At 36.6% G+C, this 72,089-nt stretch overlaps 1 protein-coding gene across 11 annotated transcripts; it reads left to right on the top strand.

Moving 5' to 3' along the window:
- Positions 1-14,879: 14,879 nt before the first annotated feature.
- Positions 14,880-62,994, top strand: PPM1A (protein phosphatase, Mg2+/Mn2+ dependent 1A). 11 transcript variants are annotated; one of them, XM_032135082.2, is made up of 8 exons: positions 18,601-18,684; positions 44,767-44,853; positions 45,075-45,127; positions 50,425-51,278; positions 53,028-53,145; positions 57,208-57,316; positions 58,799-58,856; positions 59,861-62,994. In XM_032135082.2, exons 4-8 carry the CDS (start codon positions 50,445-50,447, stop codon positions 59,888-59,890), a joined length of 1,149 nt encoding a protein of 382 aa, XP_031990973.1. In that variant the 5' UTR covers positions 18,601-18,684; positions 44,767-44,853; positions 45,075-45,127; positions 50,425-50,444; the 3' UTR covers positions 59,891-62,994. The 11 variants fall into 11 exon arrangements, with proteins under 11 accessions (XP_058285342.1, XP_058285340.1, XP_058285341.1 ...); XM_032135081.2 differs by lacking the exons at positions 44,767-44,853; positions 45,075-45,127 and adding an exon at positions 17,739-17,880 and having other exon boundaries at positions 18,583-18,684; XM_058429362.1 differs by lacking the exons at positions 44,767-44,853; positions 45,075-45,127 and adding an exon at positions 18,388-18,487 and having other exon boundaries at positions 18,583-18,684.
- Positions 62,995-72,089: the final 9,095 nt, after the last annotated feature.

Raw genomic sequence — 72,089 nt, 5'->3', positions numbered from 1 at the left:
CTTGTTCAAGTCTTCTAGGTTTAATTTATAGTGTTATTTATGTTTATTTGAATGATCTTCTGTCTAGTTGTTTTATGCATTACTGGAAGTGGAGTATTGAAGTCCCCAAATATTACTATTGAACTGTTCATTTTTCTCTTACATTCTGTCTGTTTTTCCTTCATATATTTTAGGGATTTGTTGTTAAGTGCAAATATGTTTATAACTGTTATATCCTATTGATGAATTGACTCTTTTATCATTATAAAATGTTCCTCTTTGTCTCTAGTAATAATCTTTGTCCTAAAGTCTATTTTCTCTGATATTAATATACTCTCCCCAAGTCTGATTTCCTTACTGATTGAACAGTATACCTTTTTCCATCTATTTACCTTCAACATTCTTTGTGTCTTTGAATCTTAGGTGTCTCTCTTGTTAACAGAATACAATCTAATTCTGTTGGTTTTTTACTCATGCTACTAATCTCTGTCTTATTTAATGTAATTACTGAAAAGATAGGATTTATGCCAACCATTTGTCTATTTGCTTCCTGCATGTCTTATGTCTCTTTTATTTCTCTATTCCTTCATCATTGCCTTCTTTAATATTAAAGAGATACTTTCTAGTATACTATTTTAATTCCTTTGTCATATCCTTTACTACATATGTTATTTGATTTATTTTCTTAGTGATTGTCTCAGAAGTTACAATTAACATCTTAATTATAACATCTAATTCAGATTAATAGCGTCTCACTTTTAATTGTATAGAAAAACTTTGTTTCATTGCAACAAAAGCCAAAATCAACAAATGGGATCTAATTAAACTGAAGAGCTTCTGCACAACAGAAGAAACTATCATCAGAGTGAACAGACAACCTACAGAATGGGAAAAAAATTTTGCAATCTACCCATCTAGCAAAGGTCTAATATCCAGAATCTACAAGCAATGTAAACAAATTTACAAGAAAAAGAACAAACAACCCCATCAAAAAGTGGGCAAAGGATATGAACAGACACTTCCCAAAAGAAGACATTTATGTGGCCAACAAACATGTGAAAAAAAAGCTCAGCATCACTGATCATTAGAGAAATGCAAATCAAAATCACAATGAGATACCATCTCACACCAGTCAAAATGGTGATTATTAAAAAGCCAAGAAACAATAGATGCCGGTGAGGCTGTGGAGGAATAGGGATGCTTTTACACTGTGGAAGACAGTGATTTATCCTTTCTCCTTTGCACTGTTATTATTATACAAATTAAATCCTTATACATTGTATTCTGATCAGCACTGGTTCATAATCATTGCATTATGCAATTGTTATTTAAATCAGATAGGATAAAAAGCATTATATGCAAAAAATACATTTATACTGTCTTTTATATTTACTTATGCAGTTACCTTTACAGGTGCTTATGGCTCTTTATTCCTTCACATGGACTCAAGTTACTTTCTAGTGTCCTTTTGTTTCAGTCTGAAGAATTCCCTTTAGTATTTCTTGTAAAGATAGTTTTCTAGCAACAAATTCTCTCAAGTTTTGTTTCTTTTTATCTGAGAAAGCCTTCATTTTTCCTTTATTTTTGAAGTACAGTTTTGCTGGATATAGAACTCTTGGTTAACAGTCTTTTTCTTCCAGCACTTTGAATATGCCATCCCACTGCCTTCTGGCTTGTATATTTTTAGAAAAGAAATCAGTAGTAAATCTTATTGAGCATTGCTGTATGTGGTAAGTCATTTCTCTCTTGCTGCTTTCAATATTCCCTCTTTGCTTTTGGTTTTTGGCAGTTTCATTATGTTGTGTCTATCTTTGAGTTTTTTCTACTTGGAGTTCATTGATCTTATTAATTGTAAACATTAAAGTTTTTCATCAAATTTTGGAGGTTTTATGCGTTTTTTCAAGTGTTCTTTCACCCTTTTCTCTCATTTTTTAATGGGACTTTTATTAAGAATATACTGGTCCACTTGATGGTGTCCTATATAGATCTCTGAGGCTCTATTCATTTATCTTCACTCTTTTTTCTTTCTGTTCCTTAGACTGGGTGATATCAATTGATCTATCTTCAAATTCACTGATTCTCAAATATGCTACTGGAGCCCTCCAGTCAATTTTTAATTTCAGCTACTATACTTTCAACTTCAGGATTTCAATTTGTTTCTTTTTTTATAATCACTAACTCCATTAATATTCTTTTTTTGGTGAATCATTGTTCTCATGCTTTCTTTCAGTTCTTTAGACATGAGTTTCCTTAATTCTTTGAACATATTTTAAATAGCTGATTTAAAGCCTTTGTCTAGTAAGCGCAGTATCTGATCTTCCCTCAGGATGGTTTCTATCTGCTGTTTTTTTTTTTTTTCGTCTGATGTATGAGTTATACCTTCTGGTCTTATTTCATAGGTGATGGTTAATTTTATGCATCAACTTGACTGGATCATGAGATGCTCAGGTATTTAGTAAACATTATTTCTGGGTGTGTCTGTGAGGGTATTTCTGCATAAGGTTAGCATTTGAATCAGTAGACTGAGTAAAGCAGATTGCCTTCTTGATAAGGGTGGGCATCCTCCAATCTGTCAAGGCCCTGAATAGAACAAAAAGACAGATGAAGAGAACGTTTTCTCTCTGATTGACTGCTTGAGCTAGAACATTGGTCTTCTGCTGTTTTCAGATTGGGACTTACACCATCAGCACTACTAGGCCTTCGGACTCAGTCTGGAGCTACAGCATCAGCTTTCCTGTAGATGGCAGAAATCATGGGATTTCTCAGCCTGCATCATAGCGTGAGCCATTTTCTTAGGCTAAACACGCACACACACACACACACACGCACACACACGCACACACACGTCCTATTGGTTGTTTCTCTGGAAAACCCGAATACACCATGTCTTATAACTTTTTGTTGAAAATAAACATTTAAAATAATATAACATGGCAACTTTAGGAATCAGATTCTCCTCTCTTCCCAGGGGGTTGCTGCTGTTTGTTGTTGTTGTTGTTTGTTTAGCAACTTCTCTGAACAAATTCTATAAAGTCTGCATTCTTTGTCATGTGTGACCACTGAAGTCTCTGCTTAGTTAGCTTAGTAGTGCTAATCTGGGACAGAAACTTCCTTGAATGCCCAGAAACAGTACATCTCCTGGTGTTTGTAAAGGGGCTCTGTGTGCATATTGGGACACACTCAGCCAGGCAGTATACAACTCTGCCTTAGGTTTTATTGCCTGCTTGTGTAGACCCTTTTAAAGTTAGCCAGAGGTGACAGCTTAGGGCTTTCTCAGGTCTTTCACAACCATGTACACATCCCTGGGCATACACACAGCTTTAAACATGCACATAGCCTTCTAGATTCTCAGCAATGTGCCTGGCACTTTTCAAAGCCTCTATGGACACATCATTCCCCAACTTTTATTTTTAAGCTTTTTGGTTAGCCTATTGTTTGCCTCAGCTGTTATCTATTGCTTCAGGTTTCCATGACATTAAACAATCATTGATCATTTTTGATAAATATTCCCCGGTAAAGGCTGTTTGTGCTGAGCAAGCTCTGAGTCATGTCAATAAAGGCAGCCTTGAGAATGGGGTCTTCTAGGGAACTACCAGGCAGGTCAAACAATGACAGTTCTCTGGAGATGGGGCTTTGAAGGAGCCCCAGTCCTGTTCTGCACCTTCCAGTGGTTGTCAGGCTGCTAATTTTTGCTGTAATTGCAGGCTGTTCATTTTCAAGCATACCATGGAACTGGGAGAGGGCATGTGTGGAGTATGGAAATAAGACAAGTTAAAACACAACAAAGCTCACTGTTCTTACCGTTATTCAACGCTTTTTCTTGAATAAATGTTTCTGATATTGCCACAAGCCTATAGCTAATTTTCAGAGTTATGAAAAAAAAAAACTGGTTGTGACCATTTTGCCAGTGTTCTAATTGCTTTTATGAAGAACAAGATTTTCTCAGGTCCTTAGTCTGCAATTTTCTGTCTTCTGTTAGTTAGCACCTTCTAATACCTAACCTCAGTTGTCCCCTAGTGCCACTTCTGCCTTATTCTATTATTAAGGCAGTTACAAATGCATACCTAACTTCGAGGAAAATGGGCATCTATTCCAACTCATCATGGGGAAACGGAATTGCTCTTCTAGAACACACGTGTTCTAGAAGAGCATACGAGACTAGAAATATTGCTGTGGCCATTTTGGGAAAATAAGTTTGTCACAGTCTTCCCTCTGGCCATAATAATTTACAACTCTCCCATAGGCAAAATTCCCAACTCTAAAGAACCTCTGAAATCTCATCTGTTTTATATATTTATTAAAAAACAGAAAAAATTGGAATCAGACAGAGTTCAAATTCTATCTACTCATTTTCTCTACAAATTTGGACACGTGGCTTAACCTCTGTGAGCTTTTGTTTCTCATCTGTAAAATATAGGTAATAACACCTACCTTAAAGGGATATTGTCAGGACTGATAAAGATTCTAGCAAATGGCAATTGGTCAATAAATTGTAGCTATTATTTACATTTCTTGCCATGTTTAAAGGGTTTGACACACTATGTTTTCTTTGTATATGTGGTGTTTGATTAACTTGGTTTTCAGATGTTGTGGGTTATGTTTACATCATCTAGAGAATTTTATTGAGAAGTCAGTGAAAATCCTTGATCTTAGAGGCTTCCAACTAACATTAAATAACTAAGAAAGATATATACAAATGAGATAGAACTACAAGGAGTACTTCATGGGCTTTTAAACACCGTCTTGTAACACTGCCTTTGGGAATTTAAGTGTAGGACAGCAGAAATTTTATATGTTGTCAATTCAATGTGTTACTGTATTTCAGTTTTTGCTTTTAAATTTTAGGCAGAACTGACATGTGATGATGATTTTAGTGATGACAGTCTAAATAGTCTGACTGCCTTTAAGCCAATATTTATGGCTACATAACCCAGATATGATACACATGACTCACCAGGCCATATAAGTCACTGGTATTTTATATCAAGCCAAGATTTTTCTTTTGGCATCGCATGTTTCAAGTACTCACATTGTTCCCTTTAACCTTTCCATGCTTTTATTGTGATTGACAACACAAAAGAGTTTTGTGTATCTTGCCTACTTGGACAAAGGTCAGTACTTTTATGTCCCCCAAGAAACATACATACAGTTCTTTAAAAGTTCAGATGCATATATTTTATTATTTCTTTTAAGAACCTAGAATTGTCATAAGTATCATTTGAACAACAAATTATTTCCAACAGATATTTATAAAAGCATTTATATGATATATATAAGAGCCTGGTAAATAGTTTGCAATATAGTAGTCCCCCCTTTGGAGTTTCATTTTCCACAGTTTCTGTTACTTATGGTCAACTGTGGTACAAAAATATTAAATAGAAAGTTCCAGATATCATTGGCTCCTGATATTCAACCATTGACATTGTCATAGCTTGATGATCTAGAATCACCCAAAGCAGATGATGCTCCTTCTAATGTATCATGAGAAGGTCAATAGTAGCCTAATGTTGTGTTATTCACCTCACTTCATCTTCTCATGTAGGCATTTTATCATCTCACATCATCACAAGAGAAGGGTGAGTACAGTACAATATGATGTTTTGAGAGACAGGGAGAGAGAGAGACCAAATTCATGTAACTTTTATTACAGGATGTTGTTATAAATGTTTGACTTTATTATGTTATTGTTGTTAATCTCTTACTATGCCTAATTTGTAAATTAAACTTTGTCATAGGTATGTATATATAGGTAAAAACATAGTTCATATATGGTTCAGTACTATCTACAGTTTCAAACATCCACTGAGGGTCTTGGAACAGATCCCTGCAGACAAAAGGGGGACTACTGTCTATTTTTTACATTCCCATCTACGTTTGATGATGTTTGACACATAGTAGATTCTTTTTTATTTTTCTTTTGAGATGGAGTCTTGCTCTGTGGCCCAGGCTGGAGTGCACTGGCATGAACTCAGCTCACTGCAACCTCCACCTCCTGGATTCAAGAGATTCTCCTGCTTCAGCCTCCCAGGTATTTGGGATTACAGGTGCCCATCACCATATCCGACTGATTTTTTTTTTTTTTTTTTTCCAGTAGAGATGGGGTTTTACCATGTTGGCCAGGCTGGTCTCGAACTCCTTACTTCAAGTGATCTGCCTGCCTCAGCCTCCCAAAGTGCTGGGATTACAAGCATGAGCCACCACGCCCGCTGACACATAGTAGATTCTTAACCAATACTTGGTTTGATGGATTATTCTTTCTGGTGGCTTATGATTTACACCATCTAATGCATAGGCTGAATTTGACAGTGTCATGAAAGTTGCTGTTTTGGTTCATTCATATAGAGTCTACAGATTCTGCAGCTGTAATAGCCATAATAATTTTTATTATGAAATATTTATTGGGTGGCTAAAATGTACTAGTTATAAAATTAAAAATAAAATTAGTTATTGTTCTTTTCCAAAGGGCTATTCTGGGTTTACCCTGAAGATGACCAATATAAACTGTGATGGTTAATACTGTCAACTTGATTGGATTGAAGGATACAAAGTATTGATCCTGGGTGTGTCTGTGAGGGTGTTGCCAAAGGAGATTAACATTTGAGTCAGTGGGCTGTGAAAGGCAGACCCACCCTTAATCTGGGTGGGCACAATCTAATCAGCTGCCAACACAGCTAGAAAAATGTGAAAAAAGAGACTGACCTAGCTTCCCAGCCTACATCTTTCTCCCATGCTGGATGCTTTCTGCCCTCAAACATCGGACTCCAAGTTCTTCAGTTTTGAAACTCATACTGGCTCTCCTTGCTCCTCAGCCTGCAGATGGCCTATTGTGAGACCTTGTGATCATGTGAGTTAATACTTAATAAACTCCCCTTTATGTGTATATCTATTCCATTAGTTCTTTCCCTCTAGAGAACCCTGACTAAGACCATTAAATGAAATAAAGAAAATCTAGGCTGGGAGCAGTGGCTCATGCCTGTAATCCCACTACTTTAGGAGACAAAGGCGGGTGGATCACCTGAGGTCAGGAGTTCGAGACCAGCATAGCCTACATGGTGAAACCCCGTCTCTATTACAAATACAAAAAAATTAGCAGGGCGTGGTGGTGGGCCCTATAATCTCAGCTACTCGGCAGGCTGAGGCAGGAGAATTGCTGGAACCCGGGAGGCAGAGGTTGCAGTAAGCCAAGATCATGCCGTTGCACTCCAGCCCAGGCTGACAACAGCAAGATTCCATCTCAAAAAAAAAAAAAAGATCTAATAGCAACAAAGACTCAAGATATGAAGTGTATGTATTTGTTTCATAGGTCCATCAGCAAGAACAAATCTGAATACAGTATGTAAGAAGTTGAATTCATCTTTGGCATTATTAAGGTCTTCACTAAATCCTTTCTTAATTTATTTTACCCCATCTCATCAATACATGTCAAGGCAGCTTGCTTCCCAAGTATTAAAACTTGTCTCTGCAAAGGATCTCAAGACTTTCATATCAAGATGAAAATATCTGCCTTAGGTAAAGGCACCTTAACTATCATCCTCATTGGATAGCACAAGGCATAAATTAATTTATAGAATATTAGTCTTCAGACTTCAGATGTGTTTGGGAGAATACTGAGAGGTTGGAGAATATTTTGGGGGGTAACAACTATTGACCTGAAATTGAACCACTTAAGTGAGCTTCTATTTTACCTATACTTAACCTGGCCTTCCCACAAGATACTTCTTGCAACATTTTATGAAATTTACCAAGCAAGGTTACTTGAGTTACTGGCAAAAATATCCATATATATTAATAGTTCCCAGAAAATGGAAACATGAACCCCAGTAACAAAACCTCTGTAAAAGACCGCATTCCTACCACCAAAATGTAATCTCTCTATGTCATTTAAAGCTAAAAGCAAATTTCACCTTCTCTTTAAGGATATATTAAACTGACATGAAAGGATTTTTCTGCCTCCACTTTTGCTTTCCTAAAATCTCTTCTCTAAAGTGCAGCAAGAGCAATACATAGATCGGATCATGTCATTACTCTGCATAAAAGCCTCCAGTGGTTTTCCATCACACTTGAATAAAATTTTTAAAAATCCTTACTGTGGCCTATAGGCACCCTGCCTATATCATACTTTCCTTCCCTCAGCATGCCAAGACATCTCAGAACTGTCTTTCATGGACATGCCAAGCTCGCCTCCACCCCAGGGCCTCTGCCCGTTCCTGGGACATTCTTCCCCCAGATCTTCTAAGGTGGCATCTTCTTGTCAGTCAGGTCTGCCCAGCTGCCACCTCCTCTCATAGGTTTTCCCTGAGCATCTAAAGTAACCTCTCCTTCAGCCCCTCTCTCACCCTGCCTGCCCATGTCATACTCTGCTCTGCTTTCTTTACAGTACTTATCCCTCTCTGCATTGACCTTGTTTGTTTTCTGTTGACCTCAGGTAAACACCACGAAAGCCTCCTCTCTTCACCACAGTATCTCCCGCATCTACAGCTGTGCCTGGCATATTCCGGAGGCTCAACATCTACTGAATGAATAAAATACATGGTGACTCAAGTTCTGTAACATAAAATGCCTCTATTATAAATACTATATAAAATATAGAAATAGGGCTTGCAGTCTTTCTTTTGAAGCACTTTAAGAAGAACAATCTAGAGTTTGGATTCAGAACCAAATGGTCACCTTTGGTACAGATGGCATGAAGGAGAAAACTCACACAAAAGGGGTCCAGCAATGGTAAGGGAGGCAGATCTTTCCAGCAGAGGATCCTTGTCTTCCCTTTATCCCTCGTAGATCATATGTACATGTTCCATTCACAAAGCTGAAGGACTAGAAGTTAAAACAAGTCTTGAAAAGAATGATTTTTGCTCTATAACCAGCAATTCTAGAGTGAATCTATAACTAAGCCCGTATAAAACATGGGATGGATAATGTCAAATCATTTACAATGTATTATTAAAAATACATGGGCCAGGTGCAGTGGCTCACATCTGTAATCCCAGCATTTTGGGAGGCCGAGGTGGGCGGATTATGAGGTCAGGAGATTGAGACCATTCTGGCCAACATAGTGAAACCCCATCTCTACTAAAAAAATACAAAAAGTAGCCGGGGCGTGGTGGTGGGCACCTGTAATCCCAGCTACTGGGGAGGCTGAGGCAGGAGAATTGCTTGAACCCAAGAGGTGGAGGTTGCAGTGAGCCGGGATTGCGCCACTGCACTCCAGCCTGGTGACAGATGGAGACTCTGTCTAAAAAAATATAGATATACACTATGTGCTTAAAAGTAAGTTATGTTTTCTTTTCGTCAACTTTTATTTTTAAGTTCCGGGGTACACGTGCAGGACGTCCAGGTTTGTTACATAGGTAAATGTGTGCCATGGTGGTTTGCCGCACAGATCAACCCATCACCCAGGTATTAAGCCCAGCACCCATTAGCTGTTCTTCTTGATGCGCTCCCCGCACCTCACAGGTGAGTGTTGTTCCCCTTCTTATGTCCATGTGTTCTCATCGTTCAGCTCTCACTTATAAGTGGGAACATGCAGTGTTTGGTTTTCTGTTCCTGCGTTAGTGTGCTGAGGATGATAGCTTCCAGCTCCATTCCAGAGTCTACAAAGAACTTAAACACATATACAAGAAAAAAAATTTTTAAGTGGGCAAAGGGCATGAACATTTTCTTATGTATGTACACATTATTGGGTCAGGCAATGTGGTAGGTGCATTGTGTACAGGATCGCATTTATTTCTGCAAGGTAGTTGATATTCCCTGTTTCAGAAGAGGAAAACAAGTCTGAGAGAGGTTAAATAACTAACCCACAGCCTAGGCAAAAGAGAGGATCTTTGAACTCCAATTCATGCAGTGGTCAAGGGGTATCCTCTTTGACTCCAACATGTTTAGAATGTTTTAAGGTTATTATTTTTCTGAATGCCTTCAAATATGACAAGTATGCTCTACCAATCCCTATTGTGTCAGACCCAGCCTGATCTAACATTTATATTACCAGCCTGGCTCCAACCAAAGGAGCTGGAGTTTTCAGATTCTGGTGCTAACCTGAATTCTACCTGCCACTTCTCTACAGAGGCCTCTGCCATGTTTGTACCAGTGGCAGGATGACTTGAAGCTCTCCATGGACATGCGGTGGGGGTGGAGGTGTTGATGGATATTGTCTTAGCTTTTGCCTTATGTGAGATTTTTAAGAAACATGCAGGAAAAAAAAAACCAGGAAAGAGTATTAGGAGAAGGCAGGATAGAAATTTTCCTTACGTGGAGAGAGCAGGAGAATGGAGGAAGTGACTGCTGGAAGCAAAATTCTAAGAAAAAAACAATTTTACATGGAGCTTAAGAAAGATTTTGCTGTGTAATGTGCATTATATCTCTTCTCCCATCTCCCCAAGGCATCTTTGGTAAAGATGTCATTGTTGGGCTTTTTGTTTTCCAGGGGGCAATGCATTGAAAGGTCCTCAAGGGGAAAGCAAGTCATCTCTGGAAAGCTTAGCCAGAATTTGCAACAGAAAGAGTGGGAATTTTGGAATCAGATGGTCCTAGGCTTGCAGAAGAGCTCTTTTTCACAGCCTTAGCTTCCTCCTTTGTAAAATGGAAAAAAAAAAAGTTGTTTTTTTTTTGCAAAGTTGTTGTGAGAATTAAATAACACTCATGAGGGGTATTGTATGGAGCTTGGCACATTCTAGGCCCTCTTTTTATATTGAACTAATATGATCTTCTCTGTAATTCCCATGAATTAATTCCAGTTCTATTCTGCAAAACATTGATTCTTTAACCTTTTTCATGTAATGGTGCTCCAGTTTGTCTAGATCCTTAGAGAAGTGAAAATGCATATCAACATCTTTGTATCTAGTTGCTCTCAAGCTTAAAATGATGTCATTTTTCAATTATTGCTTTTATTATACAGTAAAAACATATTTAGAAGAGACTCAAGATAAATATTAAAAGTTAAGCTAGTTACTGAGCAAATTTCTTAAATATTTATGAAAAATAAGATCAACACACATTTGACCATGGCAGCTTTTCTAAAGGCAAAGGATCTAATTTGGTGATTAACTAACCATACTGAGCACTCATTAGGTGTCAAGGATGTACCAGTTCTTCTACTATATTTGGGTGTTTTTAATTATGAATAACCAAATACAAAAATCAAAGTAGTTTATACAATGAGGAGCATTTATTATCACTCTTAAAAATAAATTCCCAAGGTGGGCAATTGCACGGATGGCTCAATGGCTTTACAATGTGAAAGATCCAGCCACTTGCTATCAATTCTTTTCTCTACATTACATTGGTTCTTTGCAAGATAACCTTGAAATTCCAGGCTCACTTATAGAAATAATAACACATGGCTGAGGAAGGCATTTTCTCTCCTGTGATTCTTCTTATCAGGGAAGAAAACCTCTCTATCCCCCTCAAGACTTCTCAATTTCCTTTATCCAGAATTGGGCTACCTCTCTATGTCCCCAGGCAGTGCTTCTCAATTTTTTCACACCATGACACAAATACAAAGATAAAGTTTTTGTGACACAGAGGGGTACCTGGGTAATGTTGCTTGTAGCCAGTCATACCATCCCAGGGCTTCAGCAGCTCAGCCTCACTTGAATGTCCCAAGGGCTTAAGGGATCAATACCTTATCACATCTATGACCCATCTGAGACATACCAGGGTATGCTGGCACATAGATTGGTATGCTTTGCTCTAAGCTACAAGGGAGGGTGAGAGAGCATGCATCCATATACAGGCTTTGGTGAGAGAAGGATCTGCCAACGAGGAGGCTCTGCCAAGTAGTAGGAAGTGGTGGGGCAACCAACCGCATCAGTCATCTTTTCAAGGGTGCCTCATCTATTCTAATTTTCACAACACATTTTAGGAGGAATTATTTTGTGGAGGATAAAACCAAGGCTAATAATTTAAATGACTTGCCTGAGGTCACAGAACCAGTGAGTGGTTCAATTGACACAGCAGATGCAGATCCAGGTGTGTGCTGGGAAATGTTTAACAACCACCTTTCCAAATGTAGTTCCAACATGGCTATTGGTTAATATTTTCATTTAAGATAAAAATAAAACAACAAAAATGTATGTTAGAGCTTATTAGTCAATGATGTGACTTCATTGCTAAATTGAATGTTTTTATGCTATTTACCATGTAACAGTTATAGACACAACATGTCTTTTACATTCTGCATAAAACATTTTCTCTGTCACTTAAGCCTAGACCAAGCTTGTCCAACCCTGGGCCTGTGGGCTGCATACAGCCCAGGATGGCTTTGAATGCTGCCCAACACAAATTCGTAAACTTTCTTAAAATATGAGATTTTGTGTGTGTGTGTGATTTTGTTTCGTTTTGTTTTGTATTAGCTCATCAGTTATCGTTAGTGTTAATGTATTTTATGTGTGGCCCAAGACAATTTTTCTTCTGCTAATGTGGCCGAGGGAAGCAAAAGATTGGACACCCCTGGTCTAGCCCACAACCAACAAAGCAATAAGTGAAGCCCTCATCTGTGGTGTCTGCTGATCAAGCTACCAAAGAAAACTCACTAAATGTGGTATTGGGAAGAGATGTACAATTACATATTACAGGGAATTTCCACCATGCAGACACAATGCATGTAAATTGCCTAAAAACAGAGACAATATTAAAATGTATTAACATAATTTGGAAGTGATGTTTTTATCACATACATACTACCTTTGTTTAAAATTTATTTCATTGGAAGTTTATACAACTTAATTTTTATTTCTACTTTGATTTTTATTTATTTATTTTTGAGATGGAGTCTCACTTTGTCACCCAGGCTGGAGTGCAATGGCGCAATCTCAGCTCACTGCAACCTCTGCCTCCTGGGTTCAAGCAATTCTCCTGCCTCAGCCTCCCAAGTAGCTAGGATTACAGGCTCCTGCCACCACACCTGGCTAATTTTTGTATTTTTAGTAGAGATGGGGTTTCACCATGTTGGCCAGGCTGATCTCAAACTCCTGACCTCAGGTGATCCGCCCACCTCAGCCTCCCCAAAGTGCTGGGATTATAGGCATGAGCCACTGCACCTGGCCTATATCATTTAATTTTTAATAATGAGTATTTAACGAACAGCAGACAAAATTTCTGAAAATTTAATAATCTGCTGTCATGAGCCAGTACAGGCCAGCTCTCCACACCACTGACTAGAACTAAGTTCAGCACTCTTTCCACTCCTGCTGTCTTTACTACCAGCATGTAAAAGCGATGATGCCCAGTATCGTACAGGGGACAAACCCGGGTACCTGTCATTAATTTCTGTGACCCTGGGTAGTTACTACCAGATGCTTAGTTTTCTCTTCTGTAAAGGAGGAGATTAAGAGTCCTTGCCCAGTCTACCTGCAAGGGTTTTTGAAAGGATTAAACTGGTTTGTCTGTATGATAGTGCTTTGTAAACTGCAGAGTCAGGTACAGATAAAAGGCTTTATTATGATGACCATTTCATCACTGTTTTCAACCAGGCCACCATTGTTAAGGATGCAGTGTGTCGCTGCTTTCAAAAGTATGGTTTAGTTTGAGATCTTCTGTAATGCCCAGAATAGACAGTAAACACCCAGAAGAATTGTCTTGAAGAAGCCCACTCAAATTTGTGCTAGTCTTTACTTAATACAAATAGGTACCCATATTGGGAGGAAAACTATTTATTTGAAGCTGATAATTCACTCTTTTCTAGCTGCTGCTGGATTGTCTGACGGGTCTTTCCTGGGGTTATGGAACACTTCTCAATTTCAAGAGTTGAATAAAGGTGCTTTTTTTTCTGTCATGCAGGCTAGGGTTCAGGGGCGTGATCTCGGCCCACTGCAACCTCCACCTCCTGAGTTCCAGCGATTCTCCTGCCTGTGATTCTCCTGCCTCAGCTTCCCAAGTAGCTGGGATTACAGGTGTGCGCCACCAGGCCTGGCTAATTTTGTATTTTCGGTAGAGATGGGGTTTCCCCATGTTGGCTAGGCTGGTCTTGAACTCCTGGCCTCAGTGATCCACTCGCTTTGGCCTCCCAAAGTGCTGGGATTACAGGTGTGAGACACTGCATCCAGACTATTTTTAATTTTGATTTTTTAAAAAGTTGCTTTGCTTTTTGCACCAGATCAACTCACCAAATTATTTTCTATGGATTATACCCCTCCACACAATGTGGTTTCCTGCTTATAAATTAAATATCCCTAATGTCCACGTTGAAACACTCTCGAAGCTTAAATGACTATAAACTATTTGCCTTGAGTTTGCTGAACTTGTCTTTGGGCTGTAGAAAACTCTTTTCTGCCAAGCTCTTTTCCACATCAGGCCCTTTGTCCATGCTGATCCCTCTACCTGGAAAGTTCTCCCCTGATTATGAAGCTGACTCCTTCTCATCCTTTAGATCAAATGCTGCCTTCTTAGAGAGGTCTGCACCGAACACCTATTTCAAGTCATCTCCCCCATCTGTTTCCTTATTTATTTTCCTCACAGCATGGATCACAGTATGCAATTTCCTTTCTATCTGCTGACTTATTTGTCTGTGCCTCTTATTATTATGTCGGCTCTTTGTGGGCAGGGCGTGCCCATTGATGTCATTATCTACCTCCAGTGTCCCACACAGTGCTTGGTGCACAATAGCTATCTGATGAACAGATGAACTTATCTGACAAGATCCACGCTAGTATTGTAAGGCTGTGGCCATATATGGCTATCTTGAGGTGAAAGCCTAACCCTAAAGACTGTCCAGGACTTGGCCTCTGGTGCTCACAGTTGCCCAGGTTTCTCTCAGGCCCTGGGATGAGCCACAGTGGTAGCATAAGACTGCTGGCTGCTCCCCTCTGCCCCTCCCCAACGGGCTGCCCCAGTGATGTCACACAGGACAGGATTCTCTAATCCTTTTCATTCTGTAACAGTCCTCTACACAGCTAAGTTTCTCATTACATATTATGATGTAGGGGAGGGAGGAAGGAGGGCCATGGTAGGGGGCACACCCTCTCCCTGAATGAAATTCATTTAGGGGCACTGTCTGCTCGCATGTTCTGTTCTGGGAGAAAATGGGTAGCAGAAGCTACAATTTGTACTAAGCTAATGAAAAGAGAGAAGAGAAGAATGGGGCAGAGAAGGGCAACTAAGGCAAAAAGAGAAGAGAAGAAAAAGAGAAGAAAGAGAAGGAGAAATGAGAAAAGAGGAAACCAAGTGAAGAGGATATGTAAGAGAAAAAAATATGAAACAGGTAGTGAAGGAGGAAGGAATTGTTGAACCTATGTTCTGGTTGGCTTTCTAACTCTTGAGTAGTGACTGGCTTCAGTGTAAAAGGATGGTGAGGGGTATTCTCAAATACTAGCGTCCTGAGGGGGTCACTCACATTACTGCATATATTTTAAGAGGGGGCTTGGGGGAGGTATGTGGAGAATTAGGAAATGTATCCTCAGATGATACTGAGACCAAATGCATAGTGAATTTTATTTTTATTTTGTATATCTGGAAATGATCCATGTTCATCTTCTAAGAAATTCTGGCCGGGCACAGTGGCTCACGCCTGTAATCCCAGCACTTTGGGAGGCCGAGGCGGGTGGATCACGAGGTCAGGAAATCGAGACCATCCTGGCCAACACGGTGAAACCCTGTCTCTACTAAAAATACAAAAAAATTAGCCAGGCGTGGTGTAGGGCGCCTGTAGTCCCAGCTACTCGGGAGGCTTAGGCAGAAGAATGGCCTGAACTCGGGAGGCGGAGCTTGCAGTGAGCCGAGATCGCGCCACTGCACTCCAGCCTGGACGAAAGAGCGAGACTCTGTCTCAAAACAAACAAACAAACAAACAAACAAAAAAATTCTAACCGCAAAGATATTGAGTAATTTTTGGATTCCTTGAAGATTTGGTTTGCCAGTGACTGGCGATTATATATTTGATCCTGTTGTTAGGTTCTAGGTCTAAAAGTGAAGGAAACAGAACCTTCCCCAAAGTCATGTTGAGAAAATCGGAGATGGCTTTTTACAACTTTAAAACCAGCAGCTAAATGTTTGCTGAATGCCAGAAAGAATAAAGAGGTTGCTTTTGATCTAAGAGTTGGGGCAACAAAATGGTTTAGGAGATAGAAAGTAGTAGGGTGCAAATTGCTATAGTAAGCTCCTCAAGTAAAATAGAGAGGCCTTCAACATAAATTTACCTTTTTTACTAGCCAGAACTCAATTTGGCCAGTAAAAGAACCTGCCTTCTACAATGAAGTCTTTGTTTTGTGTGTGCATCAGAACATCTTTTAAAAATACGGGCTTTTCTTCTAACTTCTTTTCCTGTGAATGTGGTGTAGGTCAAATTCGTGAACTGGTTAAGACGCTGACAAGAGAGGGAAGGCCATCCCAGCCAATGGGAACCCGTGCTGGTGATGTACTGCTCCTAGGCTGCGATTCATTGGCTGCCTAGGGTTTGTCATTCTATCCCCGGCGTCTGCAAGCAGCGTGGATCGGGTTTTCTAGCTAGCTAAACTGGATTTTAGCCGCCGGCACGTGCAGTTTCTATTAACTTTAGCTCATCTCTACCTCTTAATAGAAGCAGCTGTTATGTTTCTGATTATTCTCCTGATTTTTGAAAAAATCCTGTTCCCTTAACCTACCTCATTGGAGGTCGTTGGAGGTCCCCTGGGACAGAATCACGTGATTATCTAACATGTGCAAATAAATACAATGTGGAATCCCCTGAACTACAGAGGGAAAACCTGCCAGAAACTCAGAGCATGTGCCCCGTGCGTGAATCAGTTGCACTCGCACGTGGGTGGGCGGTGGTAGCGTGCGTGTGTCTCTGCCCTTTGGGAAGCGAGGTGTGTGGCCGTGGCACCTGCTTGGGCTTCCTGGGGTCACTGGGAGAGGAAGGCTCTGGAGGCGTGGGACTCCGGGGTAGGGGGGTCTGGCAGCTGCCTGGGACCCACCATGGGTTTGAAGGGCAGACGGCGCCCAAGAAGGGTGGACAGCTCCGGGTCTGTACTCGGGGCTGCGTGTACACCATCTTCGCAGGGAGTGGGGTTTGTATCTGCAGGCAGGTAGAAGAGCCAGGGATTGGGGCACGGACGCTGTAGGGGTAGCTTCCGAGACCCTACTTGGCCAAGGGCCGGGCACGGAGGGGCTGTCGATCTACTGGGCACCTAATAGCTGCACATTCTGTCCAGTCCCTGGCGCCAGAATGGGAAGACCTGGGTCCTGGCTGCTATCCGGGATCTGGACGCTCCCTTCGGCTTCGGCCTGGTGCTCCAAGCCGTAAGGCAACGGCGGCGGCAACGGCAGAGAAAGAAGCTGGGTAGGGCAGTGACGTCATCTGTGGCGGCCCCTCCCCCGCCCACTAGCCCTCGCCGCAGTTCCTGCCCAACGACATCCGGGTCTCTGTGGCTGCGCGCCGCGCCGCAGCTGTAGCGGCGGCGGAGCCAGTGGGGCGGGGCGAGCAGAGGGGTGGGGGAGGGGCGACGCGGTCGTGAGCGCGCCTGCGCGGGGCCGCGCTAGAGGCGGCGGCGGCGGCGGCGGCGCTAGGGACGGGAGCGCGCGCGGGAGCTAGAGAGCAGTGGTCTCGGCGCCGGTCCGGCCCGCAGCTTCGGGTCCTCAGGCGGCTGTTGCTCCGGAACGGGTGGTTGGGGAGGGGGGGGGTGGGGGGACGCTAGACAGGTGAGGCGCGAAAGCGATGAGTCCTCGGCTCTTCCTCCTCCTTCTCCGGGACCCGCTCTCTGCCTCCGTCTCCAACGCCCGGATGATCTGAGCCGCGAGGGCGCCGAGAGCCGGGGGCCAGGACGCAGCCCGGCTCCTCCCCTCCTCCGCCCCTTCCCCGGCCTGACCTGGCCCGCCGCTGCCGCGGTGACCCCTTCCCCGGCTGCCACTGTCGCCGCCGCGGTGACCCCCTCCCCGGCTGCCGCCGCTGCCGCCTCGGCCGACCAGGGACCTGCCCGCCTGCGGCTGCTCCGGGTAAGTGCGGCGCTCGGGCCGACGGCGGGCTGGCGGGCGGTGCGGGCCTGCGCGGCGGCGGCGGCGGGCAGGCCTGGGGCCTGTAAACAAGCCGGGCGTCTGCCCGGGCGCTCCCGGGAGGAGACGCGACAACTCCACCCCCTGGCCGGCCTCCTCCCCCGAGCCGGGCGGCGGGCGGCGAGGGGTTAACGCTCGGCGAGGGCGGTGGCGGGGAGGCGGGGGCGGGGTGTTAGTGGCGGTGGCGCGGGGAGGGGGCGCGACCCTCTGGCTGTCCGCGGCCAGGAGGGGTGTTTGCGGCGGCGACGCAGACGACGGCCGCGGGCCGGCCTGGCCGGAGAGCGGTCTGCGGAACTTTTCCCGAGCGGGGAGGGGGCGTCCCCGCGCCCCCACCCGCCCGGGCGCGCCGCCCCGGCTGTCCTGGGCTTCGGCCCCTGGGAGGGAGGCGGGGAGACTTCCTTTGAACCGGGCTTAGCCTCGAAAAACCTAATTCTGTAAAAATTGCTTAAGGTTTTACAGGGGGCAGGGCTGAGAGGCTCCTTCAGAACTCAAGTCAGTGAGTGATGCGTCCAGTTCATTCATTATTAAGGCATCGAACAAATCCATTGAAGTAAATTCCGATTTCTCATCCTTTTAACTACGTAAATCGGGTAAAACTTCTTGATGTTAGAGCTTGGTTGAGGTATGGTTCTGTTCTGCTTGTAGATTTTAAATAAACTTGGAGCCTTTTCTTGAAAGACAGCTGGCTGTGGAGAGCCTTCTACCAACTGCAGTTTTAGATACGTTTTGAAAATTTCATCACCTGAGGTATTTTTCTTCTCTCTTCTCAAACACTACATGGTACAAATCCACAAAAGTCGTGCTTCAGTTGTCCAAGCCATGGGATCTGTGTGCTACCCCACCTCACCGCAAGTTTCCTGCTAATTGGAATAATGAGCTGAATGTGTTTTAAGAAGTGGTTGGAAGAGTATGAGAGATACGTATCATTTTCTCAAAGGAAATGATTTTGACATTATTGAGAGAAATTAGACATTTTAACAATTGTTTTGTAAAACAGTCTTTTCAAACTTGCACGTTGGGGTTTTAAACACAACCACTTTACATGTGTTGCGCTCCGAAAAGTGGAGGGATTTGCTGAAATACTACTCTGCTGAGACATGGGGTTCCAGAGCACTCGGGAATTTGTCATAGCTTGGTCCCCAACTCTCTTTGAAACACTTCACTTTTATACTTTTATCTTGCTATATATTGGGCCTTTTCCAAAGATTGTATTTCTGTAACTCCTTATTTTACAAATGAGAAAATTGAAAATAAGGAGATTTTCTGTTCTTAGATGCTGCTTTTATTGACTTAATGCTTTCTTTACCAATAAATAATTTGAAGCACAAAGTAACATTTCCTAGTGTTATAGTTTTGTTTTTGTTATGTGTAACTTATATGTATCTGATTAAACTTTCCATCATGTAAGGATGATTACTTTTAACCTGGAAGTTTACAGCAGTACCACATTATTGAAACTATAATGAACTTCCTGCACATGGCAGTTGCCTAAGACATTTTAATTTGATATCATAAAACATTTTTAGATCAGTGAAGTAATTACATTATGGGAAAGGTGTATTAAGACTGATAATGTTTGAAGTTAACTACCTCAATTATATTTGAGAAATAATAGTCATCAAATTGCTTTTTATTTGGCTTTTATCTTTTTATGTATTTTGTGTACATATTGTATCTTTTTACGTGAAGGGCTGAGGTATATGACCTGTTAAGGGAACAGTGCAGTAGGAGACAAGGATTGTTTAGTCATGGCTGTGCTCCAAAATACCTGTGTCCATGGACAAGTCCTTTAACCTTTTGAGTTCAGCTTCCAGATCAGTAAAGCCAGTTGGGCAGATTAGATTATCACATGTACTGTCCAGTTATTACATTTTTAAATTTTTTTTGTCAATATTGTGTGTCTAGTCAACGTACCTTTGCCAAATAAATGCCTGTTATGTGTCAGGCACTTAGATGTTTCAGTGTTCTAAGGCTGGATTTCTTTCTCGGTTCGGTTTTATTTAACAAATTCTAAGTTGGTGATGGTTCTTTAGAAAAGCTATTCCTGTATTCTTGTAAGCTATTGATTTTTCTTTTGGGATTGAGATGTGTAGAGAAACTCTTGAGACGAAGGAGGATGGAGATTTCATGGGAGACAAAGGGTGGTTGAGACTACAGGTTTGAACAAGCACAGGACCCTTGGTAGTCTGATGTGAAGGACATTATAAAAACACATTATGAAGGTTTTTTCTGTCACTTCAAGCTGGGTCTTGTTAAACCTTTGAAAATTCTGTAATACCTGATTTGTTTTTGAAAGAAATCTATAGCAACATCATTTTGTCACGTGGTAAATATTGCTGAGCAGTTTCTAAATACCTATAGTCTTTGAGTTTGTTCAGATTACATCTAGGCCATTTGTTTACTCTAATAGCTAATAGAATGTACAGCTGATTTTGGTTTAACTGTGCGTGTTTATTTGTAATTTTTAACCAAAGAGTGGCATATATCCACAAAGAACTTGTTATCTCTGAAATACTCACCCATGAGAGCCGGATTAATTTTTTAAGATGTAAATCTATGCTCATGTAGAAATAATATAACAAGGTGATATTTTGATGATCCTCTCAAACGATTATCTAACTCTTGCCTGGGCACCTGACTCTGAGTCAGTATACTCTTGAATACTTTCCATCCTTAATCAAATCAGGAGAAAGGGACGGCCATATAAGAAAATTGGCCATGGCAGGGTTTTGTAAGAGTTAAGCAAGAAGATAAAACAAGGCATGGCCCTGTTAAATATATAAACCTTGGAGAAGGGGAGAAGGTATAGTGAGGCAACTGGATAAAAGTTGTGTCTTCCTCTAAGTAATTTTATGTCACAATATGTCCTGTCTTCCATCTCAAATAACAAATTTTAAAATTAAGTTGTGTTTGTTATTTTGCTATTAGCCAAGATATATACATTAACTGACCTGGGATTATTAGCCATTCATATATGAAATAAACTTGGGTTAACCTATATCAAAATCAAAAGATTGATTATATTCTTTACCCTTCACTCTAATGTCTTATGTTCTCCATATTACGTAACAATTTTATACTTCATTCTGAGTCTCCAGAATATATTCTTTGATGATTTTGACCTTTGAATGTCCTAGCTATCCATGTACTACCTAGATAATCTCGTTACCAGGCTTTTCTTTTGCTGAGGCAGGTCAGAGCTAGAGAAAATAAGCAATTGAGAGAGGCAAGTTTCTGTATACCTTTATCTAAAATGTAATAGACTTTACAATTTTTGTAAGGAACTGAGGAAAGGTACAGGCTTTTAATGTGTATCAATAAACTAGACTCTTAAACTGTTTTTATGATGTTTTAAGCTTCCTTGAGTAAATATGTGATAAAGGAGGGATCTTGAGTTTTTATAATTCTTAATATTTTTATTTGGAATCCATTGACCAAGTGTATGTAGTATCCATATTTAAGATCTGGATTAAAAGCAATTAGTTTTTGTGGCTGATACGATTTAGAATTAAAATCTTTTGAGTCTAAACTACTTCTAGATACAGAAGAAAGTAATGGAAGCCGTACTTTCTTGGCCATTTATTTGTGTTAGGCTTTAATTTTTTGCCGTAACCTTCTAAAATATATGATGTTATCTTCATTTTGTAAATAAGGAAATACAGGGTCAGGGAACCTAAATAACAGGCCAGGATCAGATCTGGGTAGATATAAAATTATTTTTCAAGATATTACTGAGTGGATTTTTCCCAATTAGATGAACCTCCTTATTACCAGGAACTAAAATTTCAAAAGCTAAACATTAACACTTACGATTCATAGATTCCTAGAGTTAAGCAAGTCCATGTAAGTTTATGTAAAGTCTTCCAATGCAAGACTAATGTTTTCTTCTAAAACATTCAGAAAAGATTTAAGAAATTAAGTTCATTTTCTCATTCCCAAAGTTTCAGAAGTTAACAAAGCTAAACATTTTATGGCTTCAAGTACCATTGTTTAGATAAAGGAATGGAATCCATGTTAATTCTCAAGTGGTTGATATCCTTAGTGAAGGATCTGGGGAAATGTTTCTGAACAGATGTAATCAGTAGAGCCACATTGAAGGGCCCCATGGTGGACATGGTGATAAAACTAACCTTTGAAAGAAAGGACAGAGTTTGAATCCCTGTTCTCCTACTTCCTAGCCAGGTGTTCCTGGGTAAGCTACTTGATTTCTTAAACCTGTTTTTTTTTTTATGTCAAGTGGAAATACTTTTGTCGTAAGGTTTATCTTGAAGATTTAATAAAATAATTATATAAAGCATTTGAGATCTTTTCTACCATGAAGAAAGTGCCAAATAAATGGTAGCTGTTATTATTGAGTATATGAAATCTTGAGATACTTAGGGGTATAGAGACTTGCTTAGTATGAGAGGGTTGTCTTTCAGTATAGCTTTTGCAGTGAGCCTGGAAGCCAAACTAGAGATTGAGTAGAGAATTTAGAAGACATTGTAAACTCTGTGAGTTTAGAGAGCTTGCATTTGAATAGACTAAAAGTTAAGAGGTAATAGAAGAAAGAGAAAGTTGAGTATGAGTAGCTTTATTTGGCTCTGCAAAGCTGGCAAGATGTCAAGGGTTTGGAGTTAATGATTAGGTGGGAGTAGATGGTTAAATTGCGGATAAAGAGTAACAGTAATAAAGCAAAGGTGAATGTTCAGGCTAGAATGATCAGTCAGTAAGGAAGAACAAGGGTTGGTATTTTGAAGAGTTACAGTTTATGGTTAGAAATGAGCAGGAAGATATCATTGCTACAGGAAAGGATGCAAAAGAGTAAGGAAACTAAATCATTCTGATTAACTCACTTATTACCATTTTTAAAAAATGGAGTCTTTATAAAAGGCATTAAGGCTTTATATGTGAGTTCTAGGTTAAGTTTGAAAAATTGTCTTGGAATAGTGCGGGTCTTACTACTGCAGACCCAAACCAAGATATTAGCATTCCAATTGGTGTCTTTCCTGCTAGCATCTTGTACTGCATCTCCTCCCTGATTCTATAAACCATCAAAATTATTTCTAAACTATGGTTTTTCATTATATCGTTTCTCTCAGTATACTTCAGTGACTCCCTTTTACCTCTGGAATAGAGTTCAGAATTCTTGGTTTGGCTTTTGGCACTTTCCATGATTGGACCTCAAGACATTAGTCTGTTTTAACCAAACTGGTACACTTGCTATCTCTGGAACACACTCTTTTCTCTCCATGGATCTTTGCTCATGCTAATGGGCAGTCTGGAATTCATTTCTTTCCTTCTCCAGCTTTGGTTTTCTCTTTTAGCAAAGCTTATTTCTAATATTTCTTCTTCCACAAAGTCATCTCTGACCCCCAGAGTGTTTAATCTCTCCTTTCTCTGTACTTAAAGCGATGTCTGTGTATTATTTCTATCATATGTTTTACCTTTAGGTATTTGTGTCTAAATTATAATTGCATTCAGTTAATTCTAAAGGGAAAAATAAATTTTTACTTTACCCAAAGGCTAGCGGCTAGCACAGTGCTTTATGGATAGTAGACATTCAGATATTTGCTAAGTATTAAGCAAAATCTACCTGGAGTGAAAGTGATTGTTGTAGGAGGAGGTAGTAGAAGTAGTTACAAGCTTTGTCGTAGCAGACGTTTCTGACTCTCTCCTGTATGCTATTTTTTCTGAACCTGGATATTTAAGTGTGAAGATTATACAAATCTGAAGTGTGGCAGTGTTCTTATATTGATGTAGAAGACTAGGTTGACTGATTCTGGACCTACAGGCTTCATTTTAACTTCCTACATTTTGGCTTTGAGGGTTAACAGGACATTTATAATCACATATCTCTTTTCAGAGTATTTTACATTTGCAAATATTATCATGAACTTTGTGTCCTTTTAACCAGAGTGGAATTGTGGAATCATAGGAATTAGATGATGTGTTAAAGAAGAGAGATTACTATCAGCTGATTTAATTTGAACCCAACAAGTATCTAATAATATGCATACTCTGTGTTCAGATAAACCTCTAAGCTAGACTTTCAAGCTTTTCAAAATGCTAGACTATTTTCAGTGTTTAGAAAATACAAGCCGGGTGTGGTGGCTTACGCCTGTAATCCCAGCACTTTGGGAGGCTGAGGCAGGCGAATCACGAGGTCAGGAGATCGAGACCATCCTGGCCAACATGGTGAAACTTTGTCTCTACTAAAATACAAAAAATTAGCCGGGTGTGGTGGCGTGGGCATGGTGGCCACGCGCCTATAGTCTCAGCTACCCAGGATACCCAGGAGGCTGAGCAGGGGAATTGCTTGAACCTGGGAGACACAGGTTGCAGTGAGCCGAGATCGCATCACTGCATTCTAGCCTGGCAACAGAGCAAGACACCGTCTAAAAAAAAAAGAAGAAGAAGAAAAAAAAAGAAAATACATAGTAAAATTTATTGGCTTTTTAAATGGGTAATTTCATATAGTCAGTCAGTGCCAGCTTAGATCCATTTGCTGGAGAACAGTGCTAATGAGACCTCTTGATTCTTTGTGTGCCTCTTATGTTTTCCTAGCCTTGACATTAGCAACTAACAATGATAACTAACATTATTGAGCTCTTATGTGCCAGGGACTATTATAATAGATTTTCAGTTATTATCTCATTAAATCTTCACCGCAGCCCTATGAGCTAGATGCTGTTACTACCTATATCTTAACAGATGAGGAAATTGAAACAGAGCAGTTATTTGCCAAGAGTTTCAGAGCTATTAACAGAAGCCTAATACATGTCCTTGGACTTTTCAGAAATAATTTGTTGATCCATGCAGTTTCATTGCTACTGTGGAAAGTAAGTCTCTTGGCCATTGTGATGGGTCAGAAAATCTTTGTACATGAAGGATATGACTATTGTTCCATTGTACCCAGAGAGTGAATCTTGTGATTGAGTTGGGATTTGACGTGGCAGTGTACACTAAGTTTGAAAAGTATATTATCATATGTTAGCTCCCTTTAGAAATTTTCCCCAAGAGCTATTATGTTTTTTAATATTAAAAAAGCATATGATATGGCCATAATACCATTAGTTCCACAAGCCATACACACTTTTTTCTTATGGCTTAAAATTTTATTCATGTTTACTACTTTGCAACCCACTGATATAAATTATTTCACTGATCCTTTATTCAAATGAAATTCTCAGTGAGTCTAAGAAGATAGGCTTAAACACAAGCTAGCTGAGTTTACAATAGAGATTATACTATAAATGGTAACTTCAATGTTTATTGAAAATAAATTCCTTAAAAACAGGTCTTGTTTCATTCATTTTAAAGAAATTATCAATATATGACTGTTAAATTTTTGTAGTCTCCCTGTTCATTTTCTGATGAACACATGACAGAAAATTGAATGTGAGCTGGAAATATAGCAGACTATGAGAAAGCATGGGTCATGTATAATGACTTTAAATTTAGGCTGGTGTTTTGTATTCATCTATGATATGACCACCTCAGGCAAGGATGTAAGTAAACATTCTTTTTTTAGTTATACTTTAGGTGGCTTAATTATTTTAAAGAATATGTTATTCAAGAATTGTCTATTGTACTGTTTCAAAGAATAAGAATATAATTCATTACCAACTTTGAATGTCTTGGATTCTTAGTACTACCTTTTTCTTTAGCATAACTAGTAGGATCACATCATAATTTGGTACTGTGTATATAAAGATGAAGTGTGCTTACCTTTATTACCAAAATTCAGAAATGAAAATGTGAATGATAAAAGATAAGGGATGGCTATATATTTTTTTGTTTTTGTTTTTCCAAACAGAATCTGATAACTTACCAGGCTTTAGAAAAACATCTTTGCAGTATGCCATCATACCTCAGAATGTTAAGTAGATAGTAAATAAAATTTTCACTTTTTGTAAAGCAGTAGGGTATTATCCTTTCTGAGAGCCTGTAAGGCTGTTTTGGTTGCCAAGGGGCCAATCTTAGAAGTGGCAGTTTTTGCTTTGTGACCAACCCACAGCTTACCCTTTTTAGTCCATATCTGTCATCTTCATTTTCTCTTTCTGCATAAATGCTTCTTGATACAGTAAGCAGGTGTTTCAACTAGTTAGCCATCTAGTGTGATCTTTTCTGGTTTGCTACAGTCAGTAAAATAAGTAGCTCTATAAGGGTAAATAGTATTACTTGTTTTATGTAGTAAAACTCCAAGATGAAGTTAGAGATATTTTTGGCTAGAATACATTGACAATGGATTTCCCAGCTCCCAGAAATTCGTTTGTGTCTGAATTACTTTATACTTGGCTTCTTGTGTAGAGAAAACTTTAGAAAAAATTCATCCATCCATGAATGTTGAATGAATGAGCAGATTAATAAATAAATAGCTCAGGGAAAGAAAATGTGTGGGCTCTTAATCATAACTATGTTTTTTCTCTTTTGTTCCCTTCCTTATGTGGCATTTTTCAATAATGGGAGTGTGTATCTATGATGTTGATAAACTTTTTAAAGTCATTGATGAACAGTAATCTGAAAATCAAGTTTTGATTAAGCCATAGATTTCTTTTAGGGTCAAATATTTCCTTTTTAGAAATCCATTATGATATTTTTGTAGGGATAAGAGACAACCATGTATTCTATAGATGGAAAATGGTAGAATACAGTTTGTTGGCCGGCCAACTTCTCTGAAAATACCTTTTCCTGCATAGAAGATAATCAGTGTTGACAAGGGAGAAGCCAAGGTATAATAGCTGTTATTCATTTGTCTCATGTATTCGTCAAGTGTCATGTGCTAAATATGAACAAAAAAGACATGATCTCTTTCCTCCTGGATCTTAAAATCTAAAGTGAGAGATAATTTACCAGGTAAGTGCTGCAATAAGGGAAATAGAGGATTCTATGAGCTTATGACTAAGGATAGATCTGTTTCCTCAGACGTGGAACTAAGAAGTGGCAGGAGTTGAGAAGTTCATTTTGGGCCATGCGATTTGAGGTGTGGCTATTCAAGTATAGGAGGTAGGTGGTCACACATTTTTTAAGCTATTAAATATAAATTTCACTTGAAAAGGTTTTTTTCTCTCTTACTTTCCTCAGCATCTGTCTCCCTACACACACAAAAAAATTTCATGTCACAATTCATGAACTCAGTGAGTGACTCTATTTTGAAAAATGTTAGATTATATCAACAGAAGTCTGTTAGAGGCGAATGCTTTTCGTCATTTTTTTCAGCAGGGACATTTCATATGTGTAAAATATTTAGAATCCCCATGTATTTGTATATAAATGAACCTTTTACCATCTTAAATGTTTAATAAGTTCTATTTTTCCTTTCTTTCAACTTAAGTATACAAGGTTATCAGCAAACATTTGTAAATGCTCTATGTGAGGGGTTTTGTTTATTAGTTTTAAGCAAGCGAAAAAAGGATAGATTGGATCAGGAAGTCAGTTATTGTTTTCTGGGTTAGTCTGAGTCCAAATCCTCAAATATGCAGCAATTTATAAGTAGCAAACTAGGAATTGAATCCACTTCAGTTTTGGATAACTTGGATAAGACATTTTCTGTCTATAGATCTGTCTATAGATAACTTGGATAAGACAAGTTATCCAAAACTGATAAATCTGAATTAGTTAATAGATGAGACAAATTGAGATTGTAAATGCTAAAACATTATTAGAAAACTTTATAAACTAAATAGTTCTATGCCATGTCTTTTTAGTATTTTGCTTGTACTATAATTGTGAAAATAGGTCAGTATCTAATTTTTATAGTCACTAGAGTCCTCCAACTAAATTTAGCTTAGATGTTTTTCTAGCAATTATATACTTACAAAGTTTACTTTTCAAAATTGTATAATACATGCCTTTATAGAAATTTAAGAAAACTACTTATGGATTATGTACTTCAGATCACAGCACAAGTAGAAGATGTTGATACATTAAATAAAAAATCAGGAAACCTATGAAGAACATCAAAAGTGGCAAGGTGTGTTCACTTGCACTTTGTGAGACTGAAACTGCTGCCAGTATCTGTGCAAACTATGGTTTGAGTACTTTTAAATTTTAACTAATTTAGCAAAGACTAATTATTTTTTAAATAATTTTGGGGTAAAAAAATGGTCTTTAGCATAGAAGAGCTTTACCTGACTTACTTTAGTTGGTTCAATTGGTTGATTTTGGTTTGCTTTTTGAAATTTTGTATTGTCTTAATTTGGGGCACATTGAACTCAATAACAGTTCAGTTGCATTAGAATTCATTTGGGTGAAGTTTATTGTTGGAGGAGGGTAAGTAAATATTTAACTGAAAAAGTGAAGTAAATATTTATTTAAGGCTATAAGGTGAAATATTTGTCAGCTGAGAAATTTTCAGGTAACTTTTTTAACCTTTGAAAAAAATTTTAGCGTGAGTATTTTTTAGACTGCTATGTATAATCCATAGTCATGTTTTTTAACCTTTTTATATAAAATACTGATACAGAAAACCATACAATCAATCTTTTAAAATTGCTTTATAATTCACATAGCATAACATTCACCCATTTAAAGTTTACAGTTCAGTAGTCTTTAGTATATTCAGACTTATGCAACCATTAACACAATTTAATTTTAGAACATTTTCATCACCTCCAAAAGATACCCTGTACTCATTAGCAGTCACTCCCCATTGACCAGTCTCCCAGCCTTTATCAACCATTAATCTATTTTCTGTCTATAGATTTGTCTAGTTTAGATATTTTATATAAATGGAATACAGGTAACTTTTTATTAGTGATTTTTCACTTATATGTGTCTTGCATGTCTCATGAGATAGCTATGAATAAGTTAGCCTTCTCTTACAACTTAAATAACAATTCTTGTCTGACCGGGAAAAAGTATTAAGTAATTGAGAGACTGCATCCCAATTTAAACCAAGAACCAGACTCCTTATTAGTATTATAACTCAAAAGAATGTGTACCATTAGCCCTTACCTCTGGTGGTGCTTTTCACTGTGAATTGTTCAGCAGCCTCTCGGCTTCCCATAAATACCACTTAAGTCTTAAACTCAGACTTGTATGAGTTTACTGAGATATGTTTACCTTTGCAGCTGGCTTGCCTAGAGTCTACCTTCTTACTCCCCTACTAAGTCCAGAATGAGGAAGAATTAAAAGCAAGAAAGGAGATACAGAAGAAGAGATTGCTCAGGCGGAGGAGAGGCAAAGTGATAAGAGCAGGATTAGAAAGAGACATTAAAAATTCAAGGATACTGAGTTTATGGGCATCAGAATAAATCTTGGAGGCTGTTTTAAGAGAGAATAAAACCTAGAGGGAAGGAATAAAATACAAAGATGTTATAAAACATAGGTAAAATATTTAAAATATTTTGTACTGAATTTTGAATTTTAGCCATATGTCAGTGAAGCACAAAGGATAGCCCCCTTTTCTGATGAGCTTTAGTATCCTTAAGATATTTTCTCTCTAGAACCTTGTGTAGGAGTTTTAAAGCTGAACCATAATCATGTGTTCTCTTTGGTTTGTTCCAACATCTTTGGATTGGAACCAGTACAGAGTAGGAAACCCATGTCACCTTGGAATTATTTTTCAGATAAATCTTCCAGAGGATTAAATGGCACCATCCCCATCAGGTCCAAGTAGGAGGGGAAGAATCCTATTTTGGGTGCTGTCAGATTCAGTGGGCTGTTTAGTTCACTTTTTAGCCAGAAAATGGAGCTAAATGAGAAATTGCAGCTTCCAAAGAAAATCATACCTTGATTTTATAGATCAAAGGCTTTCTGATTAGATCAGAATTGTTACTGAGATTTTAGGGCCATTCAGTTAAAGTGCCCCAAGAAGAGTAATAAATCACATATAGGTGTAAAGTCAATAAAGTCCTATAGTAAGCAGACTGGAAATTTAGGGGGAGGGGAATACACACCGTTAGACTGTTGGTACCTATATTTGACTACTAGGACGATTATATATTTTAAATTCTGTATTCAGTTTCTTATCAGAAATACTGCCTAAAATATCTTATACTTAATTTTGTAAGGAACAGGTGATAAAGATAGGTTATATTTTCTTCAGAGTAATTGATATTCATTATTTAATAGATAAAATGTGTTATCTGAATGTTTATAGTAGTAGAAACCAAGTTTACAAAATGTGTATATATAATGTTTTTAATAACAAGGATTCTTTCTTTACAAAAGATTTCCTCTATATAAATCTTCCTGTTTTATAGATGATCTGTATTATAGGAGATACAAGAGTATTTATTGATTTAACTGGCTAATCTACAGGACTGAGCATTGTTAGAGGAGTATTTAAACATAGAAGTCTGTGAAAATATTTTTAGTGCTGAGGGAAATTGGAGGGACTTTCTAGAACCGCAAACTAATAGAAAACTTTTGGCCAGGCATGGTTGCTCAAGCCTGTAATCCCAGCATTTTGGGAAGCCGAGGCAGGAGGATTGCTCAAGCCCAGGAGTTTGAGACCAGCCAGAGCAACATAGTGATACCTTGTCTCTACAAAAAAATATTTTAAAATTATCTGGACGTGGTGGCACACCCATACTCCCAGCTACTTGGGAGGCTGAGACGAGAGGATCACCTGAGCCCAGGAGCTCCAGGCTATAGTTTGAGTTGTGATCGTGCCACTGCACTATAGCCTGGGTGACAGAGCAACACCCTACCTCAAACAAACAAACAAACAAAACAAAAACCCTTCTACCTCTGAAGATGTGGGGATTTAAAGATTGCTATGATTTAAATATGTCATACATATATAAAATATGAGATAACAGAAGAGTATTTGTTAAACAAGACTAAGCTCTGCTACATAAAGTAAGGCACTATCATTGTGCTGGTATTTTCTGATTCTCTTAGTGCAATAAATGTTAAACTTTATTACTACCTTAGGCATGTTGCAGGGAATTGACATGACTAGTTCCTGGGTTTTGGCCGGGTGCGGTGGCTCACGCCTGTAATCTCAGCACTTTGGGAGGCTTAGTTGGGCAGATCAGGAGTTCAAGACCAGCCTGGCCAACATGGCGAAACCTGATCTGTAATAAAAAACTTAAAAATTAGCCGAACGTGGTGGTGCATGCCTATAGTCCCAGCTACTCAGGAGGCCGAGGCAGGAGAATTGCTTGAACCTGGGAGGTAGAGGTTGCAGTAAGCCAAGATGGCACCACTGCTCTTAGCCTGGGTGACAGAGGGAGACTCTGTCTCAAAAAAAAAGTTCCCTGGGCTTCAAGGGCACTCTAATGTGCAGGTCTTAAATTCTTAGAGCCTACTTCTGTGGACCATTTATGTTACTGTTGTTGGAGAATTTGATTTTCTTTTTTATCTTCCCCTTTCTCTTGGCCTTTGTAGGTTTTTTGAAGTGAACATACTTTGATATATTTACTTATTTGTTGAGCAGTTCCCAAATGGCAACTTTATTATTTTATTTCTTCAACTCAGTTGTCTAGTTTACTTCATTTGTGTCTAATCTATTTAACTCATCCTTTGAGTTTTTAATATCAACATTTTACAATTTATTTTTTTAGATTCAGAGGTGTGCATATGCTTGTTACATGGATATAGCATCTATAATGGTGGAGGTTGGGTTTCTAGTGTACCCATCACCCAAATACTGAAGGTTGGACCCAATAGGTAGTTTTTCAACCCTCACCCTCTCCCACCCAATTGTTTTTATTTCTGAAAGTAATATTTCTTTCTTGGTCTGCCTGATAATTTTTTTATAGTTTCTTATTTTTCGTTAATTTTCAAAAAATACCTTGTTGGGTGTTTTGTCCATAGATATAATATCTTATATTTGCTAATTCCAGTATCGGAAGTCCTTAGGAAGTTGTACTTAAGGTAGTTTGTTTCTTTCTGTATTTGGTGATTCTTTTTATGAGATAATATTTGATTAAACTGAACATTTCTCCATCCTCTGTATAGTTGCCTACAATGTAATTTCTACTTTTTTTAGCATAAGTTTCATTTTCCTTTTTATACTCAATAACTTGTTTAATTAGCCAGTATTTTTACCAGTTTCTGTACTTATTGTTCCTTGCATCTTCTCTGAGTCCACTTTTCTTCTTGCTGAAGTACATCCTTTAGTAATCCTTTTAGTAAGAGGCTGGCTTGTAAATGTCCTTAGTTTTTGTGTGAAAGTATATTTTATGCATTACTTTGTTTTTCAGCTACATGGAAAATTCTTGGTTGATAGGTTTCCTCCCATGAGCACCCTCAGTATATTATTTCATTGTCTTGTGAAACTTGGCAAACTTGGATCTCTGAGAAGTCTGGTCTCTGCCTAATTGTTAGGCTTCTGTATGTAATTTTTTTTTTCTGATAGTTTTTTAAAAGATTGCTTTTCTTTATTCTGTCACTGCTACTTACTGTGTGACCTTGGGCAAGTTCAAAATGGAGATAGAATTGTATCTGTGTCATAGGGTTGTAATGAGGATTAAGTTTTAAAGCCCTTAGAACACAGCCTTGCATATTGTAAGTGTGACATGTTAATATTTGTTTTATTTTGCCGTACTTGATATTCTAAACAGATTTCTATGATATGCTTAAGTATGTTGTTTTATCCATAGCTCCTCTTTGAAATACATTGTCGATGGGAAGATTCATATCTTTTTTTGTTTCTAGAAAATTCCTTAGCGTTCATATCTTTGAATATTCATTTTCCAATATTCCTTCTTAGTCTCTGTATTATGTTCTAGGTGGTTCCTCAGTATCATTTTCTAATTTACTAATTCACACTTTGACTTTGTCCAGCTAGAGTTTATGTGGCCTCAGTTCCAGTGAATTTTTAAAAAATATTCAGGCTGTCTAATAGCCACCTATTCTGGTTTGATTTCTGCCTATTTTTAATTTTTCTCCCCTTAGTGGCTATTGTGGCTTCCTTTTAACATTTGAAATTATTTTCAGATTGTCATTTTTTCTTCTAGAATGAATTACAGTTGTTGATTTTATTGGCTGTCCATCTTTGTTTTCTTCGTGTGTTTTGAGTTTGCTTTTGCAGTCTCCTATTGACTGGAAGTTTTTGTTTTATTTTCTTTTTCACTCTTCTTATCCAGTGTTTTTACATGCACCTACATCTCTGTCTAAAACCACATCTTTATATTGGACGCTTGATTCCCTTGATTCTTGATAACATCAGGATCAGGCTTCTCTTTCCAAGAATAAGACACAAACTAAGATCTATATTTCTTCTCACTGGACACATAATTTCATCTAAACCATAGCCCCATGCAATGGTTAGTAGTAGCTTTTTCTGGCTCCTTTCATAGGTTGGAATAGCCTCTCCACCCTGGGTATTGGTTTCAAGCAATGAGCCTGAGTTCTATCCCAGCCGTGCATGGGTACCTTTTTAGTCCCTGTTAGTCCCCTACAGGATGTGGACTTTTGGCCATCTCTGTTACTTGAGCCCAGAAGGCTCACAGTTTCAGCTTCAAAAACTGCTTTGCATTTAAAGAGTTCAGTGGCTTGGTCTTTTTTAATATTTTGTTTGTATAGTTAATATATATTTAACATACATTAAAATGTTTGGAACAGAGATACATTTCAAAAGTGAATATACAAATCCATTTGGTTGGAAGTTAGTCCATTTTGTGTTGCTATCACAGAATATCACAGACTGGGTAATTTATTAATAATAGAAGTTTATACAGCTCTCGGTTCTGAGGCTGGTAAGTCTAAGATTGAGGGGCTGCATCTGGTGAGGGCCTTCTTGCTCTGTCATCCTGTGGTGGAAGGCAGGAATGCAAGAGAGCACAAGCACAAACAAGGGCAAGACGGGGGCCAGACTTGATTTTACCAGGAACTCACTTCTAAGATAAGGGCATTACTCAGTTCATGAGGGCAGAGCCTTCATCACCCAATTACTTTTTATGGACTCACTGGTTATTACTGTCACAATGACAGTTCAATTTCAACATGAGTTTTGGAGGTGACATTCAAATCATAGCAGAAGTCAATGTTTAAAATTAATGTATATCCTACATACCCTTCAGAAAGATACTAGTTTACTCTCCTACTTCTGAGAGGTATTTTTTTTATTCCTTTGCCAATATTGGGTGTTATAATTTTTTAATCTTTGAGAAGGTAATGTATAAAAAACAAATTTGTGTTTAATAGCTAGCAGGATTGGTCATTGCTCCATATATTTATTAGCCATTTATATTCTTTTATTTATTTAATTGCCTGTTCACATTCATTGCCTATTTCTTTTCCTTTAAAGTGTTCATTTTTATTGTCCTTTAAAATAGCTGTTTGTATATTGTGGTAATGTTAACTTTTGTGTATATATTGCAGATGCTTAAAAGACGTTTGCTTTTTCAGGTTAATGAGCTTTATTTTATAGTGTAGAAGTTTCTTTTTCTCTGGAGTCACTTTTTCTTATTCCTTTGGAGTCAGTCTTTTCTTGTTATCCTTAGAAAGTCCTTTCCTACCATAAGATTACAGAAATATTTGCCTACATCTACTGATATCGTTTTATTATTAATACTTCAGACTTCAATCTTTAATCTCTTGGTATTTATTTTAAGGTGTGATGTTGTAGGGATTCAACTACCCACCACTGGAGGGCAGGAGTGGAAAAGATCAGCTTTCAGACACCCATTATTGAATCTCTGTTCCCAGAGAGCTCTTTCTGGATTCTCAGTTCTATTCCACTGATAAATTTATTCCTGCATTAGTATTGCCTCTTAAATACTATAATTTGAAATCAAGTTTAAATATCAGGTATTGCAGATTCTCATGATTTTAAGAATGTTTTGGCTATTCACATTTATTCATTTCATTTCTGAAATGAGTATTTTGGAATTGATTTTGAAATGATTTAATCAAGGTCTGGGAACAAAAAGGTCCAGTTGTGATTATATTGAATTTATAGATTAATAAAGGGAGGATAACCATCTTCACAATTTTGAATCTTCCTATCCAAGAAAAAGAAGTGTGTTTTATTCTGAAGCCCTCTTCTTAAAAACGTTCTATTTCTTATTTATTTAGATATACTTCTATTTCTGTTTTAACTTTCTAAGTGATTACTATTCATCATTTTCATATGTGATTTTCTATAGTCAAATAATCTTAATGAGTATTTTTTCCCTATCATTTCAGGTTTTGAGTTTGCCATCATGTAGTCATTAACTGCAAATAATAATTTGATCTCCTTATAATTTTATGCCTCTTTTTGTTAGCCTTGGCTTATCTCAATAACCATTATTTCTAGACATTGCTGAATTACAGGGATAAGAGTTGGTGTCCTTGTTCTTTTTTCTTTCCTGAGAATTGTTCTAGTACTGAGATTTCCTCTTTGGCTTGAAGTAAGTATTATATTAAGGAATACATTTTATCAAGTCCCTTTTAGAATATGATGAGATGATCATATGGATTGTTTTTAACTTTTAAAAAGATGACTTATATTAGTCAGCTGCCTAATGTTGGCTGTTACGTTCCTAAAATGAACCCTATTTGGTGATTTGTAATATATATTTTACTGATTTTTTTGCATCTGTATTAATAAGTAGGTTTGGACTATAGTTTTATTTTTTTAGTGCTGTCTTTGTCAAATTTCATAGAAGGATTATGATAGGTTTGTAAAAAGAATTGGAACTTTTTTCCCTGTAATCTCTAGATAATTTAGGTAATTTGAGAGTTACATGTTTCCTTAGGGCTTGAAAGATCTTGTTTTGAAATAGTCTTGCCTGATGCACTTTTATTTTTAATAGCTTATTTTGAGAACAATCCAAATTTAAAATTTGCAAAAATAATACAGTGAACTTCCATATTTATTTAAATGGCCAATTATTAACATTTTTCCACATTAGTTTTACAAACTTTTTTCCTTGTGTATGTGCATATATGTATTCATATTCTCTTGGCATGCACACACACATTTTGTTATTTTTTAGTTTTGCTGAACCATTTAAGACTCAGTACAGACATCATGAACCTTTACTCTTAAATATTTAAATATGTGTCCCCTAAGAACAAGGACTATCACTTTCTCTTACAAACATAGTTCAATTATCAAATTTAGGAAATTTAACATTCATACAATACTATTATCTAATATACAACCCATAGTCAGATTTTATCAGTTGTCCCAGTAATGTCCTTTATAACAATCTTCCCCTCCCCATTCCTTCACCCTTGCCTTCATCCAAGCCAGTCCATAATCACATATTACAGTTTGTTGTGATCTCCTTGGTCTCCTTTAACCTGGAGTGGTTCTTGAGTCTTTTGCATTTTGTTTTTCATGAGCTCTGGAGTTTTTTGAGGGATAGTTCTTTAATAACTTTCTCATATTGTTCCAGGTTTCTGGTCTTCACTCTAGCACTAATTGAAAAAAAAATAATTTGTTTTCCAAGAACTGTTACTTTCCTCCATATTTTCAAATTTATTAACAGAGAATTGTACAGAGTGATTTATTTTACAACAATAAAATTCTATTTGTGAGGTGAGTATAGCCTGTTTGGCTTCTAATTTTAAATAATTTTTTTAGTTAGACTATTTAATGGCTTAGCTATTTTATGTTTTTCACATATAACATGTGCTGTAATTTTACATAATATATTCCTTCAGCTTTTATTTTATTTTGTATATGTGTGTGGTTCATTTTTCTTTTTAGATTGAATATTTAGTATACTGATTTTCTTTAGTATACTGATTTTTTTTAACTAAGTGTGAATTTTCTTTTTTTTTTTTTTCTATTTTCAACACATTTGCCGGCTTAAAGGTGAGTTTTCTTAATAAGGTTTGGTCACATCTCAGAATTTGATAGGAGATTTTTCTCATTATTGTTTCTAAATATTCTATAATTGTAGAAATATATGAACTCAATGCAAAAAACTGGTGTGGGAGCTTACTTTTTAAGCCATTTCCACATGTTTGAGGTTTTCTTCTTTACACATTATCAATATCTACTATTAATGTATTAAGTCAGATGTGTCATTTCATTATTTCTTTTTTTTTTTTTTTTTTTTTTGGTCTGTAGGGTAGGATGGGTGAGTGTGTTAGAAATCTATAAGCTTTTCTTTCCAGCATATAATCCAATAATTATTTGATTTTTCAATTAATGTTTTAAGTGTGTTTGAACAGAATATATAGTCTTGAAATTTTGGACCACATTTTTACCAATTTAAAACATGGCTCTTATTCTGTTTATTGCTTTATTCCTTGTGATTTACTTTGTCTGAAATTGAAATTGCAATTCTTGGTATCTTTTTTGCCTAGTGTATTTTGACCACCACAAAGTACTTTTATACTGACATCTTTATTTTTGAGTTCCTTGGTTTTGATTAGTCTCTTGATTGCATGAATCTATCTTTAAATAGTTTATTTTTCAGAAATGAAACATGGATAACACTACTTTAGTGCTGGCATATTTGATCATGTCTTCCTATTGCCTTTACGTATAAATGACAACTTTGCTGGTCATAGTATTCTTGGAATAAAACTTTTTTATCCTCAACGTTTATAGGCATTACTTCATTGCCTGTCATCTGATGTTGCAAAGAAGTCTGGGGCCAGCCTGATTTCTTTTTTGGCATGTTTATTTTATTTTTTTTATTTGAGACAGTTTTGCTCTGTCACCCAGGCTGGAGTGCAATGGTGCGATCTAGGCTCACTGCAGCCTCTGCCTTCTGGGTTCAAGCGATTCTCCTACCTCAACCTCCTGAGTAGCTGGGATTACAGGCGTGCATTATCATGCCTGGCTAATTTTTATGTTTTTAGTAGAGATGGGGTTTTGTCATGTTGACCAGGCTGATCTCGAACTCCTGACCTCAGGTGATCCTCCTGCCTCGGCCTCCCAAAGTGCTGGGATTATAGGCGTGAGCTATCGTGCCCAGCCGATGGCATGTTTATTTTGTCTGAATTGTATTCTTAAAATTTATAATCTTCAAATTTTGCTTCCATATTGGTCAGTTTCTACTAAATGTATCTAGTGCTTGATAAACACCATTCAATCACCAAGTTCAGTCCTTAGTTTATGATTGATTTATTCTGCCTTTGAAATATAATTTTTCCTCCATTATTTGATTTTCTTATTTACAATGTGCTAATTAAGCTTTTGGATATGCATTGTTTGTATCTTTTCTCCAGTCTACTTGTTTTTGTTTCTTTATGCTTACTTGCATACTGGATGATTTTTGTCCTGTTCGTTTTTACCCCTTGCAGATTGTTTGCTGTAGAGTCTTCATTCCTCATTGCTTTTCATGACATTTAAAATATTGCAATGATATTTTTTCTCTCAAATATCTGTTTTTAAAAGCTCTGTTGATACTTTTTATATTCTGTTTTCTTTTCATCCCTATTTCACAAATTAGGTTTTTAAAAATTTTCTTATATGTAAGTTGTCACCTAGTTTTCTAAGGTAAATCTTTTAGACTGTGACATCATGTTCTTGAGTACTTTTTTAATTACTTTTTTATTTCGGAATTTTTGTATGGGTTCCATAAATTTTGTTTCTGCTTTTTTACTTAAAGGGTGGCAGTTTTCTCTGTTGTTTGCCCAAGAATAGTATAACTAGATACTCCTTGCCTGTTCTGTCATTATACTAGGATACCATTACCTCTTTCCCCCGTGGAATTTAACAGGCTGAATTATATTAAATTATTTTAGTTATCATATTTCATTATTTTTGAGAGAAATGATAGGGATTTGGTCCTACTAACCTGTTACAGGTAAGAAACTTTGTCTCTTCTGATTTTTCTCTTGATGCTTGTTGAAATTACTGCACATTTTCGTCTTTACAAGTTTGGCAGATTTTCTTTCCCAACAGAAGAACTTGACTATTGGGCATTGTGCTGATTTCCATGGCTGCTATAACAAATTATCACGAACTTGGTGGCTTAAAACAATACAGATTTATTTTCACAGTTCTGGAGGCCACAAGTTCAATATCATTTTCACGGGGACAAAATCAGGATGTCACCAAGAATGTGCTCACTCCCGAGGCTTTAAGGAGGAATCTGTTTCTTGCTTTTTTTCACCTTGCAGTGGCTGTCAGCCTCATCACTTGCCTGGTAGCCATATCACTCCAATCTTTAAGACTAGCGTCTTCAAATCTGTGTCTGCTCTGTCTTCACATCACCTTCTCTGTGTGTGTCAGATCTTCCCCTGAAGGACATGTGAGTTCATTTAGAGGTCTCTGGATAATCCAGGATTCTCTCTCCATCTCAAGATTCTTAATCACATCTGCAAAGACCTTTTTTTCCAAATAAGGTAACATTTATAGGATTAGGACTGTTATCTTTGGGAGTCATTATTCAGCCTACTAGGTATCATTTTGTTTTGCTACTTTAGAGTGAGGCAGACATATTAGTCAAAAATTGGATTAGAGTAAAGCCTCATAGATTGTGCTGTTTGTTAGAATCACAGATATTGTCCTCTTTACTGAATGATGCAAACTCTGATGCCATGGTGGAAAAGTATGTGAATTGAATTGGATGTGATCAATAAGGATTGCTAGGGACTCGAGAATGCATATTATTCTGGGGAGAGGAAATACGGGAAGGTCAAATTCAGGTTATCAGGTTATCAGCTTGTAGTCCTAGTTTGTAGCTGCTTTTTTCTTTTCATTTCTTACAAGCTGGTCTTGCTGTAGTAAAATAATTTTGTGTGTCTCTTATCATCTTGATATTGAGAATAGGAGTTTTTTTTTTTTAAATGCGTATTCTATCCACATGATTTTAAAGTATTACTTTACTATTGATGTTTACCTAGGTATTCCTAGAACTTTAGTCTTCTCATGTAACATTTTATACATTTCTCAGAACAAGGTAATTGACAAATAATCAAGGTTGCTTATTTATTGATGAGGAAAGTTAGACATTAAGCCAAAGGACTTGTCCAGCATTGCATATTGGATAGACCTATAACTTTTAACTTTAATCTTGTGGTGACAGGTATTTCCATTTTTTTCATGTTTCATATGTGCTTTGATGTTGATGTGTCATATGACATGAAGTGTCTCCCTATTATTGGATAATTAGGCAAGTCTACGTTCTTTTTACTTTATATTCCTGATTTTGTTTTTCTAGATGTGTTATTTTTGCAAATTCAGGTTACTTCTTTTTTTATCATGTTATTAGAGTTAAACTAATGAAAAGTCATATAGAGATGAACTTGGTTTTGAAATATAATGAGTAGATACTTGATTGGCTGGAATTTTTTCTCACAAGTTTTTTATAAAGATGGTATGAGTGTGTACTTTTTATCCAGGAATGTGTGTACACTAGGGGGAGTGTTGGGGGGATGAGGGTGGAAGACATTTTAAGACACACAGGAGGCTGGTGTGGTGGCTCATGCCTGTAATTTCAGCACTTTGAGAGGCCAAGGCAGGGAGATCACTTGAGGTCAGGAGTTTGAGACCAGCGTGGCCAATGTGATGAATCCCCATCTCTACTAAAAATACAAAAAATTAACTGGGCGTGGTGGTGCATGCCTGTAATCCCAGGAACTTGGGAGGCTGAGGCACAGAATCACTTGAATCCAGGAGCCGAGATCATGCTGCCACACCCCAGCCTGGGCGACAGAGTGAGACTCTGTCTCAAAAAAAAAAAAAAAAAAGACACAGAGGACACAAAGTGTACACTTATATGCTCTTTATATCCATACCCATTATCAGTTTGGTGATACGTTATTCTAGTTTCATGAACCTTTACTCTTAGAACTTGCTTTATTCTCTAATATCTTTTGGATTCAGTTTTGCAGTTGAGATGGCTAATACCAATTTGATACTCTTTCCTTTTGTGATTGCTCATGTTTTTGTCTAGAACCTTGCATTATAGTATTTTTTTTTCTTTTCCTTGCATTTCTGTAGTTGTGAACAATTAGGAGTGGGTTTTTGGCAATTAATTCAGTGAGCTTGTTAATTTTGAAAAGGCTTCAACTGAGGAACATTTTCTTTTCATTTCTTTGATGAGTGCCTCTCTGTTTCTCCTTCAAAAAGTCTTGTTTTTTATATGCATATTTACTTTTTGGGTGCACTCTCCTTGTTAATGAGTTATTTGCATCTGATTTTACTTTGAGTTTATTCAGCAAATATTTATTAATGATCTACTGTATACTCTGTGCTAGGGGAGTTGACCTAGGGAACTCAAAGGAGGCTGCTTTGAAGAATTGATGCTTGAGTTGAGATCTCAGGAATGAGTAGGAATTATCTAAGACATGAGAGAATGGCTGTTAAGGTAGGGAAAATAGCATTTGTTTATATATTTGGAGGAAGGAAGTATGATGAGTACTAGGTACTGTAAGAAAGCCCTTGTGGTTGGAGTAGAGAATGTAGGGGAAGGGACAGTATGAAGTGAGATGAGGCTAGAGAAGGTACGTAGGGGCTTGACTACCCAGGGCCTTCATGTGAGCCATATTAAGCAGTTCTTTATCCACCTCCTACCCCCAGCAATGGAAAGCCATTGAGAAACTTTTAGTACAGAAGTGATATGGTGAAATTTGTATTTTGAAAGATTTACTTAGGCTGCAGTTTGGAGAATGAATTAGAGGGATGCCAGGATCCGTGTGAAGAGACTAAAGAAGCTAGTATTCTGCAGTGAGAATGATGGTAGCTTGAGACCAGGGCATTGGTAGAAAAAAGTAGACAGATTTGAGAATGCTTAGGAAGCATATAACCTGTGGGATTTGATGATGGACTGATGGAGATGAGGTAGAGAGAGGTATCAAAGATATCCTTAGTTTCTGTTTCTTTTTCTGAGTTGGGGTCCTGCTATATTGCCTAGGCTGGTCTGGAACTCCTGGATTCAAGCAATCTTACCGCCCCAGCCTCCAAGTATTTGGGACTACAGGTATGCAACACCGCACCCAGTGAATGTTCTTGGTTTGTAGTCACCTTGGTGGATGATGGTGCCATTCACTGGTAAAAGCTGCAGATACGTGAGAGTGCTCAGGGAGGCAGCATAGAATGGGAAAAGGGCCTACATGTAACCCTTGAGGAATGCCAGTGTTAATGGCTTGGGAGATGAAAATGAGCCTGCAAAGGAGACGATGGAAATGCTTAGGGGTAGGAAGAAAGCTGGGAGTGTGTTTAGCATCTTGAAAGGCCAATGGGAAGAGTGTTTCTGGAGGGAGTGTTATAGTTGAATGCTTCTGTGAGCAGCCAATTAGAGGAGGCCTAAAAATTTCCCTTAGATTAAGTGACTTGGAGGAACTTGATTTGGTAGAATGGCCAGACAGCCTTTTGGAGCATCAACATTTTTTTTAAGAAGTTTAACTGTAAAGAGAAGAGAGGCACGTGGGTAGCTTGAGGGGAGTAAGTCACATGAAAAGTTATTTTTAATGGGTAACATGGGTGACACTTGTGGCTTTAAAAGTCACACTCCAACTGAGAAATGTTGATAAAAAGGAGAAAAAGGAAAATAGTATAAGATTCTTGAAAAAACCATAAGTCATTTAAGACTCCTTTGAAACATGGGCACCAAAGCTAGTCTAGTAGAGGATTTATCATCAGTGAGAGGACAGAGTCCTGTTACAGCAGAAAAGTAGGAGGAAAGGGTTATGAAAGAATTCATTGAAATTATTCACTCATTTATTGATCTTTTTTTTTCTGTAGTATCCAATCTGCCATTCATTGTCTCTATTGCAATTTTCAGTTCAGTAAATTGCTTTTCATTTCCATGAAACTATTTTCAGGGTACCTCTTTTTTAATTGACAGTTTGCAATTGTTTTATTCATTCAATGTCATTTCATGTCTTGGTTAGTTTCTAATTTTGAGCTAATGAATACTGAGTCTCCCTCTTTTTCTGAATTAAAAAAAAAGTCATCTTATTTTTCTCTGTTCATTTTTACACTTTATTTAGCCTAAGTATCTGAAATTGGCTTTGCTAGAAATTATAATTAGTTCGTTGTTGTTTTCTTTCAGTCCCAGACAAAAAAGAAAAATTTTAGATTTCTTTCTTTTCTCTTCTTCCTTTTTTTTTTTTTTTAAGGTCATTTATCTTTGGCAGTTTTAGAGATTTAGAAAAGAAAATATATAGACTTGTAGGCAGAAGAAGATATGGCGCTGAGGGAAGTTTTAGTTTTGTTCTGTGACAGTCTTCTTTATCTTGTATGTTGTCTTTAAAAAGCCTACACATTTAGATTTTCATTACCTCATTTGCAAGTATACAGGATAGCACATGTAGGAGAATTGGAGTATAAGTCCAGAAACCTAAGTCTTATTCTTAGCTTTACTGCTGAACCAGCTTTGTAACCTTGGGCAAATTATTCTATTTCTCTGCACCTTCTCATTTGTAAAATAGGTTTACACAAATCATTTCTACAGTTTGGCTCTGATTCATTATGCAAGTTATCAAAATCAAATTTGTAACTATAAATATGAGTAATGTTTTATTATTTTTATTTTTTTAGAGACAGTCTTACTCTGTTGCCCAGGCTGGAGTGCAGTGGCACCATTATAGGTCACTGTAGCTTCAAATTTGTGGGCCCAAGCAGTCCTCCTTCCTCAGCCTCCTGAGTAGCTAGGACTACAGGCATGCACCACTGTGCCCCGCTAATCATTTTTACAGGGTCACGCTGTGTTGCCCAGGCGGGTCTTGAACTGCCCTCAAGTGGTCCTCCCACCTCAGTCTCCCAAAGCACTGAGACTACAGGCATGTGCCACCATGTGTGGCTCTAATCATTTTTAAGAAGGCAACAATCAGTGGGAAATTTCAGTTCCAAATCGGAGAAAAATTTCCAAAGATTAGCCTTTTTTTTTTTTTTTTTTTTTTACAGATTTTCTACAGTTTTGTTAATGTGCTTATTTCTCATTACTATAGATGACTTTGAGATGGCTGCCTTGGATTACAAACTAGAATTTATTACTATTTCACATAGCTTGGGAAATTAAGTGTAGTTTGTGTAGCCTAAATTATCCTTTATAGAGATGTAGCTGCAAGGGTTAGCATTTCTTCTTTGAACCACAGGTATGCAGTATATTGCTTAATACTCTATTGTTCCATAAATGTGCATTCCAGAAGTCAGCTGACCATTTGTCCTTATCTTTGAGGACAAAGTCCATACATATGTAAGCATTAGTGAGCAATGTAGAATATAAAGATTTGGTAGCAGTAGGGAGTTTACGCTCTACATCCCACTGCAAATAATTTGAATATTGCCATATTATCCACTGTGACCTGTGCTGTTTGTTAACGTTCCTTTTCCCCACCTTCCCCAAGGAACTTGTAGTCTCTCACTATATATTTTTTTCTCTTTGGATTTCCCTTCAGCCTTTAGATTTCTCATCTGTAATGCAAGTCTACTCTAGATTTTTCTCCCAAATGTTTAAAACCAAACTTATTATCTCAGTGGTCATCAAAGATCCTCTAGTTACCAGTATCCACCCTTCTTGGAATGCTTGTTTAGCGGTATTCTTTTGTTATGTGAGTAAGAATAACTCTGGTATTTGCTAAGAGAATATAATTTTCTCCACATTGTATGTATCTATGTCCTTTGTTTATAGAGCCTGGGGGAGTTCTCTATTAGGTTATGCGTCCCTAGGTAAACAGAAAAATATAATGTAGGGTTTTATTACTCAACTTTTTAAGGATTCTGCTAAAATTGTCAGTTGAATAACTCTTGTTACTTTGGGGCTAACATGTTGCTTAGGGATTTTAACAATAAAATATATAGAGCATTTTAAAAATTATTATTATTCACTATAATTCTGAGTGGATTAAACCAAATGACCAGGTTCAAGACTCTACTATGAGTTCAGCTTTGCTTAATAAAAGGGAACGACTGAACATTAATTAATGACTTCTTGGCCCAGCCTTAGAATTTTTCAATTTAGGGATTAGTTTGGTTTTTAAAACGTACAAAATGTTCATGAAATTTTCTGATTATATCAAATGTTAATTCAATCTTGTTTTTTGTCATAGTACTTTGTTTTGAAAAGTTCAGATCAACTGATAATACTAGTGCTGTGATGAGACTCAGCTTGTACTCAAGAATAGATTTATGACTAGGTGAGAACTAAAATTTCTCTCAGAAACTAACTAAAAACTTTCATGGACAAATTGAATCCCCTTGGGATTTACTACTTATGGATATACGCCAATTTAATTATTGGACTAAATAAAATTCTCTTTATTAGTCCACTTATGGAAGATGACTGTGTAAACATAGTATTTGCAAGCAAGTACTTTTTGGTATTATATTTATATAATCAGCTCTTGTATCCATGTAGCTTATAGTTGGCTGCTTCACCAGGACTCTACAAATTACTCAGAACCCAAGGAGGTAAGATTTTTATATTGCCTATTTTCAGTATGTTAAAGTCCAGCCACAAAACTATTAATTTACCCTTGACTGTATTTTTACAGTTGCTATGGAGCTGAACCTAAAATTTTGTCAGATGGTTACTTGGTTTGTTACATTTTTATATACTAATATATATACTGTAATAATATACTGTATATATTTTTTAAAGTCTGGGGTTTGTTTTTAGAAGTATATTCTATCTTCAAAGAATTATTTGGTAGTTTCATGTGTGTATCTGGAAAATAACTACTGTACTTCTTTATAAAAGTGAGAGTGAGGTCCCTGCTAGTTGAGGTTGGAATCTAGACGTGGCTGTGTATGTAGGAATTAGTAATTAAACAGTGTCTGTTTGCTGACTGCCTCATTTTTGCCAGGCTCTGTATGGGTGCCTTGCAAGGCATTGCCTCATTTAAACCTTGCAGCAGCATTCAGAGGAAAATATTAATATGCCCACTGTACAGATGAGGAAGTTGAGGAATGCTTTATTAGTAGGTGTCAAGTGTCTTAAGCATAATACCTCCCTCCTCAGCCTCGCTCCCTCATCCTAGTTAAGGAAATTGAGATACAGAGATAAGGCAACTTGCTGTTGACCTTCAGCAGATGACTTAACCTCACTGTGGCTCAGTTTCTTCATGAGTAAAACAGTGTACCTATCTTTTAGGATTGGTGTGAAGATTAAAGAAGTTAATACATATACAAAACTTCAGAACAGTGCTTGGCTAGTAGTAATCTCTCCATAAATGTTAGATGTTATTATTAAGCCTGTGACCACCTGTTATCTCATGTAATTGTTCAGAGATAAAAATATAGGCTATAAGAAAGAATAAGGAGGAAAGCCAGGCTCCTAATCTGTCTAATATAGAAGTGAATCTTAGTTAAGTTTTAAGATAATCCTATGTGCTTTTAAAAGATTTCATGGTTTGCTTTTCTTTGGCTCCCAGTTTCTTTTTTTTTGACTTCTTAGTACAGGTAACTTTTGAAGGAATTCAGCTTACCTTAGATGAACCAGAGGAAAGCTAAAAGCCGAGATAATTTAGAAAAACTAAAGCAGAGATTATGTTCCTAAATTCCCTGTTACTGCTTCAAAGTCCAGGAAACACCACCTGCAGATACAGTTGTATCCCATTGTTAGACCCTTTCCTGAAGCCATTCTCTTTTCTTTGTCTTCCCAGAGAGAAACTAGTCATTCAACAAAGATTGAACTTCTTCTGTGTGTTAGGCTGTGCTCCAAGTGCTGGGAAGACACCAGTGAATAAAACAAAAAGTCCCTGCTCTCATGGAGCTTACAGCCACTATTCTGAAGTTTGTCTGTATTCTGCCTATCCTTGTTTTTATACTTTCACCAAATATGTGTATAGAATTGTTTTGCTGCCTTGTTCAGCATATTGTCTTCTTTTGTTTTTTAGGAATATCTGTTTATGTAATTAGATCTGTTTTTGATAAATTGTATTCTGTTATTTATCCATCCTACCCTCTAATGAGCAGTTAGGTTATTTCCAACATTGACTATTATGATTCTCCAAAAAGATCATTGAACGTGTCACTTTGGGTGGATGGATGGGAGAGTTTCTTCAAGACAGCATGTTTCAAACTTTTTGTTGTGACCACAGTAAGAATTATGTACACCTCAGCTTAATAAATACAAATATACACTTGGGACAAATACTTAAACAGTATTTACTTACTTTTATCACCTGGGATGTACTCTATTTTGTTTTGTTTTGTTTTCTTGAGACGTTGTTTCGCTCTTGCTGCCCAGGCTGGAGTGCAATGGCATGATCTTGGCTCACTGCAGCCTCCACCTCCCAGGTTCAAACAATTCTCCTGCCTCAGCCTCCTGAGTAGTTGGGATTACAGGCGCCAGCCACCACACCCAGCTAATTTTTTGTATAGTAGAGACAGGGTTTCACCATGTTGGCCAGGCTGGTCTCGAACTCCTGACCTCAATCCACCCACCTCAGCCTCCCAAAGTGCTGAGATTACAGGCATGAGCCACCACGCTCGGCCTATTTTATCTTTTTCAAATGCAGTTTACACACACCCCAGCTGATTGGGTTGTGTGTAACCCATACTGATTAAACTGATTTATCACCCGTGTTCATTATTTTTAAAACGTTGTTTTGAGATCTACAATTAGAAGTGGAATTGCTGAGTAGTTGCTTAAGTGTATCTTCAGCTTCTTCAACTAGCTATTGCCAGTTGCAATTCAGAGTGGTTGAACCAATTTAAACTCCTGTCGGCACTCTAGGGGAGTTCCTGTTTCTCCACATTCTGACCAACTCTTGATATTGCCAGATGGACAAGAAATGGCATTTGTTTTAAATGTGCCTTCCCCTGTTTACTAATGAAGTGTTTAAAGTGTCTTTTAAAATATGTCATGTAGAAGTTTAATTTAATGGTAATCAGAGCTGGTGGCAAGGAGGAAATATTATTGTGATTGACTGCCTCCTCTGGCAGAAAAAATGGTGTAATAATGATATAATAATATCTATATTATATTGAGTATTTATAATTTGCTAGACACTATACTTTGTGCACTGTATACATTATTTCATTTAATCTTCATAAGAATCTTGTAAGGTTAGTGCCTTCTTATATACTTTTTTTTTTTGGGATGGAGTCTCGCTCTGTCACCCAGGCTGGAGTGCAATGATGTGATTTCAGCTTGGCTCAGTGCAACCTCTACCTCCAGGTTCAAGCCATTCTTCTGCCTCAGCCTCCCAAGTAGCCGGGATTACGGGCATGCACCACCATGCCTGGCTAATTTTTGTATTTTTAGTAGAGATGGGGGTTTCACCATATTGGCCAGGCTGGCCTAGAACTTCTGACCTTGTGATCCACCCACCTCAGCCTCCTAAAGTGCTGGGATTACAGTCATGAGCCACCACACCCGGCTGCCTTCTTATATACTTATACAGGAACAGATGGAGAAAGAGATTCAGAAAGGTTCGGTAGTCATACTAAGTAGTAGAGCCAGAATTTAAACCCACATTGGTCTAATTTTATAATTTATTTTCTTTAGTACTTCGTGCTATTGGTGAATTCTTAGAGGAAGGAAGTTTGTCATTACTATTCTCTTCTGTTGGTTTGTCTCTTAAATGTGTTTAATTTTTTGAGTTTCACTCACATCTCTTTTTTTCTTTCCTTTTCTCAAGATAGTGGGGTCTTTCCTCTGTAAAACTTCACCTTGTTGTTTCTAGTCTAGGATAGTGGTCTTGTAACCTAGGATAGTGGTCTTGATTACTGCAATTTTGGTTGATTATTTCTTGTTGGCCCTTAACGTGCCCCCATCTTCTGCGTTAGGCATTCCATCTAATCTTTTCCAGCAGTTTGCAACCTTACTGTGCCTCAGAATCACATATGAAAATTTAAAAATCATAGATACCTGGGTTCCAACCCTACCCTGGAAATTCTGATTTGGAAATATTTATTTTTCAAAAAGTCCACAGATAATTCTGTTGCACAGCCATGGTAGAGACCCATTTTCTTAGGGGTTAATGATGCTTTAGAGTCACGCAGACTTGAATCAGAGCCCTGATTCCTTTAAACTTATTAGTTGAGTGATCTTGGCCGAGTTCTTTAATCTTGGCTAAGGTTCTTCATCTATAAATTGGAGATAATATTATTATCTACCTTAGAGAGTTGTTGAAGAGATTAAATGAAGTAATGCTTGTAAAACACTTACCAGAGGGACTTAGAATACTTCTTAAACATTGCCTGCTAATAAGGTGTCATTATTACATTATCCTTTATCCAATCAAAATACTTACCTTGGCAATGTGTATTAACTTGATGTCAGAAAAATAATCTGATAAATATCGCCATAAGGGATGAATGATAGCTAGTTTTCATTACTTACCTTTCATTAGTTGAACTGTACTAGGAGGCAGAGGAGTAGGCAGATGGTTTTATCACGCCAATCAGCCAGTCTTTTCTGCCTATGCGTCAGTTTGGACCTATAAGGAAAATGAAGGGGAAAACAAATGTTTTTCTTTCTTTCCTAGGAGGATTTTCTTCTTGTCCTTTTTCTCCCAGTTTCCTCTCTGAGCTGAGTATCATTAGCATCATCAATACCCTAGTTTCAAAGCTGCATAGTGATTTACCTAGATACTTTTCTCCACCATTATTCCCTACTGCCTAACTCCTCTTGACCTCCATTAAATCTCTGTTCATCATGCTGTCCTTCTTTTGGATTGCCTTTAGTCAGTTGTGACTTACTTGATTACTTGAACCCAGGTCTCTACATTTCTAAGCTATTGTTCAAATAAGGGCCAAGGTAAATTCTGACCAGCTGTCTCTTTGCCTTGTGTGGGCCCATTCTAGACCAGCGGGTGTTAACTTCTGAGTATTGGGAAAGGATTAGATTAGCTGAGCCTTCAGGCTTGTCAGCAGGGCTGTCACTACACCCTTTGATCTTCTTTATATACCTAATGGTTATAGAATATAATAATAATGGTACATTTATTACTATTTGATTAATAGATTACTAGTAGTAATTTTGTTATATATGTATATAGTACACTTTGTTATGTGTATATATAATTGCTTGCAACTTGAAATTTGAGGCTAGAGCGTTTACAGTAATTTAATAACTTACTGACTTTATCAAAAACTGAAAAGCCTCATGGAAAAGGTAGAATGTAAGCCAGACTTAAAAGGATAGGTATACTTTTTTCTATAAATAGAAAGGATGAGGCAAGAGTTTCCAGTTAAGGAAACTGACAGGAGCAAAGGCTTGAAGGAGCATGCAAATTTGGAGCATTGTGAGTAGATTATTTTTTAGCTTTTCAGAGTTCATGCAGTGGGAATAAAACTAGGGAGTGTGGAATCAAGCTTGAAAATTCCTGAATGTTCAACCAAGATAAGATATTTGAATTAGTAGATTTTTTGGGTATGTCATGAATTCATTTGGCTTTTCTTGATTGATATACATACAACTTAGTCCTGAGCTTACACATGTTCATTGTATCATTAAACCCCTAGCCTGGTTCTTTTAAGTTGATGGCTGCTGCCAGGTCTCCTTTCTGCCTTCTCCCCTTTATTCCAGTGCTTTAGTTTTTTTCTGCCTTTTTGTCTATTGTGATCTGTGCTTCATCAGGCTTTCCCCGAGTTCCTCCTTGTTAATCTCCAGATTCCAAGTCAGCAACACAATGAATGTCTGCTTATCACAAGAGTTGTGAATTCCCGCATATCTCTTTCCCATATTAAAAAGATTGTTTGGTACATATTTTGTTTATAAGACAGTTATTGACTTTCCTGTTTCTCTTCCTTTGCAGACCTAGAGGATCAAGACATAATGGGAGCATTTTTAGACAAGCCAAAGATGGAAAAGCATAATGCCCAGGGGCAGGGTAATGGGTTGCGATATGGGCTAAGCAGCATGCAAGGTTGGCGTGTTGAAATGGAGGATGCACATACGGCTGTGATCGGTTTGCCAAGTGGACTTGAATCGTGGTCATTCTTTGCTGTGTATGATGGGCATGCTGGTTCTCAGGTTGCCAAATACTGCTGTGAGCATTTGTTAGATCACATCACCAATAACCAGGATTTTAAAGGGTCTGCAGGAGCACCTTCTGTGGAAAATGTAAAGAATGGAATCAGAACAGGTTTTCTGGAGATTGATGAACACATGAGAGTTATGTCAGAGAAGAAACATGGTGCAGATAGAAGTGGGTCAACAGCTGTAGGTGTCTTAATTTCTCCCCAACATACTTATTTCATTAACTGTGGAGACTCAAGAGGTTTACTTTGTAGGAACAGGAAAGTTCATTTCTTCACACAAGATCACAAACCAAGTAATCCGCTGGAGAAAGAACGAATTCAGAATGCAGGTGGCTCTGTAATGATTCAGCGTGTGAATGGCTCTCTGGCTGTATCGAGGGCCCTTGGGGATTTTGATTACAAATGTGTCCATGGAAAAGGTCCTACTGAGCAGCTTGTCTCACCAGAGCCTGAAGTCCATGATATTGAAAGATCTGAAGAAGATGATCAGTTCATTATCCTTGCATGTGATGGTATCTGGGATGTTATGGGAAATGAAGAGCTCTGTGATTTTGTAAGATCCAGACTTGAAGTCACTGATGACCTTGAGAAAGTTTGCAATGAAGTAGTCGACACCTGTTTGTATAAGGTAGCTAGACTTTTTTAAAAAACATAAAATGATTTTATGCCATATTAATCACTACTCTAGTATTTAATCATCTTAGAATCTGTAATTCTGAAAACTAAGTTTTTGGCACGATTGTAGGATACTGTTCACCAATTATGAAAATATATCATAGGAACACTGTGTAGAAATAAATTACCCAATTACCATCTCTGCAAGAGTTACAAGCTGAATGTTAATCTTACTACTTGAGCTTTGTAATAATGTGGAAGATTATCAAAGGTAAAAAGATTTTATCAGAGTGCATGTTTTGAAAGAAAGAGGGTGGGGAGGGTTAGGCCTCAGTGTCTATAAATGAAAAGCGTTTTAGAGTTTTAATATTTGACCATGTGATATCTCAGTACATTTGTGATATCCTAATCCTTTGAAACTAAGGTTTAATGGGTCTGTAGCACTTAAAAGAGGAATGTAGTGATCATTAGACGTGATGTAATAGAAATAGCCTTGTACATGGAGTCAGAAGAACTTGCTATGAGACCGTGTATGGTTTTAGGTAAGCTATTTAAACTCTAATCAGTTTTTTTCATCATAAAAAGGGTAAGACATTATTATCTTGTCTCATGGGGTTGTCAGGAGGATCAAATGGGATAATATACATAGGTGAGCTAGCTCAGCCCCTTTATTTTACAGATGAGGAAGCTGAAACCAGAGAATTTTCTACAAACTTAAGAGTCAGACAGACTTGATACCAAGGCTTACCTCTATTACTTTTGTACTCTACATTCCTGAGCGAATTGTTCAACCTCTCTCAGCTTTAAAATGGAGATAATAGTATCTTACAGGACTGTTGAGGAATTAATGAGCATATGTGTGTGTGTATATATATATATAATGCCTAGTTTAGCATATGATACATGCTACACCCTTTCCTACAGATATTATAAATGACTTGTACAGGGTTTTTATACATTGCTAACTGCATTAAGATTAGAAAATCAAGGCCCTTGACTTGGGTTCAGTGTTCTTTCTGCCACACTGTGTTCTGTTTTGTCAATAATGCTTATTAACTTATTCTTTGATTTTTTTTAAACAAATGTTGACTTTTTAAAATTCTTCTGAGGGTGTATATTTGATACTCAAATATTTAATTATAGCATTTGAATACTTAGATGTCTTTAAAAATGAATGTAGTTCCTAAAAGTTGTCAGTTTTTTAAATTATACAAGTTAAAAGCTGGTTTATAAACCTTATGTAGTTTTACCTCTTATTTCGTATTTCTACTTATGAAGCAAATGTATTAGCCCCACAATTTATAATTTATTTTAAATGTAATTTTATCAGGTACATATAACTACAGGTCAAATCCTATTGTAAACAATGCCACTAAAATTTTCTATCATGTTGTATGGAATGAATGTGTGTACACATGTATATTTGTGTTAGGTATCACTTCAAATTAAGTCACCAGTAAATGTTTAGAAATAGTATTGTTTTATAGAATTATAAAAAATGATTATTACAGTGAGATTAACCTATAATGCTTCTCTCCTGTCTTTTGGAGCATTGGTTATACTGGATTCTCTCTCTACTGTTTGGGGGAGGGGGAGTCATTGCACACCCACACACACGTGTGCACACATATGTATTTTTTCTCCCTGAAAGTAACATTTTCACTAGAACAAGTGTAACTGTAATTGGCACAGCTGTAAAGGTTCTCAAGGCTTTGAAGAGCAAAAAGAAAACTAAAATATTCTCAAATTTTTTTCTTCCCAGGGAAGTCGAGACAACATGAGTGTGATTTTGATCTGTTTTCCAAATGCACCCAAAGTATCGCCAGAAGCAGTGAAGAAGGAGGCAGAGTTGGACAAGTACCTGGAATGCAGAGTAGAAGGTGGATCATTTAACAAAAAATAAGTAGCTTTATTAAAGAAAAATCTTCAACACAATCAAACTTTAACATTTTAGCTTTTAGATTTTTATGTGTCTTTGACATCTAGTGTCTAGTGTACGAAAGTGGAAAAGGACATTTCTGTAGTAGCTGTTGAGATGTATGCAGTTGTCCTATCACAGTTATATTAGAAATAACAACTAGTGTGGAAAGTAACCTACATTCTGTTAAGGATACTTTTGTTTTAAAAGGCTAAAATGTTTGTGTGCTCTAAAATTCTTAATGAATTCACTGGCATGAGTAATTTTATGCCGGGAAAATCTGATTTGTGGTCTATTTAATTACAAAGACTGTGATGGTGATAATTTGAATACCATCTTTCTATGAAAAGCTGTGTATATTAATTTTTAATCTCTAGGGTCTTTTTTCAATAACTTGAAAATCACAGCCTCATCATTAGCAACTTTATATACACAGCTTTAAAAAACTTGCTTTAAACTGTTTCAGAGCTTCTTACCTAAGCCATAAACTCTCACCTAAACAAGATAGACCTCAATAAAAGACATAATATTTCTCCACCTGGCAGAAAAGTAACTGCCAAGTAAGATTAAGAAATAAGTTGGGCATTTCTGGAGTATATTTCTCATAATTCTGCAGAGACTTCCAGTTTATTGCATATATGCAGTAAAGTATATAATGCAGTTTCTCTAAGCAGAAAAACTTGACATGACTTTAATAGTGTTAAAACATGAAAATGCTGGTGAGCTGAGGTAGAAAAAAAACAAGAAAAAAATTTTAAAAATAGCGTTAAAATGCATTTTAGGCTCCTAATGTCGTTAATTTGCACGTTAAAGACCTCTAATCGCATGCAAGCATTGACCTACCACACTTACATCCCACTGTGCCTGCATTATTAAAATTACTATTCACTTTAATTTTGTTTTTTCCGTTTTTACTGTTTGATACCAATCATAATCAGTCTGATACTAGAATCATGATTGGTTTTGTTCTTTAGTACTGTCTAGAGCTATTTGTTTTTATTGCCGTCCGCCACTTGATAGTCACACATTTAGTATGTGTTTGTACTATTTAGTATTGCATTCATTGGACGTACTATTCAACGAATTTGTCTCCTTACAGTTACTAAGCGCCTTGGAATTTTTATATTTTAAATTAATCATTCAATATAAGTTATTTATAGGTATAGTACAATTTTAAAATATTTAGAATGCTACAATCATTGGTTCAAACTATTGATTAGTGGGAAAATTTAAATTCATAAGAATAATATGTATAGGGATAAGTTGATATTTAATGTATTGGCACTTTAACTTGGGCAGACATGTTTTCTTATTGGTTTAAAGAAGTAATAGGTATTTTAATATTTTTACTATGAAATGGGATCCAATTTTAGAAATGAATTGCTACTTTTTAGTGTGTACTCTTTAAGTTTTAGATGGAATTATGAAATATTCACTTTACATAATTTTGTTACAATAATAAGTTTTATTATTTCTTATTATCAAGCAAGAGTTGCCACCTGGACAGTTTACATTGATACTCAATATTTTTGATATGTTAAAGTGTTACTATACTTGTACCATTCAGTTGGAGATTGTCATAAATTAAATATGGTATTTTTTACTCAGATTTGATGAGACTGCAACTAGAGAATAAATATTACATTAAAATTGCTGCTATTTTAAAACATAGAATGTAACTGTTTGTATTGTAAAAGTTGTTGTGTGTCTTCAGTGAAAAATCCTGCCTTCAGCTTCCAAAGCAGGCACCCGAATGCCTTTTTCTTTTCTCTCTCTCTCTTTCTTTAAATACATGCCTTCACTAGATTGCTGTGACCTACTAAACCTCATTTTATTTGCTTGGAACATTTTTGGCTTCTCTGTCCACAACATAGAAAAGGACGAAGGCCTTCCGGCTCTCCTTTTCTCTTATTTGTTCCCTTCTAAATACTTGACTCTCCGGGGGTGTGAAAAGATTCAGCTCATAATTTATACTACTATTAATTTTGTGGTCCTTCTAAGCCAATTTAAAATTATACCTTTGTATATATATTTTCAAAATCTTTGCACTGACTACCTTAGCTTTAAAGTTGCTAATTTGGAGATGACTGATAGAATCCCTGAAACTTGGTGGAGGGGAGTGGAAAGGAGCAGAATGTGTTTGTGTATATGTATGTGAAACATGGATCTTCTATACATAAATATTCTTTAGAAAAAGCGTTCAGTCTTTTTACAATTCTAAGTAAAATGTATAGGTCAACAGAAATTAAAGGAATATTTCTTAAAATACATTTATTTTTCTTTTTTGAAAGCAGACAGAAGCAAGGCTAGTATAGTATGAATGGTCAGGTAGTTTAAATGCATTGTCCCACGTGGAACAGGAGATATTAACTGTTTTTAAAGCTTTACATTATTTTTTTACAAGAATTTGTTTTCCTGTAATTTTCTTCACAGTTAAAATATCCTAATTTATATTTTAACAAAAGAGATGTAAGATACATCAAATATAGATGATTCAAGGTAATGTTTTTTAGACCTGAAACCATTATTGATTCAATTTATCATCAGTGTTTATTTCTATTGTATCTAGTTATCTATCCAAATAATTGTATTGGCTTAGCGGAGACTGTATGTTAAGTGTATTAGTTTTAGATTGTGAAATTGTGCAGTTTAGGTAAACATCAAATCCCTTTATTTTTGTACAGCAGATTTCCAGCATTAGAACCATGTAGAACAAATATACTAGATGTTAAAGATTACACAATAAAGGAACTTGGCAAACCAAATCTGAGATCCTTGCTTTTTGTTCAGATTTAAGACTGTTTTTTTTTTTTAAGGCAAAAAATAATAGGTGGTAAAAATTTGGCCTTTATTCTAAAAGGACAGTTTGAACCATTTAAAGAAATATTATGGGTAGCCATGTCTTCTTTAAAAATTTTGAGGCCTGATCGAAGGATGAATCTTTATATGCATTGTTATTTTCAAAGGTATTTACAAATTGAGAAGCAAAATGATGATTTCTTGCCCCACTAATGACAAATAAAATACCATTTCTTACTATAAACATTGAAAAACAAAAACTGAACAAAACTTGAACATGTAACTTACAAATACTTTTGACTTGAATTTGCTTGTGGAGTATGTGTGCTAAAACTGCAAGTGAAGACTTTTTATACTTAGAGGAATAGTTCTAGAGTTCTTTGTAAGGTTCTTTGTTCATAATTTTTTATATTCTGTGATGTGAATAATAGTATGCATCTGCATGACAACACTGCAGATCATATTGCTGTGCCCTTTTAATAACTGGATATTTTAAAATTATTTTGAATGCAGTTGTATGGTTTATCAAATGGTTCTCTTTTTAAACATTTTATAAGGAAATTTAGACCTTTTCTATTCAAGGCTTTGTTGAAGTAATCAATGAAGGAAATGGTATTATATATCTATACAGTATATTGTTTAAAGGTACTTTAGAGAAGAATTAAACTGAGACAGTGATGTTCAAGTACATAATCTGTGCATGCTATTTAAGTATCATTTTGCAAATATAAATATATACATAAAAATAATTGAGTTAGTATATAATCTATAAATTCCCCTATAATTAAGGGTTGTTATTTTCAAATCTTGAAATTTTTTATTTTTTAAAATTCCATGCAGTGTATTATATAGGGCAAAGTTCAGGAAACATGTTTTCAGTCTAAAGAGAGGAGCGATGTAAGAAGAAACTAGTTGACATCTTAAGAAAGGATATTCTCACTTGTGCACACATATCCTTGATTATATAATATGCTGATTTAACATGAAATATTTTTTCACATTTTAATTTTGATTTGAAGTTAATCTTATGTGTCATTTTGTGCATTTTTTGTCATAAATCTTCAAAGGTCAACCTGATTTTTTTTTTTTTTTTTAAATGATACCAGATTAGAAAAATCTCAGATGTGGTAAATGCCATCTTTAAAAAGCTAGGTTATCTTTGTTTCGGTTTTCTTTTTAATTAAATTTGGATAACACTTACAAAAAAAGTACTTCTGATTCCCAGAAATCATAAAGAAGCAGGGGGAAGGCGTCCCCGACTTAGTCCATGTGATGCGCACATTAGCGAGTGAGAACATCCCCAGCCTCCCACCAGGGGGTGAATTGGCAAGCAAGTAAGTTACATTCTGTACCCTCTTACACTTTATGTCAGTGTATGAAAATGTTAGGTATTCATTGATAAAATGTGTATTTACCTAATTTCTGAACTGATGCAGTTATCTGTGTTTTAACCTGTGATTTCAATTTTTTTTTAGTATTGGAATATCTAGAGCTTGTTTAGATTTAGGTATCAGTATCATTGTTTGTAACTAATTGCAGTGAGGGTTGTCTTTATTGGAAGCTTGGTTGGCAATGATTTCCTTATAGAGCATAAACGAGATAATATACTGAAAGAACTTTTTAAACTAAATTACATAGCACTACATAAAAATTTACAAAATTCTAAGTGTCATTGTTAGTAGTATTATAATTTGATTTGGTCAATCCCTGAGTAACTTAACACCCTGAAAATTCCCCTTCCTCATATGGACCGTGTTTCTATGCCTGATTTTCCCAGTATTTTTGGTTGTTGATTGCTGGTTAGTTGGTTTTAGGTGTCAGGGAAGAAGATAGAATATATTTCTTGTCTTTTCCCTTTCCACTTTAGTTCATAGGATTGGGCTACTTTGTGTTAAAGCTTACATCTTTACATAATAAAGTGGAAAATTCAAGCAATTCCAAGGGTTAAAACATTTTTACCTCAAATATCCATATAACTGACTTACAAACATAAAACGTGCAAATACCATTGGCTTGAATTTGGATATAGAGTAAATGTGCCAAAACTACAAGTGAAGACTTCTTGTACTTAACAGTGAAGATATATTATTGACCGATTTTCTTGATTCTGTACTGTGTTTTGCAAGTGTGACCATGTTCTTTGTAATCACTAAATAGTGATTGTAAAAGTTCCTGTTTGAAGCTTTTATTTTTTGGAAACTTTTTTTTCCATCTGACTTTCTATGAAACGATCTATAAAATTGCTTCAAATCAATTTCGAAAGTAGGGAGACTATAACTTATAAATACACTACAGATTTTTAATAAAGTATTACTCAAAACTAATTCCTAGACTTGTCATGGAAATGTCTTATTTGACATTTCAGTTTTAATAGAACTTTTAAAAAGGGCATTAAGAAAAGTAGAAGCTTAAATATAAAGTATAATCTGAGACTTCAAAACTACGATGCAACTCTTAACTAGCTTATGTTAGTATTATATCTTAAGAATGGCATTGCCATTGATGACTCATAACCATTTAAACCAATTCAAATGGAAGTAGACTATATAGACTTTTTTTTTTAATCTGTAATTTTTAGCCTTCTATTAACTGGGTTGGTAGAGTGTTATAACACATTTTAGAGTAGATTCACCTCTGCTTTAACATAGGAGCCCAAATATCTTAAAGTGAGGCTCACTACTGACAGCAAGAAATAGAACTAAAATAATTTCTGAGTATAAGATTATCTTAGAAATTTTAATAAACACCTGGCTATGAGTTACTAAGCAATGTTTTGCTTTCTGAAGAATTAATTTTCTGCATTTTTTTACACTTAGGAGGAATGTTATTGAAGCCGTTTACAATAGACTGAATCCTTACAAAAATGACGACACTGTAAGTAGCATTTTAGCTCCCTCTGCTTTCCCTTCCCCTCCACTCTAAATGCATATCCTTCCTACCTGTTTTTGCAGAGCTGTTCACTGTACCCATTCTCTTACACACACCCCTGATTGATTGCTCTGAACTCTGCTTGCTCTGATCTCTGCCTGCACCACAGTTCTAGTGATTGAGGACATAATCATGGTGAGTGGCCACCTCTCTCAAAAAAGAAGAAAGTCCTTTTGAATTATTCTGGATTTTTTAAGTCTTTACAAGCAATCAACTTCAGAAGATTTGACTCCACTACATGGTTTTTGTTGTTTGTTTTTTTTTTTTTCCCGAAGTTGGGACTATCTCTACTCAGAATCTTGTCTTATTCTGAGTTTTGTAAGCAGCTGCAGCAGAACTTCAGAATGTCTGTCTCCACTAAATAGTTATTATGGTTGGAAATAACCTTTGTCAGGAATCCTGAAGTATATACTTCACTTAAATATTAGAGAATTGTTTGCGTAAATAGACATTAGAATGCCATACTCTCCAGTTAGGTGTTCTATTGCAATTCTGTTGTATGATGTTTATGGAAAAGTGATAACTTAAAGATCATGTGGGCACAGCTCTGAAATATTTTATGTATTGCATTATGAAGCTTCCTCACATATATTACTTGAGTTCTTAATCTTTTCTGATGCAATAAAGGTTTATAAGAGTGGTATTCTAAAACTGTATTGGATTTCATTAAAGAAAAAATTCTTTTTAGTAGATTTATTGATTTAGTAATACATCATAAAACCGTATTTCAAATATTTTCCAAAAACAAAACAAAGGATTAACAATTCTTTGAACAGATTAAACATTGCTATTTCATATGTACACATATATACTTATATACTTTAAAAAACATTTATATTCTAAAAGTCATGTTTACAGAACATTATCTTTCTCCATTATCCAGAAAGTATGTTGTATTTTGGCACCGCTACATTTTAACGTTGTTCCTTGTTTTGCTTCCTTTTACAAAGGACTCTACATCAACAGATGATATGTGGTAAAACTGCTCATCTAGCCATGGAGTTTACCTTCACCTCCAAAGGAGAGTACAGCTCAACTTTGTTGAACCTTTTAACATCCATCCTCAACTTTAAGGAAGGGGATATGACATGGGTGAGAATGATTACATCAGAGAAGTTCAGCAGTACAACAGCTAGCCCAGAACTGATTTTTTTTTTTTTTGTAAATTTGAGACTTATGTAAACGTGATTTCAAACCATAATTCATGTTGTAAATCAGACTCCAGCAATTTTTGTTGTATGATTTTGTTTTTTTGTAAAGTGTAATTGTCCTTGTACAAAATGCTCGTATTTAATTATGAACTGCTTTAAATCACTATCAAAGTTACAAGAAATGTTTGGCTTATTGTGTGATGCAACAGATATACAGCCCTTTCAAGTCATGTTGTGTTTGGACTTGGGGTTGGAGCAGGGAAAGCAGCAGCCGTGTCAGCTATACGCTCAAATGTGCAGATGATTATGGAAAATAACCTCAAAATCTTACAAAGCTGAATATCCAAGGAGTTATTGAAAACTATCTTAAATGTTCTTGGTAGGGGAGTTGGCATTGTTGATAAAGCCAGTCCCTTCATTTAACTGTCTTTCAGGATGTTCCTTCGTTGTTTCCATGAGTATTGCAGGTAATAATACAGTGTATTCATAAGAATCTCAATCTTGGGGCTAAATGCCTTGTTTCTTTGCACCTCTTTTACAAGTCCTTAGATTTAATTACTAATTGATAAGCAGCAGCTTCCTACATATGGTAGGAAACTGCCACATTTTTGCTCTCATGATTGGCTGGGCCTGCTGCTGTTCCTAGTAAGATATTCTGAATTCCATTTTATCAATAAAGCTTGATTTAACAAACAAGAAATTTAATCATGTATGTGTAATTCCTCTTTTACCCCGGCCTTTTAAAACACTGTGCCATTGTAATGAGACGTTTCTCATAGGGAAAGATGTTAGTCTCTTTTAATTGGACAACACTGTTACTCAAGGCATAGATGAAACTGTTTCCTTCCATTAGAAAGACTAAAAGATTTAATTCTTGGTTGTACCTTAATCTATTTTTTAAATAGGTTTCTTTCAGGCTGCTTATTTTTCATTAAGATGTGTATCAGCTTGGATTTGCCTACTGTTTAAAATAATTGTCAAAGTTTGACAATCTAACACTCTATGGTAGGGGTGTGTGTGTGTGTGTTTGTGAGTGTGTGTTTGCCTGTGATTTTTAATTGGCCCATGTCTTTAGAATCCAAGTGGTTAAGATGTATTTGTGATTTGAAATATAGCATGTTGATAATATTTAGCTGTTGGCCTTTACAAATAACTTTCAAAGCTTAAGGAATTGTAGATATAAAAATAACCTAATTTAATTTAGGCTTAAATTCCTCTGATTAAGCATGTGAAAGTAAGTTTTAAAATCTGTCACATTGAAAAGATTACTGTTCCGTGCCCTTCTGTATTTTTGTCTCTTTAGGTTGAATGTTGTATTTATCACCATGTAATCATTCAGTAGGCAGATTCCCACTAGAAAACTGTTAAAGTGTAAGACTAAAATACAACATTGAATACAAAATCAGAATTTTGTGTATAAAAACCAGTATAGTCCATTTTGTTATATTTAATTTTTCCCTAACTTGGAAATATACATATTTGTATATATAGCCTTAAAATTAATGTAAAGTTAGGGGAGTAGTGGGGAAAGTAATGTGAAATGTCTCAGATTTAAGTAGTTAAATACCAGCAAAATCTTTTCATTATCCCTCTTATTTTGTGAGGTGATTAAATGTAACTTAATTGTATTTAATTTATATCTTATTCCAGCATGAACGAGGAAAAACTGAAGTACTATTTATATTTAGAAATTCATATCAGTTGAAATTACAGAACCAATTCCATACTTACAATAAATACTTAATGTCTAAATCTGTGGTAGAGTGCGAAGTATGATAATGTTCTAAGTTATGGCTTTGCAAGCATCTAAATGTGCATTTAATGAATACCAGTGCTTCTAGTATAGACTAATTACCAGACATACTGGTACGGAAAGCTAAATCCCTATTGTAACAAGCCAGTTCCTTAATATTTTAAGTAGACAATTTTAGTTCCAGAAATTGCAAAACTTTGAACTGGACCGTGTAATCTTTTGAGATGCAAAACTTAAGTCACAAGTAGAGTATGTGATGGAAAGGTATATTTCAAACCATAACAGCATATTTAGAGCCTTTTTTTTTTGAGTCTTTAAACAAGAGAAAATTAAAATATTCCTCTCAAAATTATTAGTATTGAAATTAGGCTTGGAAATGAGAGAGAACCGTATGTGAGTGATCTGAGAAGACTAAATCTTTTCCACATGAATCAGCACTGCCATACTAATAATTTTTTTACTATAAAAATACAGGAAGGAAGTATACATTATAACAGCAAACTGTGTGTGTTCCTGATTCCTGGAGGTAATAGTGGGGGGAAACCATACTTTTTAAAGGCACTTTTGCACCTCTATTGTGCACTTCATTCTTGTACCACTTAAATTCTTCACCCTCATCCCCTTTTTTTGTGCTAATTAGCATCTCAGGGCAATGCCTCAAAAATGTTTGATGTGTTCTGTTCTTTGGAGGGAAAAAGTTCTTGTGTGATGATAATATAGTACTCAAAATATACTTTTATCATTTAAATGTCTTATTTGCTGCTGTGAATAGGAAATAACATTTTATATAGCAGGCTCTGTTTTACCCTAACATTAAAAAATTTCACTGATCTTTCTTTCATTAACAGGGTAGAATCTCCTAATTTCCACTTTCTTGGGAATATACTTTTATAGACAATAGAAGCGGTTCTCAATATTAGCATATACTTTAAAAAATCAAAGTGATAATTCAGCTTTGGAAGTATCTCAGCCATATTTTTACTTTATAGTGCATTAACTTGCTTCTAGAGTACTTAATGCAACTGCTCTAGCCACTTAATTTTTTATACTAATCTCAACATTAGGAAATTTGGATTAAGTAATAAATTAGTTATGTAATTCAGGTAATCTGAATTACAGCAGTACTTTTAGTGATCATTCATATGACCATATATTAACCCAGCTAATAACTCAGTTTTTTTACAAAATGTTTCGAGTATTATTGGTTAAAACACTGTTCTAGGCTAAGCACCTTGGGACTGTAAAGAAATGAGTAGATCCTTGGCTTCAAGTTTACATCTGGACAATTTATAATCTAGTGTATGTTAGTATTATAACTGGATCACTCATCCAAAAAAAAAAAAAAAAGTTTTTGCTTACCTGCTATCTACCAGGTACTTAGCTGATCAAGGCAGGCCCCTGCCCTAAAGACCTTGTTTATACTTCCTTTACTCACCTGAAAACTCTTCTCCAGTTTATTTTCTTCTCTCCAAAGTTAAACATAATTCAGAAGAAAATTTTGCTTAGCATAAGAATAAAATTGGATTGAAGAGGCTTAAGCCCATTCGGTATGCTTGATTGCATTTATCCAACAGCCTTTATTCTTCCTGCTGACAGCAGTAACTCAGAGGAATAGGTAATGGATTTCTGAAAATTGTCCAGCCATGGAAATGTAGGTGGGATTTGAGTTTAAAGCATTTAAAAATGTAAATATCTCTAGCTAAATTTATCTTAAGTAGAATTCTGTTTTTGTAACACACTGCCAGTGTTAATATCAGATTTTAGCCAAATTATTACTATGTGTTTTAATATTTTAAAATAATTTCACTGCCCATCTTTACTGGACAAACTCATTTGGAGTTCAACTTGTGATTTCTGAAAGAACTGATAAAATTGGGTACTGCTTTTTTTCTCCATTTTTTGTTTTGTTTTAATTTTGAATTTCATGGTATATACTTTTAGTTCAAACTTGGCTGTTTGTACAGTATTGTATTAGGATTTGGTATTAGAAAAGATGTGTAAATATCTTAGTATATAATTGTTTCTCATTTGAGGTTTTTCTTCTAAGGGACCTTAAAGAGTTTTATATACTTTTGCTCACAGAAACTGCTAGTGAGATTACCATTTTTTGAGTATCTAGTCTTCTAGTTTTTCTTTTAGGCATTAGGAAGCCTTGAGTTCAAAATTTTAGAAGCCTAATTTGGTCTTACGTCCTTCAATTATGTGCCATGTGTTTTGGTTTGTATATGTTTTAAATTGTATATTTCCTTGGAATATGCTTGAAATATTTAAGAATACATTTTCAAAATGTATAATACTGTATTGTTTTTTGATCAAATTGATAAGTCTCAGTTAAATGTTAGTTATTACTGATAGTCACAACGCTCAATAGAAATGATGAGAGGCATTGGTTCCAATTCATTGTCAAATGAACGTTTTCTAATTTTGTTCACAGATTCTTTCCCTTTCAATTGTCCTGTATATTAAGATAGTGGCTTCTGCTCTCACTGTTTTCCTTTTTATATTACTAGCAGGTAGGAGTGCTAATTAGAAAAACTTAGATGGTATTGAAATTGCAGTTGACAACTTACAGTTTTATGAGATGGAGAAAAAGGATTAAGTTGATATAACAACAAAGTTGACGTTTTTTTCTTCCTTATCCTGCACGAAATATTGCCCTCATTTCCTCTACTTTCCTCTTGGTGTTTTCTCTTTTTTCCAAACAGAAACAGGCCAATTCCATTTTCTTGAGCAAGAATGCTTAGTGTGTTACTTCATCAAGGCCAGCTAATACTGTGTTACACCGGGCTGAAAATGAGAAAGCTTGGGAGATGGAGGAATGGGGAAATGGCAATGGGGTAGGTAGGGAAGGATTACTCTTAATTGTTTTAAAAGCCATAGGAAAGTCTTCCTTGTACCTGGCTGTAAATTTATAAGAACTATTGTGTCACATAAACCAACAAGAATCAACCTTTGCTGCTTCAGATCATTTGATTTTTCCAGCAAGGAAATTAATAAGTTACTGATTCTTCAGCATAGAAACAACTGAGAAGAATTAATGCAATGTTTCTTCACTAGAAAATCCAACCCTTCATTTCTTTTCATTGCTTCAAAACTCAGTTTTCAACTAATGGTTTTCTCATTAAACTAAATGTTTAGAAAAGTTATTTAGAGTTTTTCTTTTTCTTTTACATAGTCCTCCTGATCCAGTATAAGACTATTTAGTAACATGCATTTATATGGTATTATCTAAAGTAAGTTAGATTGATGTAAGAGATTGGGTAGCTGCAGAACAAAATTAGTTATATCCTAATTAGGTACAGTGAATAACACAAAATCATTTTAGCAATGCTTCTTAACCTTTTGGGGTCACAGGCCTTTTGAGACTGATGAATCCTAGGGACTCATTTACCCAGGAAAATGCGTATATAACATACATATCTCCCTAAAGTTTACAATATTGTAGTGGTTCATGGGCCCCCTGGTTAAGAGCCCATTCTAAAGTACAATGGGGCATCATCCCTTTTCCTGCAAAGCCCAAAAATGTATTTCTAGCTCATGAAAATAGCTTGAGTCTATTTTAAGGAATTGTTTCACTCTAGAGGTAGATGCGGGGCCTGGCTAGAATCTGACATTAAAATAACTTTTTAAAAAATATTATATTTGGGGTGGGGAAAGTGATTAAAAGGTGAAAAAAAAAACATAGTATTCAGAAGTTTTGGAGATTAATGGCTTTCTCTAAGATTTGCCACTTTAGAAATTCAACAGAAAAGAGGTAAAACAGAAATTGAATGTATCTGGAACATTTTTGGCCGCCATAGTGCAGATATACTATGTTAACAAGTAATACATTTACCTGTCAGATCTCCAGGTTTTAAGCTTTTGAGCTTTCTAGTATTAGGATTCATTAAATGTTCAATTCATTTCATATTCTAAGGAATTTGGTTATTTACTTACTAATTCAGGATGTTAAAATAACATCCAAGATGGACAACCACCACCAATGCACAGAGTTAATGAGATTTCTAAAATATAATAAATACAATGTAACAAGCTTATAGAATTTTGCATTTGTTGCCAAAATTAGATGTTTAATTACAGCTTATTTAATTCCCATTTGTGGGACTTCTGGAACATAGAAACCATTGTCTTACCTGGTTATCCCTTGACTAAATAGCGTATCTGCAGGAAAATATCTTGTTTGTAGTGATATGCCCCAATACTGATTGATTTCACTCCTGAAATGAGTTATATCACTTAATTTGTATAAATGTTATGAGTGGAGAGACATGTACATGTTAAAAGCATGTTGCATTATATATTCATTTTTTAAACTATAAATGTTAAGACTAATATAATTGCAGAAATATTTTTCTTAAATACAATGTGTAACAAAATTCTCCATAGCAACTCACCCACTTTACAGTTTATGTGATCCACACTTTTAAAGAAATTCCATAAATGTATATTTTGTATTATGTATTATTTCCTGGTCCAAAGAAAATATGTGAATTCAGTTCTAACTTTAAGAATGTACTGTTTGTTTTCAAGTTCATTGAAAAATTGCATTCAGCCTGCGAATGGTTGCAGATTGTATGTTAGATGAAAAGTAGAAATAATTTCTAGTTTGGAAAACTGGTGCCACTAAATAAACAGGCAATTACATAATGTGTGTGTATTTATGATTGTTTAATATTGCAAGCAGCATTTTTATTCCAAGAAACCTGGATAATTTGAAATTAGCTGTTGGAAGACCTTAAAAGAATTGTTTTTTTCAGCTGAGAAATAAATCTGATAGGATTTGAACTAGATTTGTTCCTTCCTAATTTTAGGAAGTTTACTGAAAACCAAAAAGTTTGAGTTGATGGTTATTGTCATGAAACATTCCAGAAATAAAGAAGCCAGAGTAGTTTCTCTTTGGTAAGAACATTCCCATTTGTCTGTCTTCTAATAGATGATTACTCCCTTGAAGAGTTGAAATTGGGAATTGGGAGTGGTCTGGGAAAGGACTTCCTCACCTAGTATCTGTGGTATAGTGCCTGCTTCAAAATGGCACTTAAATGTGTCTGTTTTTAGGATGTAGAAAGGAGGTGTTTATTTCCTCTGCCAATTCTTATCATTGGCTATATTATATCCTGTGTTCATGTCTGAAAGTGACTTACCGGTTTAATTGATTCTAGTCATGGCTTCCATAATTAGAGAATTTTTAGAGTTGAACTGTTAATAAAAGTGAAATTCTGTGAGCCGCAAGAGCTGATTTTGTTTATTGTAAAATGTGTAATAAAACAGTAATAAAGCTTCATAACCAAAGGTAAAATATCTTAGAACTGAGTAAGGTTAAGTAAGGCAAATAAGGTTTTATTTTATTTATATGTAAGTGGAACCTCTTCACTCATCAAATTGTATCATGCAGTTTTGTTCATGGGCTTTTTTGGGTTTGGGTTCCCCCTCCACCTTGCTTTGGAGCTTTTCTTTTGAATGTCGAAGCTACTTTAAGTTATTTTATTTCTTTTTTCTTAATTTATTACTGAGAAACTTATATTGGAGTGCCCTTCTCTTTTTCCTTTTTATCAATTAATAGTTCAAATTAAATTTCCTATCACTTAATAGATTAAACTTGCCATCAAGTCAAATTTTATTCTACTTGAAAAGTGCTATATTTTTTGATGAATTACCCTGGGAAATTGGTTTGCATGCCCTCTATAGAACTTTGCTTACTTGCCACAAAACCAACAACTTACCAGATGTTGGTAAAAGATTTTGCTCTGCTGGCTGCCTGTTGTTTACATGAGCATTATATGTATTTCTTCTGATATGCTATCTAAGGTGATTCAGAGTGCCTAAATAGTGAATTAGCTAAACATTCGACATGTTTCTGTGATAGTTTAGATACAGGCTTGTGTCTTCCAGACCAAAGCACTTCTCTATAGCTATACAAAAGTTTTTCCGGAAATCAATTTGAACTAGCAAAATTTACAATATTTTGATTTTTGATCTACAAAAATGGCAGTTTTATCTAGTTTAATTTGTTTCTGAAATTAGTTGTTATTCTTGAATGATCAGATTGCAAGTCAGTATTTGGTATTTCTCTCATTATTTATATTTTAAGTCTTTTAAGAACTGGATGAGAGGTTTAAAGAAAAGCTATATATATTTGGACAAATTTCCAAATGTGAGGCTGGATAATATAGAAATCAAATGTATACAGATGCTCTAGCATTAGGTCAACATCAGTATGAGAAATGTTATTCCAGCAGTGACTGGGAAAGGAAAGTTTGCTGAATTTAAGTGTTCAGGGAGGAATATAATAAAGACTAAAGATGGGGGAAATGATTTTAAGGATTTATTTTGAATTACATAATTGAGGTGAGTAGAGAGCTCCTTTCTAATATTTTATTGGGGTGTTGACATGTGGATCCAATTTAGTCTGTGACTTAAAGACATCAGTGAGTAATTCTCTGAAAAGAATTGTTCTTTAAAGTGCAGTCTTTGTTAAAGGTGACTGAGGGTTCTAACTGTTCTAGGTGTCAACTCAAACTCTGACTTAGGCTATGGCCATGCTGCACCTTTTCTAAATATATTTTTTGTATTTTATTTTACTATTTGTGTCTGTCTTGGTAAAAGCTAAAAATTACCTAGTATTTTAAAATCAAAGCATTTGCTAGAAGAGTGTAACTGTTCTGGGTCAATGGGATTAGATGTGTACCTTACATTAGCATACTGAAACCGTTCAGGGATTGTTCTTGTAATTCTCAGTGTGATGGTCTTGAATGTATATTTGATTCTATTAATATTTAATGAAAATATTTTTGTGAAGATTTGCTGTATATCATAAGAGCAGAGCTACTCTCAATTATTTTAGCCATTGAACTTTGCTTACTAACAATGCTGAAAGGGTTTTTTTAACTAAAAGTTTCCAAAACAGTCCTAACAAAAAAATTTTCTAGTGATTGGATACAGTGGAGGCACATAAGTGACTTTTTAAACTTATTAGGCATAGCAAATAAGTCTTCATGTACTTGGTATAAATTTGACTTTTATAAGTGTTCACCTTTCCTGATGTATTTTAACAGACATATCCTGTTGCAATGATCCTTAATAAAATGAAAGAGGTCTTAGCATTTGGTAAGACCAATGAAACTGCTTTTGTGCCTAGATCACAGAAAAGAAACTCCCTGGGTATGCTTCCCTAGAATTTACTTTTACATCTGAAATCAGGATGCTTCCTTTTTGTTGTTGCCTTCTTTGTTTTTGTTTTAAATGTGTAGGTCCCCAGACCACATTCTGTTCTAGGGCTTCTGTAAATACTCTTAGGAAAGTAAGTCATGAAATTCTGCCTCCTCGAATTTCATAAAGGATTTGTTTGCCATGTGCTCTGTCCTGATTTTTGCAACATATCAAATAAGCCAGACCGTTGAATGACAATCTGGTTTTAAGTGTATTACATATGCGTGTGTAAATATCCTTGTTCGAGGTCAACTCTACAGTGACTGTCAGTAGTGTTATTGGTTCAACTTGACCTTCAGAGGTTTCCCTGCTTCACGACCAGATGGATTTGGCATCTGACAGGACTGCAGTGTCAGTAAAAGCTTCATCCCAAGAGGAGCAGGGTTCCAAGAAGGAAACTTCCTGGAGGGCAAGTCTCCATAATTTGAGATAAGGAAGAATACAGTAGCAATTTTTGAAGATCATGTGGTCGGTTCTCTGAGTCTCTTGGAACTATCTTTGGTATTTTAGTTTCTTGGACTGAATGTCACTTCTGTTCAAAAATCCTTTGGGTATAAACATTTGGATATGTGAAAATGTACTTTTTAATCTTAGAATATGTGATTTTCTTGGACTTTAACTCAAAGTCATTTAATGAAGTTGGCATTTTTCTGTTTGGCAAGGGAGGAAGAGGAAAAGAGGGAGGAAGAGGAAAAGGGAAGGTAGAAGAGGGGAAGAAAAGGAGATAAATACTAAGGGCAAGAAAGGAGGGTTGTTTAAAGTGAAAAACAAGGTATGTTTTTTTAAGTTAGGAAAATTATATTTTTATGAAATTAGGCACCTTATAAATCATCCTTATGTTTTATAGCAGTCTCTAATGCATCACTGGTTGGAAAATTAGTCATGTCTCTTCCCCACCCCCCATCCCCCCATTATGTTTTTAACTCTCCTCTCCAGAGGGGTGAGTTAGGGGGAGGAGGGAATAATGCAGCTTTGATTGTCAACTGTCATAGGTTTGATTAGGAAAGCGTTTAAAACGAGGTTTAAAATAAAGGATTGCAGATTTCCCTTCTGTTATCAGTTCCCTGGCTTCTCTGAAGCAGTGGTTCTCAACCTGCCAGCAAGATAGAGTGACCTGGGAAGCTTTAAAAATCCTTTAGCAGTGAAGGTTAAGTTGGAAGGTTCAACTGAAAGTTACCCTCCCCTCATCCTCAGTGAATCCCTGCATCCTCCCTGCCCCTGCTCAGATCATGTCATTCCTCTCTTCAAATCCCTGCCACTCAGAGAAAGCCAGCGTCCTTATATTGGCCTGCAAAGCCCTGTATCTTATCTGGTCCTTGTGACCTCTTGAACTCACCTTATTCAGTCTGCTTTAGATGTACTGGTCTTATGGCTGACCTCAGAACATGCCTGTCCCACTCAAGCCCTAGGGTCTTAAACAGGAACTTGCTCTAGCTGTTCCCCCTACCTGAATTATTTCACTGGCCAAAGCAAGTCACATTGCCAGTTCAGGAGGGCCTGAAAGAACAAGTCAATATTTGTGAACAAGCCTAGTCAACTGTGGTGTCCAATGTGTATTTGATGACTTAAGAAGATTGTGCATCTGTGTGCGTCTGTGGAAGATGAGACAGGCATTCTGTTTTTGCCAGGAGACATAGTCTTATTTGAACTGGACTATTTAAGTGCTGGTGGCAGAGAGGCTGGGACCACATGAAATGGTCTCATTATGAAGACTGATAATTAGGAGGAGGTCCATGTTCCTGCATTTGTGGGGGAGTGGGAACACCCAGCTTTGAAGGTAAGGTTAAATTTGCATACGCAGAGCTAAGTAGAAAGAGTTTTCCAGCAGAGGAAACAGGTGTGCATTACGTAGAGAAGGCAGCAGAGGCCAGCGATGATAGTGTTTTTGCCAGGAGCTTTCTGCACTCAGATTCCCTAAGGGGGTCAAGAGAGAAGTTTAGATAAAGTACACCCCTAAGAAAAAGCCTGCTTTTTATGTCCTTTGCTTTTTTGAAAAGAGCTGTCACTGTTTGTAGGCATCCCAGTTATGAATAGATGCTGCTTACCTCAAATCAGCTTTACTCTCCAGTGGCATTTTAATAATACATGGAGAAGCTGTTCTCTCACCCAGTACAGTGATGCCCCAAACCTAGCAGCCTTTAAATGATTTTGGCTGATTGTCCAGTCAGGAAGATTCACCTGAGTGGAGTGTTCTGGGCTGCAGAGAAACTTGGCAGTGGTTCTGACGGACCTGTGAGTCCACAATAGGAAACATTCTTCATGACCATAGCTGAGTACCATGTAGCTGGCCTGGCTAGCATCTGGCCAGCACGTGCCAGGAGAAGTGGTCTAATTTTAACTGTGCACTTTGAGAGCGTGCGTGGGAGCAGAGAGACTGGGGCCACGTAAGGCTGTTTGAGGCTTCCTGTTTGCTCTTGCTTCAGTGCTGCTTTTGGACGCCACCATCATCCTCCCATCCTCCAACCAAAGCAAAGTAACATTAATGTTCAGAAGGTGGAATTAGAGCAAAAACCATTCAAGAACTTGGTAGTTTGTCATATTCCACATTTTTCAAGTTTTTCACAATAGACAAACATACATTTTATAATTTTTAAAACATTATAAAGCAATGCCTCCAATTTATCAGTAATTTATTTCTGACGAAACTATTGTAAGATGTGTATGTGCCTATTTTTGAGCCACTTCTGAAGCTATTACACAAAGTCCATTCATTCAGAATATGGTAATTTGGACAAAAACATTGCCAAACCCTTAGTTTTATCAGAAAGCTTCCCTCCACCCCATGTGTTCTCCTTCCATTCTAAAGCAGTAACCTACACCAGTTGTGTCTAGGACGTGAGGTAAAACAGTGATGTCTTCTTGGTGACTGTAAGTCTGGAGTAGAAATTCTCTAATATAAGTGGTAAGCACCAAAAACCAAACCCATCCCAGCGGGCTCTGCTCCCTACTAGATGCTTCGTCTTGCTACCACTCCAGCTCCGACCCAAAGCTGCTAGGGAGAATTATTAACCAAACTTAAATAAACCCCTACTGTCACTAACCCTGAAACACGCTACAGCCTAAGCTGCT

Source organism: Hylobates moloch, unplaced genomic scaffold, assembly GCF_009828535.3.
Source record: "Hylobates moloch isolate HMO894 unplaced genomic scaffold, HMol_V3 SCAFFOLD_16, whole genome shotgun sequence".
In the NCBI taxonomy this organism is placed as follows: Eukaryota; Metazoa; Chordata; class Mammalia; order Primates; family Hylobatidae; genus Hylobates; species Hylobates moloch.
Note: the sequence above shows the minus strand (reverse complement) of the source record. Positions and strands in the feature narration are given on the sequence as shown.

Bases quoted from the DNA above. Each gene is read 5' to 3' on its own strand.
- PPM1A (XM_058429357.1), top strand. From the start codon at position 14,974: ATGTTCTGTTCTGGGAGAAAATGGGTAGCAGAAGCTACAATTTGTACT. The intron at 51,279-53,027 runs GTAGCTAGACTT...TTTTCTTCCCAG, and splicing joins TCGACACCTGTTTGTATAAG to GGAAGTCGAGACAACATGAG. The intron at 53,146-57,207 runs GTGGATCATTTA...TCTGATTCCCAG, and splicing joins CCTGGAATGCAGAGTAGAAG to AAATCATAAAGAAGCAGGGG.